Source organism: Panthera pardus, unplaced genomic scaffold, assembly GCF_024362965.1.
Source record: "Panthera pardus isolate Hobbes unplaced genomic scaffold, ASM2436296v1 HiC_scaffold_2, whole genome shotgun sequence".
NCBI lineage: Eukaryota > Metazoa > Chordata > Mammalia > Carnivora > Felidae > Panthera > Panthera pardus.
Window position 1 is genome coordinate 102399529 of NW_026526765.1, and position 65456 is coordinate 102464984.

The 65456-nt window shown below is 41.1% G+C and overlaps 1 protein-coding gene and 2 pseudogenes across 1 annotated transcript; 2 read left to right on the forward strand and 1 right to left on the reverse strand.

The window, feature by feature from the left end:
* The first annotated feature begins 6119 nt into the window (after window positions 1–6119).
* Window positions 6120–6312, forward strand: LOC109275096 (cytochrome c oxidase subunit 7C, mitochondrial-like; annotated as a pseudogene).
* A 13527-nt stretch (window positions 6313–19839) lies between these two features.
* Window positions 19840–22940, reverse strand: CARTPT (CART prepropeptide). The gene is made up of 4 exons (XM_019463145.2): window positions 22853–22940; window positions 22067–22267; window positions 21532–21615; window positions 19840–20376 (listed from the first exon to the last, which is right to left on the reverse strand). Exons 2-4 carry the CDS (start codon window positions 22223–22225, stop codon window positions 20269–20271), a joined length of 351 nt encoding a protein of 116 aa, XP_019318690.1. The 5' UTR covers window positions 22226–22267; window positions 22853–22940; the 3' UTR covers window positions 19840–20268.
* A 2257-nt stretch (window positions 22941–25197) lies between these two features.
* Window positions 25198–25787, forward strand: LOC109275098 (60S ribosomal protein L19-like; annotated as a pseudogene).
* Window positions 25788–65456: the final 39669 nt, after the last annotated feature.

A 65456-nucleotide genomic window follows, 5' to 3' on the forward strand; every position in this document is an offset into this window, starting at 1 on the left:
CCTGTCCCTCCCCTGCTTGCACTCTGCCTCTCTCTCTCAAAAATAAATAAACATTAAAAAAAAAAAGATCCATTTCTGAGGGGTACCTGGGTGGCTTAGTCAGGTAAGGGTCCAACTTCAGCTCAGGTCATGATCTCATGGTCAGTGAGTTCAAGTCCCACATGGAGCTCTGTGCTGACAGAGCCCAGAGCCTGCTTCAGATTCTGTGTCTCCCTCTCTCTCTCTCTTTGCCCCTCTCGCACTCACACTCTATCTCTCTCTGTCTCTCAAAAATGAATAAACGTTAAAAAATATTTTTTAAAAAAACACATTTCTGTTTGCTATAATACATATCTCAGATGCCTTTTCACAATCTTATTAATAATAGTAACAGTGATAGTTGACATAGATTAAGGACATGTGCTCTCATGTTGTAAGTATTAAGTAAGTAATTTTGGTTAAGCCTTACAAAAATCCAAGACCTAAGTGTAATTGGTTTTCTCATTTTACAAATATACAAAAGGAGGTGAAGTTCTTCCTTAAGTAGCTTGGATAAATTGCTTCCCCAAGTCCGCATAGCTTAGGAGGTGGTTTTCCATCAGTATCAGCAAAGAGGAAAGCAAAAGTTTGCATTTCATATCTAAGTTCTGTTTTAGGCCTCATCTTCTCAGAAATAACTTGGTGAGATTGTTCTACACATCAACAAAAAGTGGTGAGAGGACTCATGGAAAGTGTATTAGATTTCCTGATCTAATAAATTTGAAAACAGCAATTGTAATTACTGCTGATGACAGAACTTCCTGGTGAAAATCAGTATCTGTCTCAATGAGCAGAGCTTGGCTATTCTCAGTATAATCAAGACAAGCAGAAACCTGGATGACATCAGCAGTGGTCAGAGTCAAAAGAGCCCTCAGCCTCATCAGGCCTTGGGACTCCTCCTGTCTGGCTCAACTTCCAAAGAAAACAGCCTAAAATGCATTTGTCATGCTATTAAGTGCTAGAGAAAATCTCATCACTCTCCATGTCATATGTATTTCATCTTTCATGATGAGATAATCAGTTATCATACTTGACAAATACAAAGGAAAATAGACACTATTGATTTCTCCTGACAACATCATGCTGGGATACTGAGGCCTTAACAGTCCACAAACATTACTTTTAACCATAAGTGTCCTGAGTCATCACCAAACATCTTGCTTAATTTTATTCTAATAAAATCTCCAAATACATCACCTTCTCTACCAAACCCACTATGAAGGCCTCTTGGGAGATTCCTATTTTTGCCTTTTTTCTGTTTCTACCTTCCTCATACCACAATAATAATTTAGAGTATTTAAAAGCCCCAACTTCTACCCTAAGTAGACAAAAAATGTCTTATTTAGCTTCATTTTAAGAAAGTAAGCATCTTATTGGAAAGCCCAAGATCTTAAATCCATGATGGCAGCAAAAGGTGGGTACATCTGTAAACACAAGACTGCCTGAATTTGGATCTCACCAGGCCAGAGTGACCATGGAAGCTGACAGCTTGGGCCAGCTGCCAGGAAGGGCAATACCACACCTCAGTCCAGCAGCTTAGGAAAGAAGATAGCCTAGGCAGAGAAAACAGTACCCAATAGGTCCAACGTAATCACAAGGGTCCTTAAAAGTGGAAGACAAAATTGGAAGAGGGAACCAAAGAGATGGCAGCATCTTATTGGCCTTAAAATGAAGGAAAGTGGGCTGGGCACCCCAGTGGCTCAGTCAGTTGAGCGTCCAACCCCAATTCAGGTCATGATCTCGCAGTTTGTGGGTTTGAGCCCCATGTTGGGATCTGTGCTGACACCTCAGAGCCTGGAGCCTGATTCAAATTCTATGTTTCCCTCTCTCTCTCTGCCCCTCCTCCGTGCTCTCTCGCTCTCTCTCTCTCTCTCTCTCTCAAAAATAGACATTAAAAAAAGTTTTTTTAATGGAGGAAAGGGGCTATAACCCAAGGAAATGATTGTCTCCAGAAGCTGAAAAAAGTAACAAAATGGACTTTGTGAATTGACTGTTAGACTCTGCCTACAAACATTATCCACACTTTCTTGTGAGCCATGCACACAAACCACTTGAAACCAGCATTTCCCACCACCCCATTTCCTGTTCTTTTCTTTGTTTCTCTTCTTCTCCAAATTTTGTTCTCCGAAGCAAAACAAAAAGGTCTTGCTGTAGCTGTTGGTCCATGCTAAACACATCCCTCAGGGACCTAGAGAAACAAAATATCCTTGGCCATGTGCTTAACTCCAAAACGCTACATTTCCTGAACTATCTGATTTCTCTGACTTTGAAGAACCATTTGAAAGTATTCTCTCAGACAACAAATTAAATGCATTTCTATTATGTTCTGAACACTGTGCCTATCTCTGGGGATCCAATGATGAGCAAAATAAACAATGTCCTTGTCTTTGTGAAGCTATTGAAAGAAATAGTAAACAATTAATCACATAAAAAAAATCAAGCCAATACTTACACATTGTTTTATGTACTTAGCACACATTAACATTTTATTTTCCCAACAATCCTGGAGGTTGTTATTATGCCTTTATTTCAAAGGGTAGGAAAATGAAGTTCAGAGGGGTTAACTATCTTGGCCAAGATTATCCATCCAAGTAGAAGTGCAGCTAGGATTCAAACCCAGGCCATCAGTGTTCAGATTATGTGTTCTCCGCCTTTTCAATATATTACCTCTTTGTGATTCTAAGAATACAAACATTGCCTGTAATACCCATTTTTCTTTTGCTGCAAGATCTATTTCATATAGAATGATAGACCAGAAATGAGATTATCAGACAGCATGACAAAGAAAAAAATAATCAGGGTCAAATGCTTGACACCAGAAGCCTAACTTAATTTCAGAGGAATCTGAAGAATCAGTTATAGTACTAGAAATTAATACCAGTATTGGAAACCACTAATCAGACATCAGAACTTTATACCATTTGCAAGGGCCTTGCCCCAGAGAAGTGTGCATCCTTTGCAGATGACAGTTCTGGATAAGCCTTCTCTGGCCCCAAAACAGATTCCTGACCTCATCAGAAAAAGATTCCACTTATCACATTCTCTCCTAGTGCAAGAGCCTTGATCTCTGCTACAGATTTAACCTACAAGGAAATACAACTGCATTTACAGCATGAGCTCTCTAAGAAACCTTCTCTTAGCCAAAGACCCATTTCCTCTCCTCTCAAAACTCAAATATGAGTAACACTATGGCAAGCGGTACCCAACAACATCAGTTGCAGGTGAAGTCTTAAGTATCACTGTGAGAGGACTATTCCAGTGTATATGCCCCACTCTGTTGGAGAACTTTTCCCCTGAGAACATACTCAGCTCAGTCTGCAGAACATGCCAATGGGTGTCTCAGAAGGAAAGAAATAGAAAAAAGTGATGAGACCCCTCAATTCTCCAGCATCTGCCTGACAAGGCCTAAGAGACCTCCAACTAGCTCCCTATAAAAGAAATGAACATAGAGGATAAAGGTAAAACAGGATTACCAAATAGAGCTTTGTCCCCAACCTTTTCTGAGAAACCCTGGATGGGCAGACTGGGCCATATTTCAGAGAGTCTTGCTTTGGCTGGTCTAGATTGACCTAAGCAGCCAGAGTCAAAAATCATTTGAGTGGCTTCCTTGTTCCATTGCCTTTAGGCCCATACACTCTCTTAGTCTTAAAGATCTCATCAGGGATGAGAAGAGACAAGGAAACATAAACCTGCAGAAAACTACACCCCAAAGCAGGGAGTCTTCCCCCAAAGCTCCTCAGTATTGATCTAAAGCTACCTACCCTAAAGCCTTCCTAGAGCAGAGAGGAAGAGGAAGCCTCTTACGAGGCAGAAGGCTCCAACCTTCTGCATGAAGAAAGGGAGCATTCCACAGAAAACAGTTCCAGCTAGAACATACACAAGAGACAGCCTCATGAAGAAAGTCCAGGAAGGAAAAAAGAAAAAACCCAAAGACTTGAACAATTAACAGAAGTGGTGAATTTCTTCCCATCTCCTCCTTTACTCAATTTTCGTGAATAACAGTAATAAAATTGAAATGAAAACTGTAAAGAAAATTTCAGCACCCAGGACAGTGCTCATTCAACTACTTGGATGGACGCATGCTCCCTTCTCCCCACCCACGAAAAGCCAGGCTTCCAGAACAGATTCAGGATCCTATACCTACACTAGGTCAAAAAAGCTAGTAAAATTTTGGGTGCAGTTAGCATTAAACTCTCTCTTTGTTTTAAAATGGGGCACCCTATTTGGCAGTCTACTTCCAGACACCTGACTGCTCTTTTTTTGCTAAGGGGACAGGAATGGTCTGACAGTTGCTCTGATGCAATAATAAAGTTTCTCTGTTATGTTCCACAATGTCTGGAAACAAATTCTATAGAGACCAGTCAAAAACACACAGTGCCTAGGAAATTATGCAGACTTGCCTTTATTCTTTGGCATGGTTAACCTTTATTGAATATTTATTGTGTTCAGGTACTGTTCATATATTTTAGCTCATTTAATCCTCCCTGGGTCAACAAGTCAGACCAAATGGGGAAGAAAACTTCCTTCTTAGTTACCAAGAATCGTGATCTGAACAGGTAATCCATGGCTATATGAGACAATCTCATTTTATTTTTGTTTAATGTTTATTTGTTTTTGAGAGAGAGAGAGAGACAGAGTGCATGCACGTGCTAGTGAGGGAGGGGCAGAGACAGAGGGAGACAAAGGATCTGAAGCAGGCTCTGTGTGGACAGCAGAGAGCCCAAGGTAGGGCTTGAACTCATGAGCCATAAGATCATGACCTGAGCTGAAGTCAGATACTTAACTGACTGAGCCACCCAGTCGCCTGAGGCAATCTCATTTTAGAGGATTATATTCAGTTCTTGGTGCCACATTTTAAGAAAGTCTCTACCTGTACTAAGAACACATCTCAGAAAAAGTGGCTCCATCTCCTACATGAAAGAACAGACAGGCTAAATCAGAGCCACAGTGGCAGCACATTGACAATGGTATTCAAACAGAATCTTTACCTGCCTTATTATATCTGATTATGTCTACTTATACCTCCTCTATCTCTGCAAAAGAAGAATTCAAAAAGATTCAAGGCAAAACGCCTACCCCTGGTTTATTTATGAAATATGGTCTGTCTCCACTGAGCCTGCATTGGAGGAGGAATTACTTTTCTCTTTTCCTGAGGGACATCATTAGCATAGTGATAATTAATGAAAGGCAGCAGCCAGAGTTTGGTAAATTATTAATGGCTTCAATCATCCAGAGAGCAGACAGCCCCTGTGTGCAGTTGTCCTTGGTGACAGCATGGAAGTGCTCTGGGGAAACGGATGATGGACAGAAAACCAGCGCAGAGTGTGTGTGCTTCTGCACGCACAGATTCAGACTTCTTATCCAAACAAACCGGGTTTTCATGCAGAAATACTCGTGGATTAAAACTGGGAGCATGTCCCTCTGGCATATGGTGACTGTTATCAGATCCTCCTTATAGAATGCCTAAACAGAAATTAGGCCTGGTCCTGGGGACCTGTTGAAAAGTTGAGGAGGAGGAGGCAGTGGGTCTTTTACAGCAACCACAGAGATTAGGGGTTAGAGGGTAAAATTGAGAACTCATTAGGAGATCAATGCCAAAGTGTAGTTGGAGAGTACATGCAAAATAGATCATTGGAGCCAAAGGGGGTTGGAAACAAATGTCAGAAGCTAAGATACACATATAAAAGGAATTCTAGGCAACCTGAAAACATGAGAGTGAAGAGTATCATATAAGAACAGGTAAAAGAAGAGATGACACAGACAAATTCCAGGGAGGAGGGATTCAAAGCCACTGTACGAATCTTTCTCCCTTCATAAGTTTATTTATATGGGCCCCACTTAAACAGAGCCTTCTTGTTACATAAAATCATAAGCTCCTTGAGGGTGGCAATTTTTACTGTTTTCTTCTCTGCTATATTCCTAGAGCCTGCAGAGCACCAGACATAGAGTAGGTACTCAAAATATTTGATGAATAATGAAGAAAGAGATGAATAAATGGATACAACTATCTTACCATGTTAGATATTAGATAAAAAAAGAAGTATTGAGGCCACTCCTTTCATCTTGGGTCTCTGCGCCTTTCACAAACTTCCAACATCACTATGTTGGGACTGAGCATCTGGAAGTTGACAACCCCTGAAGTCTGCAGGAGCCACTGTGAGGAGGGCCCAGGAAAGAATTTGCCATTTTCAGTGGAAAACAAGTGGCAGCAACTAACAAGATGACTGTGTACTTTGGATCTGGATTTGCTGAACCTTTTTTTTTATAGTAAGACACCAACTGCTTAAGAAATAAGGATGTTTCAATTAATCCATTAAACAGATGTGAAAAGGAGCATTTTAAGAGATACAATGTCTGAAAAATGGATCAAACTCTTGAATTCAACATACTTGATACGTTTGTAAATAAATTTATGGCATGGAAAAAAGTCTTGATAAATATTTTTTAATAAAATCACATCAATTGTTACTTTGAGTAACAAAGAATTTCTGAACAATTCATTGAAGATCAAAAAGAGAGGTTTCCAATATATACCACCACCCAGAAAATAATGGAATAAATGCTCATTTGATATTTATGTTCTTTCCCTAAATTCCTTTTCCAAATGTGTTCTCCCTCAACCCTTCCCCCGCAACACAGCGCAAAGGCACTCTTGCTCGCCTGCTCTATCTGTATCTCTATCTCTGTCTCTAACTCCCTAAGTGAAAATCAAAAAAAAAAAAAAAAAAGATTCTATTACTGCATGTGTAAAAACAAAATGACTGCTCTTATAATCATGGTGTGACTTGAAGAATGAGAGATACCACTCCCACATGGCAACTCAGAATCCTTGGTGCTCTTCCACCCTTTGGGGTGTATGTTGAGTCTTTGAGATCTCTAGCCAGAGGCAGGCTTTACCAAGTGTGAGGTAGTAGATAAAGCTATTCCTAGTGTCTCCCCTTGGGGCTCTGATATGTCAGCCTCTCTGCAGTCCTCAAAAGAGAGAAGGTGAAAAATCCACCATAACAGAAGCAGAGTGAAAGAATGGTCTCTACCTCTCAGGAGCATTTGTTTTTCATACCAGTACCATAGGACAAAGGAGTATGAAGGAAGCTCCATTTGTGGTAATTAGGTTAGTTACTGAATAGAACCAAATCTATGAATTAGATTCACAGGCTCAGGACTCAGAGGGAAAAGATCAAGATGAAAAGGAGAAGAGATATAGTTCACATAACACATATATATGAGAGATTCTATATTTATACAAAAGGAATCCCAGAAAAAGAACTAAATGTACACCAGAGAAATAATAAAGAAATGAGAGAAATATCTACACTTCACCTAAGAAAATCTTTATTCTTTCAGTCAAAAGGACTCAATGAGATTCAAGAAAGAATATGGAGAAAGACCACCTACACCAAGGCACCCTGGGTAACATTTCTGAAGTTCAAATATATAAAATAACATCTACTCATATATTAAAGAAGAAACAAACATTTATTTAAAAAATGACAATTATAGTAAAAGGTGTCCCTTTCTTAGCCCAATGCCAGAAAAGAGAAGAGCAACAGCATGAGAAGAACTTTCTATATCTGTGTCTAAAAAGTATGTTCCCTGTGAGAGCAAAATAAATACAAATTCAAGTATGCAAGGATTCAGAACCGTAATACCCAAGTACCAGTCCCCAAAAATTCACCTGAAGAAAGAGTCCAATGAAGTGGAAAAAAGAACTCAACAATTAGGACCAGTTATAGAAGAATCAATGATGAGTAATAAACCAATGAAACTTACGATTAAGTCAACAAAAGCATTGGTTGCTATATGGTTGACAACTTTTATACAAATATTAACAAATTCTCCCTAAAGTAAAAATATAGAAAAATATAAATATAGAAAAGAAAAACCTGAAAAGATACAGCTAGCCTCAGAAAGGAAGATAAGGATTCCAGTGGACCATAAATTCAAGGTCAGGAACAGATTGAAGCTGGGAATTTGCTTGACCCAGGGTTCAGACGCTGGCAGTGGCAGCTAAGAGTTTGGCTTCTACAGGGTAAAAGGACAAAACCTGTTCCAAAACAGAAGCTGGAGTGGAGTTCTTCCAATCATGAAACAAGTCTACATTTGTTTTAATTGCCTTAGAAGACTGCCTGGGTCTAGAGCTTACACCAAGTCATAAACCCAGGGAAGGAGGACAGGTCTACAACCTAGGAAACAGAAACTGAACACATAACTGGCTGAATCCTGGAGTCACTGCTCGGAAAACAGCCAGCAAAAAAAAATTTTTTTTTAAAGGGGGAGGGCGCCTGAGTGGCTCAGTCAGTTAAGCGTCTGTCTTCGACTCAGGTCATGATCTCACGGTCTGTGGGTTCGAGCCCCACATTGGGCTCTGTGCTGACAGCTCAGAGCCTGGAGCCTGCTTCCGGTCCTGTATCTCCCTCTCTCTCTGCCTCTCCCCCATTCTCACTTTGTCTCACTCTGTCTCTCAAAAATAAATAAATGTAAAAAAAAAATTTAATAAAAAAAAAAAGAAAACAGCTGGCAGGAAAGCCAGCAACCATCTGACTATCTGCGATTACCACTTACCAGGAGACTCAAACCTCCACTGTAAAGCCTGGCTCTAGACTGAAAGCCTGAGAGGCTTAGGAGAGGTAACACAAAAGATTATTCAAGTGCTACTTTGGTTTTTAAATTTAGCCTTTAATTAATCAAAATTACAAATTCAAAAACTTAGTCCTTTCTTGTCCTATTCCTAGATCTTTTTATATCCTTCCTACCTACCTAGATTTAAATTAAGCCCAACTGGAATCTCTCATGTCTCATCTTTCTCCATTCATAGTTCTGAGGTCATTTAAAAATCATTAAAGAAATGGAGTTAGTCACCAAAATTTCCCACTGACAAAAGACGACCAAACCTCCACAGATAATCCTTCTCTTTTTTTTTTTAAAGGTCTTTTTAATTTTTTTTTTAACGTTTATTTATTTTTGAGACAGAGAGAGACAGAGCATGAACGGGGGAGGGGCAGAGAGAGGGAGACACAGAATCGGAAGCAGGCTCCAGGCTCGAGCCACCAGCCCAGAGCCCGACGCGGGGCTCGAACTCACGGACCACGAGATCGTGACCTGAGCTGAAGTCGGACGCTCAGCTCAACCGACTGAGCCACCCAGTCACCCCCAGATAATCCTTCTTTACAAACTGCTTCAAAGGACCGGGAAAGTAGAGAGAAGACGAACTCTTTAATGTATTTTTTGAGGCAACTTAGCCTACTACCAAAATTGGACAATGATAAAGACAAGAAAATAAAATTACAAACAGATCTTTCTAAGAAACATAGACATAAAAGTTTTAGTTTATAAATTAACAAATCAAAGTCAAAATGTGTTATAAAATGCGTCATAACTAAGTAGTTTATCCCATAAAAGGAAAAACACCATTAGAAAATCTATCAATTGGGGCGCCTTGGTGGCTCAGTTGGCTAAGTGTCTGATTCTTGATTTCAGCTCAGATCAGGATCTCATGATTCGTGAGATCGCCCCACATCAGGCTCCCTATGGAGGCTGCTTGATATTCTCTCTCTCTCTCTCTCTCTCTCTCTCTCTCTCTCTGTCTCTCTGCACCTCTCCCACTCATGCTCTTTCTCTCTTTCTCTCTCTCTCTCTAAGTAAATAAATAAACCTAAAAAAAAAAAGTCTATCAGTAAATATACCATGTCAAGCAGACAAGGTGAACTACCAAGCAGCACAAGCAGCATGTGAGGAGAAACTCATGGTGGAAACAAGAGCAGGAGCAGGCATGTGGTTTTGCACTGCATGCCCAGGGTATAGAAGGATCAGATATTAGATCTTTGGGTTGTGGGAAGTATCAGCCGCACACCTGGCTGCTCAGGGACTATGGCTGTAGGACATGGCGGAAGCGTGGGCTCCAGCCCAGATCGTCCACCTCAGCACTCCACCAAGACTGATTGCTCCACCACTAGCATGTATCCATGGAGCTCTGCAGGAGGGTGACCACTTCTCTAGGCTGTAGATTAAGTCAGATTATTAATAGATTAAGAAAAATAGGGGCGCCTGCGTGTCTCAGTCGGTTGAGGGTCCCACTTTGGCTCAGGTCATGATCTCCGGTTCATGGGTTCCAGCCCATGAACGTTTATTTATCTCTCTGCCCCTCCCCCACCCATGCTCTGTGTCTCTCTGTGTCTCTGTAAAAGAAACATTAAAAATTTTTAATAAGAAAATAAATAATAAAAAATAAAAATAACCTAACAAAATAATTTCCTATGAAACTTTAGAAAAATTGTCATTGAAGTCAAGAATAAGAATGTCTACCATCACCCCTATACCATTGACATAGTAACAGACATAGTCAATGTAATAAAATAATAAGTATAATTATAAGAATGAGAAAGGAAGAAAAAACTCTCCTTATTTTCAGATAACATGATTGTCTACATAGAAATCCAAAAGAACATATTGAAATACTTAGAACCAAGAGGAAAACTCAGGAACATTACAGGATATCATCAATATATAAACATGGTACATAGCATTCCTTTATGTCAATAAACCAATTATAAAATATGATAGAATTAAAAAGCATACATGTCAGCAACAAAAAATTAGAATCCAAATAATAAATCTAAAACTTAGAAAAGTCTAAAACCTAGTAAATCCAAAACATATATGAAGAACATTATTAAAGTTATTGAAGGACATTTTTAAAGATCTAAATAAGTGTAGAAATCATACCATGTTAATAAATCAAAAGATGAAATAAGCTCAACATTTCAGTTCTTTCCATCATTAATTTGTAAGTTCAATGCAAATCCAAGCAAAATCCAACAGACCTTTTGTAAAACCTTATAAGCTGATACTAAAATTCATATGTAACCATAAATTAACAAGAATAAAAGTATTCTGAAGAACTGTGTATGGGTGAGAGGAGGACTGTTCTACCAGATGAACCAACCAGGAACCAGTCTGAGGCTTGCAGCTGGCCTCAGTGTTGTTGGAAGCTGGCCTGGTGCTTCGTGTAGGCCATACACCATCTTACAGAATACCACCTCAGACAAGGTCACTCATCAACCAAAATAAACTGAGTCAACACAAACCCACTTGATAATTTTGCATAAACACAGATAAAACCTCCATACAACCCACAACATACCAAGCATTCCTGTCTCTCACTAAACAAGTGCCTGCTACTTCTTTACCAAGTATCATTTTGTCCTCCCTCTAGCCTCCTCTCCCTATAGATAATATTTATGGAGATATCCAATCATCGAATGCCCCCACTTTCTGAAGACACCCAATCCAGAGTTACTCCCCTTTCTCTCAAGCCTTCCCCAGAATCATTCAACAAAAGCCCACATCCTACAAGAAGGTGTTTGTGTGAGTGTTTTGTTTTGTTTTGTTTTGTTTTGTTTTGTTTTGTTTTGTTTTGTCTTTCCACACTGTCTTACTGAGATGCCACACGGGTCCCTAACCCAAACTGAAACTAGTAATAAACCTAATTTGTTAACTGCAGGTATGCTCCTGGAGGTACTGGCTTGAGGTTGCTGACAGAGGTACCAATGCCCAAATACTCTGTAAATAGTGTGTGGTTGTGGTGTCCAAATAAACTAATAAGTCAATGGGACAGGATAGAGTTTAGAAACAGACCCACAAATTAAAAAAAAAAAACCTGAAAATTCACAGAGTTGGTATTATACATCAGTGGGAAAAGGTATTTATCTTCAATAAAGATGAGATGAGACTATGACTCTCCCATATAAAAAAATATGAAATCTCATATCACCATACACAAAAATTATGGGTTAATAACCTTAAAGTGCAAAATTATAAATCTTAAAGAAAATTATAGGAGAACCAGTATTATGTCTTTATGATTTGAACCAGTATTGTGTCTTACACTTAGCACAAACATGGAAGGAAAAATTTTAACTACATTAAAATTTATAACTCTGCACAGCAAATGATACTATGGTAAAAAGATAAGCCATAGATTAGGAGATATTTGCAACATTATATAGCCAATAAGGAAGTAGTTTCAAAATATATAAAGAACTTCTACAAATTGATTAGAAAAAAACAAACAGGGGCACCTGGGTGGCTCAGTCAGTTAAGGGTCCAATTCTTGATTTCAGCTCAGGTCATGATCTCATGGTTCATGAGATCAAGCCCCCAGCTGGGCTCTGCACTGATAGTGCTAAGCCTGTTTGGAATTCTCTCTCTCCCTCTCTTTCTGTCCCTCCCCTACTCACAATCTCTCTCTCTCAAACTCTTTCTTTCAAAAATAAATAAACATTTAACAAAAGAAAAATGCAAACAACCCAACTAAAAAATAGGTAAGGTACCTGAAGAAACAAATCACAGAAGAGAAAATACGAATAAATATTAAAATATGGTCTTCTTGAGTAGTCAAAAGAATGCAAGTTAAAATAACAATGAAATACCGCTGGCAAAAATGATATCAGATTCGCAAAAGAAAAATTTTTTTAAGTTTTATTTATTTTTATAAGTAATCTCTACACCCAACGTGGGGCTCGAACTCACAGCCCCAAGATCAAGACTCACACACTCTTCTGACTGAGCCAGCCAGACACCCCAGATTGGCAAAATTTTTAAATTAACTGTTCCAAGCATAGGTGACACTGTGCAAGACTTTCTGTAGGAAACATAAATTGGTACAGCCATTAGTTCTCTAATTAATTTAGAGAGCAATCTGGCATTATCTACTAACGTTGAAAATGAGCATACTGTGCAACCTACCCAGCAATTCCACTACTAGACCCTAGATAAACCTACGCAAAGTAATATGGAGAGAGAGAGAAACATGTATGAGTAAGAAAGTAAGAGAGAAAATGAGGGAGAAAAAGAGAACAAAAGAGAAGAAATGATTCCTACTGGCTCTGGGTATCCAGTTCTTTCTTCACCTATATTTCCTACCCTCTGATCACTTTATAACAAACTCCCTCTTTAGAAATAAATTCATTAGAATTGGCTTATATGGGGGCTCCTGGGTGGCTCAGTTGGTTAAGCATCTGACTCTTGATTTTAGTCCAGGTCATAATCTCAGGATTGTGAGATCGAGCCCCATGTTGCTCTCTGGGTTAAGCATGGACCCTGCTTGGGATTCTCTCTCCCTCTCTCTCTGCTCCTCCCCCATTTGTGCTTTCTCTCTCTCTCTCTCTCTCTCTCTCTCTCTCTCTCTCTCTCTGTCTCTCAAAATAAATAAATAAACTTTTTAAAAAAGTAAATCACATTTTAAAATAGAGTAACAGGAGATAGAAAGATAAATAAAAATTAATCAAGGAAGGTTCGCTTCCACCCCTAATAGTTGTCGAGAGAGTCTCCCAAATGAGGATAACTTGTCCTAAGAGGGATTCTATTGATAAAATGTCCCACAATTTATCAAATATATATTGCTTGCCTCACAGAATTTTCATTTGGTCATCACAGGAATAGACAAGTCACTTTACCATTAAGGTCTCTGTTTCCTCATTTATAAAATGAGATTTAATTAAATGACCTCAAAGTTTCCTTTCAATTCTGAAATTCTGTGATCAATCCCAAAATGAAGACAATGTATAAACTAGGTTTGTAAACTCTACAGTAAGAATCAACAGCAAACTCCTAATAAACTCACAAAGCCCAAACTGCTCCAGAACCTTAATGTTGACACTATAAATCACTAAAGACAACAGAATGTAGAAAGCGGAAGCTCGAACACCCAAAACCTCACCTGAGATACAGGAGCTCAGTCCACCAGAAGTGTGGCTTTAAGATTTTAGAGACTTAGAAGTATTTTCTAGTATAACGTTTCCATGTTAAAAATGTTCTCCACTTATACCTTTACAGAGGTTTTCAGTCCTTATGAAGCCTGCATATGTGTTCCTCTTTGGAAAGCCCCAGCTGGGTCCTAACCACCAAAAAAAAAATTGAAAAATGAGAATACAAAAGGAAGCAAACTATACTGTGTGTGGAAGCAACTAATGTATATAAATTATATACATATAATTTATAATGTAATTATATTTATTTATATTTTATATTTATATATTTAAAAATTTATTGAAATGTTTCAAATATATTATATATACACATAATTTTAAAATTATATATGATATATAATCATATATCATACACTATATTTAATTATATATACTATACATTATATATGTAATATATATAGTTATATATTACATATATAATTATACATAGTTACTAAAAATATATAACTATATAATTTATATATTTAATATTAGTATTATGTACTAATAATATAGTATACATTATAATTTACAATAATGTATTATAACTCTACATAGTCATACAATTATATTATAATTATATAATTTATAATTTAAATATAACTCATATATAAATAAAATTTGTATGTATAATATGTATGTATGTAATTTTAAAGCAATTATCTTCAAATTCCAAATGCTTAGGGTTCTCCACAAGATTGTTTAGTGTTTAAGAAATCGAAACTTAATTTTTTTAATGTTTATTTATTATTGAGAGACAGAGACAGAGCAAAAGCAGAGGGTCAGAGAGAGACAGAGACACAGAATCCGAAGCAGCATCAGGCTCCGAGCTGTCAGCACAGAGCCAAACAGGGGGCTCGAACCCATGAACTACGAGATCATGACCTGAACCAAAGTTGGACGCTTAACGGACTGATCCATGAGCCACCCAGGAGCCCCAAGAAATCCACACTTTAAAAAATTGAGGTGATTTTAGGTTTATTCTTTCTTGTTAAAGCCTGCAGTTCACGTAAAGCCAAAATCAACTTGGGCTGGAGCATTATGCTTTATTTCCCAGTTGCTCAAACACAGAATGTTAGGTATGATCAAATAATGTAGAATGAAGTCAGTTGAAATATTTCAACTGGAAAGGGCCTCTTCGATGTCTGCATGTGTGAGACCCTGCAAGATTGCACAAATTGCCCAAAGTTACACAGCTAATGAGTGGCTGAGCCTTGACAGGAAACCAGGCGTCCCGCTTCCATTGCAGTGCTGTCCTGTGCTTGCCTCCCTCTGGTGAAGCCACCTCTGGACTGGAATCTAGGAAAACCTAGAGAAGCTCCAGGTCCCTTATATATTCAAAACCTCAGCCTCCCCCCTGCAGGCCTCTGTGCCTGTTCCCTTTCTCTGGTATATACCATCCTCCCAGCGGGTCAGACACCAGTTCCATAAATTGCCCTGAGTTCAATAGTTTCCACACCTTTAGATTTTCCAGACCAGTCAAGTTTCCCCCAAAGTTCTAACATCTCAAAAAAGATATGCCTAATTTCATTTTGTTAATGGAAACATTAAGAAAACAACTGCCACCCATTTCCACTATCATTTTAGCACTGAAAATGTAGAGAGTATATGCTTGAAAAAAATGAATTTTATTATATATTAATTGTACTTTAATAGACACACGTAGGTAGGCTCTTAAAATGTAGGTATGCTGAACCGGGAATTAGATCAAATTGGATATATTTAGCTTTGGTTTCTCTGCCTCCAGACCATTTTACCACAGTTGAGGGGAAACACCATCATGGACAAGAAGAGTTTGGGAAAACTACTGCTTCAGACTCTTCCAGGACAATGTCTCCTGCATTCCTCCTGTCCATCCACATTACCCTTATCCATCCAGGCCTTCATCACTTCTTCTCTGGATCACTGCAGTGTATTCCTGCCTGCTCTTTCTGTACAATGTTCCCCTTTCTGGTCCCTCCTTTAGTGGAGTATCAGAATGAGCTTCCTAGGACACAGCTCTGATTATACCCTAGAGCCATCAGGAATAAAGCCTTGGCCTCTTGACCCACAATCGTACCAACCCTTGTCTCCTTGTTCACCATTTTGCACTCCATGGACTCAGCACTCAGGTTATTTCTAACTGCATTCTTTTCCTTGTGCACTTTCAGTCACACTATTTCCTACACCTTAAAATTTTCCCCATCTTCCCATTTTAAAATATTACACATTCTTCAAATAACACTCAAATATCATTTTTGTCTACAGGCCTTGATAATTCACCACTGTGCCTCCTAAATTCATCTTCCTCTCTTTGTAGTCCTTAACATATCACTTCCTATGGTGAATCTGTCACATTCTAGTAGAGTTTGCCTATCATCAATTTGTACACTGTGTATATATAATTAGTAAATAGATAATTTGCTTAACATTCTTCTCAGCAGATGAATTTATATCCTACTTCCCTTGGAAAACAGAAGCCATGAAATAACTACCCCCGACGTCCTGCCAAAACATGTATAAAGTCCCCTATATCTTTACATATCATGTGCTCTCTTGCCTTCTCCTTCCTTTCCAAAGCTATCTTTTTCCTGGCTCTGAATCCCACCTTCTCATCCTTGACAAGAACCTCACTTCATCCATTACCTCTTCTTTTTTCTAAAGGTTTAACCTCCTTCTTGTTGCTGATTCCTCTTCTCAGTAATTCAGGGAACACCAGTTAGAACTATTAATAAACTATTCTTAAGCCAAAATAGTTGTGCTGATAGACCCTCAAGACTAGAGCAGCTACATCTACAAAGGCAAGGGAAACAAATTATAAACACACATTAGCCAGGCAAGAGAAAATTATGTTTATCCATCCATCCATCCATCCATCCATCCATGAAGTAAAGAATATTGAATGCTGACACCAGAACCACCACCCTCCTTATGCTCAGTCTTGATTTCCCCTGAGATACTCCTAATCTACAAACATCTGTGAATTCCACCTGAGGGGACCCAAAAACCTATTTACAGGGAAAGCCACTTGGACCTCTTCTTATCTGCTCTTCATTTTCTAAGAACCCATGGCCTCAATCATGTCAACATAAATTCAGAGATAAAAAATTCAAAGAATTTATCATGGCTTATCATTTTTATTTGTTTCTTACTATCTATTCTCACAAAAGGTTATAAATCACTTGATTGTAGACCCCCTAAGAACAAGGATTCTGTCTATCTTGTTTATCATTGTGTTCTAAATACCCAGCACACGGAAGGCACTCAAAAAAGTATAGAATGAATGGGACACTATATAAACAATTAGCTCAGCACTGCAGTGGTTCTAATGTTGGACTCTCAGCAGAACCACCTGAGAACCTTATTTAAACCATGCATTCCTAAATAGTCTTCCCTAACTATACTTCCCTGTCAAAGAAAAACCACAGTTGGACAGTAGTTAAAGCCATATAAATAGATTTTGTTCAGGACTACCACAATAGGGGAAATAAAGTACAGTACAGGGCTCAATTCCTAATATTAAACGGGCAAGTAAGAAGTAGGGGAGTGAGTCAGTGGATGGGAAGTTACCAATGGGAAACATCAGGGGTCAGGGAATTCCAGTTACACGACCGGACATGATCTTCACTCAAGACAGGCCAGAGTGCTCAGACATCCCCTAAAGAATGGTGGAAAATGAGAAGGATGGGGACTCTTGGTAAATTGATTTAGCAGGGTTCTTGCTAAAACTGGATTATATAAGGAAGTGCACAGATAGGCCCAGAAGAAGGTTCAGGAGCCTGACTCAAGTCTGATCAAGAAAGAATCTTTGTCAATATCCACAATCAGATGTACCATTATCAGGATTGGAAGGGGGGTGTGGGTACCTAGGTACAACATGTGTCCCTCACAGGCCTCCAGATTCTGTCATAGGGTGAGGGGCGTAACATCAGCAATTACTGTAGGAGGGGTAGTGGTTGTGTGTAGTTGAGAAAATTCCTCTGGTTAATTTTCACTCATCACCTCCAAACCCTGTGAGAACCACTGCTCTAGAAACACCGCTCTTATGCCTGTAATATTCTCTGGATTTTTAGCTATAGATGCCTGTCAACTGTCAGACCCCTGATCCTCCAGCCAATCTTAGAATATCTCTGGGGCTCATACGTGGGTGACTGCACATGGATAACTACTTTTCTCATTAAAATTTTTTCAGTATTTAACATTCTTATCCTCTACCACAGGGACCTTCAGTCATTAAACATACTAAGGCATTCTCTTTGAAGAGGTGGTCTAATACTGATTAAATGAAAAGGCAAGGTTACTTCTACCAAACCACATCAGATTAAATGTTTTCATTATTAGTAGAGAATGTCATTACCACCATGACCTTAAAACTTGGATCCCCAGACAAAACTCTTGGAAGAAGCCTTTAATACCCAGCCCACAGATTCCTCATCACCAGTTCCCCATAAGTCCATATCCTTCAGTCAAATTAAACAAGAAAGAAAAGGGTGACCTAGAAGTAGGGGTGAAGGAGTTAAAGGGGTTTGGAGCAGAGTTCTTATTCCTGTCTTTGAACAACAAAGTCCTCCAGCAGCTCTTCCTTTTGGGAAAACATTCCAGGCTGCAATCAGAAGCACTTCTCAGTATTATCCCCGGGGATATTGCCTGTGCACTAATCAATGATTAAAGCAATTTCCTGATCTTATTTAAAAATGACACAAATGGGAACAGTTGAGGGACTCAAGAAGGTGGTCAGGATTTTATCTTAAATATTTTCTGGAAAAGCAGCAGACAATTAAACCATTAAAGAACTCTAGGCAGTTTTTCAAGATTAAAATGTAACACATTTCAGTCGCAACTAAGCCTGTCATATAGGCATTCAAATTGCAATGTGACCCCCCCCCCAGAATACATTGGCACCCCAGTGAGTTCATTTCTATTAAAGAAGTGCTTCTGCGGAATGTGGGAGTCTAAACAACCTGTTCAATAGCCCAGAGTGACATGGAAGGAAAAGGAGAAAAGATCTTGGGAGTCAAAGGGAGTAGAGCTGAAATCACAATTTAGGATTATGTGATCTGATCAACATGACTTCCATCATCTCTCTTAGCCTCTGCTTCCTCCTCTGAAAAATGGTAATAATATTGATCTTGCAAGATTACTAAGGGAATAAGCCATGGTAATAGTAAGAATAAGAATACTGCCAATAGCAATTGTGTATGAGAATATTTCCTATCAGCATACTGTATCTCCCCAGGAAGCAGTGGAGGGATGTTCTTTTTTAATGCTTATATTATGCAGCAGCCTCTTGAGTTTGCATTGGGAAACAGTAAGTACCTGTTTTTCTCTTGATGTTCCTTCTTAAATGTTGTTTACTCTGGTTTAAACCCTCAGAAATGTGACCTTGGGTAAGTGCTCAAAAACATTTAAAGGCTACTAACCTTTACCTTTAAGATTTTTATGTTTCTTGGGTTGAATCTACCCCCTATCAGTTTTCATTTGTTCCCCTCAAAACTAGTAACTAAAATGACTAATTTTCCTTTGAACAGAGAACTTTTCCAAGTTTATATATTAAACAGTGAGAATGATTAGGTCTCACATCCTTAAAGTACCTAATACAGCTATTTCCCTTCCTTTGGATAAACAACAAGCCCTAAATAATCCATTTTTTATCAATGAATATTTACTAATAAAAGAATAACCAAAACAAAAGTCCCAATTTTTCAAACTGCATTTAATGAGGCTAAAGTCTGAAACAATTGATCTTTTATTGGTCTTATGTGAAAATTAAGGAGTCTACTAAAGGTTTTAATAAACAATGTCACATCAGCTCAATCCCAAACATCTCCAATTAACACAAACACACACACACACACACACACACACCAACACCACCATCACCACCACCCCACCCCTCCCACACACACCACTGCAATCAAAGAAAAAGAGAGTACACCAAAGTTTGTGTGGCAAACTCCCAATTAATGATCAAAACTCCTTGGAGCCAAGGTGCTATTCTCCCAATAGACTGCTATTTCTAAAATCCATCTCTTTGAAAACAACAGCATGATTAATTCCACCATTCTCACTTACATTACTTACAACATAGAAACAATGATGCAGTAAGAGCAATTATTAAAAACACTTTATTATGTATAATTGTACATGCTGCAATTTGTGTCATTTGGGATTATTTTCCAGGTTGTGATGTCACCTACCAAGATTAACTAAATCTAATGTTCATCCTGCCACACCACATACAAAAATACAGTTTTCAAAGTAAAGTTCCCCTTCTCTACACAAAGATGGGTAAGAGTTTGTCAGATGAATAAGAATACTTTGCACATGTATCAACACCATACAAGGCGTTATCCTTCACACAGTAACATTTAATGTATTCTTTTATTTGGGAACAGCAGGACAAGAGCCCCTTTAACTCTCAGAGGGAAACACAAACTTTGTTGCTAAAGCCGAACTCCAGGGATGAAAGTGTGGTCCTCTCAAGGGAGGCAGAGGCAGTGGGGATTTATGGAGGAGGGTGGAAGCCTCATAAGCACTTCAAGAGGAAGGAATTGCAGGTGGTTCCTCGGGGACAGTCGCAAAGCTTCCCAATCCGTGCTCCTTTTCGCACTGCGCACCGCTCCCCAGCGTGGCACTGCAAACAACACAAGGTGCAGTCTTCCCACATATGCAAACCCAGGCTCCCAATGGCCGCATCTCCCCATCAACACAATTTCCGACTCCTGGGAGGGATAGGTGGAACCTATCACCATCCCCAGAGGTCCAAGTATAGTCAGGCCTCAAACACAGAGAGCCTTGTGCTTATAATGTCAGTGAGAGAACATAAAAGGAAATTATCGAACCCTTCCTACTTTATTTCACCTTTTTTGGGTGGGGGGCCACATTTTCTGGCTCCTTTGATAGTTTATCCAAAAGAAAGAAAATCAGACATTTTTGTAAGAAATCAACAATAGACCTATTTCTCACAATCTCTGCTCCCTGCTTTCAGCCTCCTCATCCCAAGGAAGGTGTGTGTGTGTGTGTGTGTGTGTGTGTGTGTGTGTGTGTGAGAGAGAGAGAGAGAGAGAGAGAGAGACAGAGAGAGAGAGAGAGACAGAGAGAGACAGAGACAGAGACAGAGAGACAGAGAGAGAGAGAGAGAGAGAACGAACACATGCATGTGTGTGTTCCCTCAAGGAAAGTGACGAGCCGGGAATCAAGAATTTTGACCTTAAAACAGAGATCAAAAAATTGGCAGTGCTCCAGAAGGCAAGAAGAAAATTGGAGGAACAAGATCTGAGTAGATTTAAGGGCTCTTCCAATTCAGAGAATTCTTCATGAGTTGGAAAAAAAAAAAAACAAAACAAAAAAACAAAAAAAACAAAAACAAAAAAAACCTCATCCTCAAGAAATGCTCCTTTCCATACAGACACCCAAGAGCTGATTCCTGGCATAAGCTATTGGGTCTTCTGAAATGGCCTTAGAGGCCAAGGACCACGTTTGGGGATGTAAAACAAAGGGAAGCCTACAGACTTCTGCAAACCCATTACCTGCAAATCTAGATGGATCTAGAGAGTATAAAGCTAAGTGAAATAGGGCAGAGAAAGCCAAATACTGTATGATTTCACTCATATGTGGAATTTAAGAAACAAAACAAACAAAGAAAAAAGAGACAAACCCCAAAACAGAATGTTAACTATAGAGAACAAACTGATAGTTACCACATCCTGGGGAAAAGGTCACCTATAAGACTCAAGGTGGTATATTTCCTCCTGGAAAAACATGGGGAAGGGGAACCCCAAAGCCTTACCATGGGGACTTGGCCATACTTCTTCTCATAGATCGGAATACTTTTAGTCTTGAGCTTCTTCAGGACTTCCTGTAGCGCTTCGATCTGCAACACACCGCCCCCACCCCGGAGGAGCCGAAGTTGCCGCCTTGGCTGCAAGCCCAGCTCGGGTGCTCACTTCCCCTCCAGTCCTAGTTACAAGGAGCCCCAGAACCACACACACACTCCGCCGTGGGACTCCAAGGACAGAAAGGGACGGTGCAGGGGTAGTAACTTAGCGAGCACGGTCTCTCGTACTGACCGCAAGTCCCTTAGCTGCTGAGGCTCCTGTTGCTCCAAGGGCCCGGGACAAGGGATTCGCTCCATAAACTGCCCGCAGGCAGTGGGGCTCCAGACGATTTTCAGATGGCAGCGGGAGCGCTGCCTTTGCGCTCATCTCCGCGCTCATCCCCGCGCACCCGGACTCTGGGAAGTGGGGGAGGGAGGGAGGGAGGGAGGACGGACGCGTGTACAGAGGGACTGGGGGGCAACCAAGGGAGATCCGGGAGATACCCACCAGCTCCTTCTCATGGGAGGTATCCTCCACGGCAGAGTAGATGTCCAGGGCTCGGGGCTGGAGCTCAGCATCCTCCTGGGCACGGGCACCCAACAGCGGTAGCAGAAAAAGCAGGGCGGCACCCAAGACGGTCAGCGGCCGGAGACGGGGGCTCTCCATGGTGCTGAAACTCGGCGCTGCTGTGGCACCCCACGCTCCCGCCTTTTATAGAGAGCCAGAGCCCGAGTACAGGGAAGAGGGAGGGGGCGACGAAGGAAGTGAGTGTGGAGGAGGGTCCAGGTCAACCGTCTGTAGGCAGCGCTCCGCCACCGCCTGACATCAATGCCCGTTGGACACCAGGCACCCGTGAACGAAGCTGTGCGCACAGACAACAGGGACCCCGCACCCCTAAATGCTGTCAGCCCCGCGGCAAGGGACGCTCCCCTAGGGGCCAGAGCTGAAATGGAGGGGCGGAGGGGCGAAAGCTGAGGGATGGGGAGGAGGAGGGGGCCAGGAAATGGAAAATGCCTTGGAGGCAAGGCACAGGCTGTAGACTCGCTCCCCATCCCTAGCAGCAGTGGCAAAGCAATCCACCTCACCAGCCCTGCTTCGCCTCTCACCCCAGCCTGTGGCAGTAAGCAGGAGGTGTTGCCTCCATGCAGGCATGTTTGCTGAGCATTTTACTAGACACTGATGCCAGGTAGGGGAGGCAAACATAGTACATATAACAAAGAGAAATCATGGCCTTCCCCAGGATGAGTTCACAGAATCTACGTGGTAATGAGAAAAGAAGGAAGACAGACTAACCTCAATTCAGGGGCAGTATGGAGGGTACAGAGAGAGCCCCATTCTGATTCTGGTCCTGGCTCCGCTGCTTACAAGCTGTGTGACTTTAGGCAAAATAAAGAATCTATCTGAGCCTCTCTCTCTCTCTCTCTCTCTCTCTCTTTCATACAACTGGAATTTAAAAATGCACCTTACAAAGTTATCAAAAGGAGGAATGAGAATAGGTATGTAAAATCCCTGGCCCTTAACACAATAAGCACTAAGCCTCCCTGCCTCTTCCTTTTAAACTATGAGGCTACCCAGGTAAGTGGTTGTGTGCAGTACCTCAGTTTTTCCTTTGGGCAAACTCACCATCCTCATAACCCCTCTTACCCACTACCCACTTGTGATATCCAAGAAGCCTGTCTAGAAAGAAAGCAAAGGGGATGAAAAATGCAACTCCCTGATTATGGAAATATCTCTAGAGATCAGAAGTCAGTGATGAGCCAGGTCCTTAGTGACCTGGGAAGACTGGTTTTTAAAAGGTGGGGGGTCCTTATGGCCTGAATACAAATCAAAGTTTCTGTAGGAGAGGTGATGTTTTCCCTACTTAGACCTAGAGGCTTATCCCTCAGGCAGGCTTAACCCTGCCTGACCACCTGGGTTCTTTCACCACGTCATCTTTCTTTCAACTGCTCCTAACCCCATTCACTTTTCTCCAACCCCATTACTACCACCCCAGTTCTGGACAATTGCCCCAACCTACATCTTGCCTTCCTCCAACTCCACTCCATCTTCTCTTGACTTCCTCTAATCCATAACTGACAACCAGGCAGAGTGTTTTTACCCTTAATATGCACTGATGGCTTCCCATCTTACTAAGCACTGAATCTAAGTTCCTCATCCTGACTTACAAAGTACTACATGATCTGTACCTCTCTCCAATTTCATGTCCTACCACTCTGCCCCAGACCCCTCCACTCCAGCTGCAGTGGTCTTCTCTGTGCTCCTCTAACAGGTCAAGCTCATTCCCATTTTGAAGCTTTTGCCCTTACCTTACCTGGAAAGGTCTTCCTGTGTTTCTAAATAGTCGAATACTTCTTGTAATTTAAATCTCGGTTTAAATGTCCTTGACCAGCCAATCTAAAGTATCCACCAATTTATGCTCCCACAGATTTATTGCTTGCCATGTGATGTGGGTCACTGGGATAATTAATACAAAATATGTGTCTGTTATCTCATTTATCAAGTATTTAATTGCTACTCAAATGCACCCTGGGAAGAAATTCAAGAAATACTATCTCTCCTGATGAGTAGCACACACATCAACAGCATCAAAGTATTTTCCTTTGGGATAAATCTAACTTGAAAATTAATCTAATACCTACCCCAGGTCTGCCTCTTAAACATACCTTTAGATCCTACACAATAAAACTTCAGTGCCAGCACATTTTACTGTTTAAACCTTACAGAGACATATTGGCACTCATCGCAAAAGGGATCTCCAGTAACGAAGGTATTCTAAATTTCAGAAGGAAAGTAAGGTTTTAGTCCATCCTTCTGCAAAGATGGGGATATTCCCAATGCAGTAATTTCTCTCATGTTGTGGACAGACACAATTTACTGATTTACTGTGGACAAACCTCTCTTAACCACTCCTCCTAAGATAAAGCAGGCTTCCTATTTCTCTCTCACTCCCCCCTTCAAATTTTGAGTAATTTATTTTCCAGTATGGCCCAGAATAACACTTGGCCTTTTGGACTGTCATATTGCTCAAGTACCAAACTACTTTGTTATCCATTAACCCCCTCTCCATCCTTCTGCCAAACAAGTCTTGTTCAACAGTAAACTTCCTCAGTTTGGGCCAGGAAAACAAAAGCAAAAATAAACATTGGAACTCCATCAAAATAAACAATTCTTCACAGTGAAGGAAATAATCAATAAAACTAAAAGACAATCTAATGAATAGGAGAAGATATTTACAAATGACATATCTGATAAAGGGTTAGTATCCAAAATACAGAAAGAACTGATACAATTCAATGCCCAAAAAACAAAGAATCCAATTTAAAGATGAGCAGAAGACATGAACACACATTTCTCCAAAGAAGAAACACAGATCACCAACAAATGCATGAAAAGATCCTCAATATTACTAATCACCAGGGAAACACAAATCAAAACCACAATGAGATACCACCTCACACCTGCCAGAATGGCTAAAATCAAAAACACAGGAAACAACAAGTGTGGGGAAGAATGTGGAGAAAAAGGAAGCCTCTTGCTGTGGGAATGCAAACTGGTGCAGCCACTGTAGAACACAATAGGGAGGCTCCCCAAAAAGTTAAAAATACTTTCCTTTTACTGCCACAGTGGCAGCCATAAGTATGTTCAGGCTTCAAAAGAGGCTTGTCTCCAAGGTCCTCCACTGTGGCAAAAAAGGCCTCGTTGGACCCCAATGAGTCTAAGGAAATCACCAGTGCCAACTCCCATCAGTACATCCAGAAACTGATCAAGGATGGGCTGGTCATCCAGAAGCCTGTACTGTCCATTCCCAGGATCAGTACCGGAAAAACACCTTGGCCTGCCAGAAAGGTAGGCATATGGGCATCAGTAAGAGAAAAGGTACTGCCAAGGCTCAAATCCCTGAGAAGGTGACCTGGATGAGGAGAATGAGAATTCTGTGCCAGTTGCTCAGCAGACACCATGACTCTGAGAAGACTGACTGCCACATGTGTCATAGCCTGTACCTGAAAGTCAAGGGCAACCTGTTCAAAAACAGGTGGATTCTCATGGAACACATCCACAAGCTGAAGGCAGACAAGGCTCTCAAAAAGCTTCTGCTGAAAAGGATTCTGCTGAAAAAGTTCCACAGATCAAGGACCAAGGAAGCACACAAAGTCTGTGAAGAGCACCTCCAAGCCAAGAAGAAGGAAATCATCAGACTCTGTCCAAGGAGCAAGAGATAAAGAAATAAAACTTCCTCTCTTTTGTCTGTATACAGTGGCCTCAGCAATTACACAGGTCGATTATTCAATAAAGCAAACCCTTATCTGCCCCCCCCAAAAAAATTAAAAATAGAACTACTATATGATCCAGTAATTCCACTACTGGGTATTTACACAAAGAATACAAAAACATTAATTCAAAAAGATAGAAGCACCCCTATGTTTATTGCAGTATTATTTACAATAGCCAAATTATGAAAAAAGCCCAAGTGTCTCTCAGTAGATGAATGGAAGAGCACCTGGGTGGCCCAGTTGGTTTGGCATTCGACTCTTGATTTTGGCTCAGGTTGTCATCTCATGGTTTGTGGGATCAAGTCCCATATCAGGCTCTGCACTGACAATGTGGAGCCTGCTTGGAATTCTCTCTCTCTCTCTCTCTCTCTCTCTCTCTCTGCCCCTCCTTGCTTTCTCTTGCTTGCTTTCTCTCTCTTAAAATAAATAAACTTTAAAAAAAATAGATGAACAGTTAAAGAAGATGTGATACACACACTCAGCCATAAAAAAAGAATAAGTTCTTGTCATTTGGAACAACATAGATGGGTCTAGAGAGTATAAACCTAGGTGAAATAAGTCAGTCAGAGAAAGCCAAATACTGTATGATTTCACTCATATGTGGAATTTAAGGGGGGGGGGAAGGAAAAAAGAGACAAACCCCAAAACAGACTGTTAACTACAGAGAACAAAGGGAGGTGAGTGGGTGGGGTACATAAAATAGGTGAAGGGCAATGAAAGTACACTTATCACGATAAACACTGAGTGATCTATAGAATTGTTGAATCACTACACTGTACCTCTGAAACTAATATAACGCTGTATATTAATTATATTGGAATTAAAAAAATCCTCAGTTTCACTGACCTCTTAGATATTTGTATTTAAAAGTGTTTCTCTTTACTTATGTTCACTGCACTTTCCTCCAGGTTAAACATCACTCTGTTCTCTTTGGTACACATTTATAATCTCATGGGTGGCACACTTTTCACTTCTACATTATCTGGTCCCCCACCTTCCCTATCTCCAGAAGAGAAATGAGTTTCCATTGACATTCATCTTGTATTTACTGACTTTCAATCCAAAGCCTTCCAAAGGAACTGATGTCGTTCTGTTCTAACGAAACGACTTTATCACTATATAGAAGAAAACAATCAGCAAATGAAGCACACTTGGAGTTGATGCTAAACTGGGAGGTGCTGGAGACATATGAAAGACTATGTATTTTAGAGACAGCCTCAGAAGGAATAAAGTAGAGAAATAAGACAAAGCTTTCCATTATTTTTTCAAAGATTTCAATTTAAAAACTGTCAATTTCAAGGCTTCCAATTTTTTATTTTTTTTTAATTTTTCTTACTCTCTAATATGAAATTTATTGTCAAATTGGCTTCCATACAATACCCAGTGCTCGTCCCAACAGGTGCCCTCCTCAGTGCCCATCACCCACTTTCCCCTCCCTCTCACCCCCCATCAACCCTCAGTTTATTCTCAGTTTTTAAGAGTCTCTTATGGTTTGCAAGGCTACCAATTTTTTTAAAATATCAATGTTCAGTATGTTCACAGCACTGCTAAGTACACTATGAGGACTAAACAAGAACAATTCTTGCCCTTGATCTCTGGGTCTGATCATATCCATAAATACCCATAATGTAACATCTCATTGAGGTGAGGGTCCTACTAGAGAAAGAAAAGCCCCAAGAACTCAGAGATCAATTCCCACTAGAGAGGGGAAGTTTCATGAAAAAAAAAAGGCATAGGAATTTCTGGGTCTTAAGAGGGTGTGTAGAATTTCCACAATAACCAACATCCCACTCTGGGGCCTTGGGGGTAAATAGGCAATGTACACATAGTCATGTAAAAGATGTAAAAGTCATGTAAAAGATGGGGAAACAGCACTGGAAAGGAACAGTAGAGCAGAAAAAGGAAATTAAGAGTAGCAATAGATCATTCTAAATTTGTATCCAAAATGAACAAGAAGCATAGATGAACCCAAAGGTTTCCATTTTTTAAATACTAACACTAAAAGCAAGCTTTGTTACCTAAGAGGTCTAGTCTAAGAGAAGTAGCCCGTGTCAGATATAGGGAGGTATCAATAATGAAAGGATACTTGTTCCAAGACAAAGAAACCTTTCTCAGGTTTCTTTTGCACCACACACCTGGACTGCAGCAGAAAGAATGGCACACCTAACCTACACTCCCTATGCCAGAGGTATCCCATCTTCTCCTCTAATTTTTCTGGATTCAGAACTCCTAAACTTGTAAGAAGTGTAGGATTAGAACTAAAGCAGTAGACTAGGATGCCCTAAGAGATGAACTATATGACCTAATAGAGAGTAATTTGAATCCCTCAATGGCTTTTCATTGCCTATACTTTTAAATTAACTTCTCAGCATGGTGTCAAGAGTTTCTCATAGTTTGATCTTCACCCATATTTCCAATCTCCTTTTCCTCCACTTCCAACCAGTTCTATCAGGCATCTTATATTTTATTTGGCAGATACACCATACTTATTTCTTACCTTTGCACTAAATGAGAGGAATACACTAGGTTATGCTGTTATAACAAACAGCTCCCAAATCTTAGTGACATGACAAAAAAGAGATATACTTCTCACTCATCTCACATCTGCATCGGGTTTAATGAAGTGCTATGTTCATCATGGTCTCAGGGACCTAGAATGACCAAACAGCCACCATGTCTGACATTGCTTGTTGTGTTCGGGGGGGGGGGGGGGGGGGGGGAGGGGGAGGGGAGAGGAGGGGCAGTGGGGCGGGGGAGGGGCGGTGGGGGTGAGCAGTCGGGGGAAGAAGAGCTCTGGGTAATCTTGAACAATCTATTAACAGCTGTGGCCCAGAAGTGCTGTTTAACTTGTTTGTAACTCATTAGCCTGAACTACTCACATGGCTCCACCAACGTAAAAGGGACTAAGAAGTGCAGTGTTAACATGTGCCTAGAACAGACTACCATACACGTCTGCATGTTCATACCTCTGCCTTTGTCCATGCCCTTCTCTACACCTGGAATGTCCTTCCCAGGCTGTGAACATCTAAACAGCTCATGTTTCAAGACCTATCTTATCTGACACCTTCCTCATCCATTAGCAATCATACCAACAGGTTTACCTTACATTTGTTTCCATAAAACTTTAAACAATACTTATTAAAACACCCAACATGCATTATATTATGTTATCATATGTCTATCTCACTTGCTAGACAAAAAAAAAACACCCTCGAATACTCCTGGTATTCCCAGTATTTAACATGGTGCTCAATACACAGATGAGAAGGAGAAAATTAGGTACTATGAAATGAAAGATAATATTTAGACACTAACTAGGTGACCATACAAACAATTACACACTTATTACAGAATAAATTCATTAAGCAGTTTAAAAGCACTGCCAATTTACTATTTAGAAACACCATTATCACCCTCATATTAAGAAAAAAGTATGCCAGAGAGGGGGAAATTTGTTTCACAGGTAGTCAGTTTCAGAGTAGGATTTCTGGGGTACAAGCTCTGGCCTCTCTCAACATTTCCTCCACAATTAAGGGCATTTTAGTTTCAAAATGGTAGATTTTTTGCCAAGTGCAAAATTTGGTCTGTCACTAAGAAGAAGGGTATTGCCATAAAAATAAACTCAAAATGGATCAAAGACCTAAATGTAAGACAGAAAACCATCAAAACCCTCGAGGAAAAAACAGGCAACAACCTCTTTGACCTCAGCCACAGAAACTTCTTACTCAACACGTCTCCGAAGGCAAAGGAATTAAAAGCAAAAACGAACTATTGGGACCCTATCAAGATAAAAATCTTCTGCACTGCAAAGGAAACAATCAACAAAACTAAAAGGCAACCGATGGAATGGGAGGAGATATCTGCAAATGACTTATCGGATAAAGCGTTAGTATCCAAAATCTATAGAGAACTTACCAAACTCAACACCTGAAAAACAAATAATCCAGTGAAGAAATGGGCAGAAGACATGAATAGACACTTTTCCAAAGAAGAAGATATCCAGATGGCCAACAGACACATGAAAAGATGCTCAACATCACTCATCATCAGGGAAATACAAATCAAAATCACACTGAGATACCATCTCACACCAGTCAGAGTGGCTAAAATTAACAATTCAGGAAACCACAGATGTTGGAGAGGATGTGCAGAAACCCTCTTGCACTGTTGGTAGGAATGCATGGTGCAGCCACTCTGGAAAACAGTGTGGAGGTTCCTCAAAAAATTAAAAATAAAATTACCTTATGACCCAGAAATAGCACTATTAGGAATTTATCCAAAGGATACAGAAGTGCTGATTCATAGGGGCACATGTACCCCAATGTTTATAGCATCACTTTCAACAATAGCCAAATTATGGAAAGAGCCTAAATGTCCATCCATTGATGAATGGATAAAGATGTGGTTTATATATACAATGGAATACTACTTGGCAATGAGAAAGAATGAAATCCTGCCATTTTCAGCAAGGTAGATGGAACTGGAGGGTATCATGCTAAGTGAAATAAGTCAGGCAGAGAAAGATATATCATATGTTTTCACTCATACGTGGAATTTGAGAAACTTAACAGAAGACTATGGGGGAAGGCAGGGGAAATATAGTTTCAAACAGAGAGGGAAGCAAACCATAAGAGACTCTTAAATATAGAAAACAACCTGAGGTTTGATTTGGGGGGGGAGGGGAGTGGGGGAAATGGGTGATGGGCATGGAGGAGGGCACTTTTTGGAATGAGCACTGGATGCTGCATGTAAGCAATGAATCATGGGAATCTACTCCCGAAGCCAAGAGCACACTGTATACACTATATGTTAGCTAATTTGACGATAAGTTATATTTTTTAAAAAAGGAAGGGTATTGCTTCCAGATCCTTGTTATAGACTTCTTCAGGGCTTTTCCCACACACTCCCTATGGTGCAATATGGAAAGAAAACTGGGATAGGATCAAATCCTAAAGAATCTTGGGAAATTTAAAACCTGTTTCTGATCAACAGTCCCAGATCACAGACATGAAGAAGTGACTCCTGTGCTGGGCAGGGCTTGGCTTAGATGGCATTTAAGGTCACTTTTACAATCATGATTCTGGGACTTTATGCCTCCTTGAGAAATCACTAAAGTGAAATCTATTCCTTTTGACATAAACTATAACCTCAGGAGAAAAACAATAACATCTGGCATGATCCAAAGAGGCAGGGCCTGAGGGCAAAAGTATATTTTATAGGAAGAAGGATCCTCAGTGAGTCTCTCCTTTATTTTTCAGGTGATCTCTGGCCCTGACATTTCTCTACTGTGCATTAGAAGTAGTTTAATCTGGTTCTGGTTTTAATGATAGATCCATCATGTTGGCTTGGATTACCAGCTAAGTCAGGCCCAGCTTCTCCTGCTCTGCAAGCTCGATATATTGACATTCAGATCTCTGCACTTCCCATCAAACTTTCTCTGTAAAGCCAGCCTCACAAGGTCTCTGAGATGGATGGGCTAGCAATCATTTCTTAAGCTCCCCTAATATTTTCGGAAAGCCCACACGGACTGTGGTTATTACACCGGAAGGTGAGATTAGAGTGGAACTTTGAGAAGAGTGAAGCCCAGAGAATGGCAGACTTGCTCAAGGTCATCTGTCAAGTTTTTCTCTCCTAACAACTGACTGCAGGAAGACAGCTGTTTGGAAATCCAGTTTAACTTTATGAATGGGATTATCGACAAATGAAGCTCTTCTATTTCTATACAAAAGAAGTTTAAAGATCTTAGGAAAGGCAATCCAATCAGAAGAGGTGTGCAGACTGGGGGATGTCTTAAAGCTGCATTTGCCATAGAGTATTCACTGTTTTAGGGGGACCTTGTGGAGATAATAATGATTATGGGAATACTTAAAAAAAAAAAAAAAAACACCTCAATTTTCCTCAGTGCCCAATACTCCCTTAATTTTCAACCCTTCTCTAGAAAACACAGATCTTCAATCATAGTCTCCTTTCTTACAGGCCCCAAGGCCTCTATGCCCATTCATCTGAGGCTGTGACAAACATCGTGGCTATCCGTGGCTCCCACTCCCTCTGAAACACTATGCGATGTTATGTGTTACACTGTGTTATGATTCACAAATACTTAGTCCTCCAGGAAGGACTATACTTTGGACTCCACCAAAAGCATAGCCTTTTCAACATCATGTGACTTGCTTCAGCCAATGAGATACAGGCAGAAGTATGAGGAATTGTTTTCATGTGGAAACTTTAAAAACCAAAGCATACTTTGCACTGCTCTCTTTCCCCTTCCATGCTGATTGGCAATGTTCCACATAGAGGTAGCTCTGTCAGCCTGTTATGGAGAGTTCTGGAGGGAAGAAAATGTTGAACACAGCTACCAGCCTTCAGTAGACATACAGTGTGAGTAAGGAATAAACTTTGCAGATGTAAGCCACTGAGCTTTTGGGGTCATTTGTTACTGCAGCATAATTTAGCTTACCCAGGCCAACTCAGGTAGATAGATTACCATATCCATCAACTCATCTCATAGATAGGACCAGTCATCTATGCTGCATAACATTTAGTGGCTAAAGACAACATGTCTTTATTATCTCACTATTTCTGTGGGTCAAGAATCCAGACATGGCTTAGCTAAATCATCTCTTTGAGGGTCAGTGCAAGGCTGTAATCATAAGGTGTTGACTGGGGCAGCAGTCATCTCAAAGTTCAACTGAAGCAAGATCCACTTCCAAGATAACTTAGTGGTTGTTGGCAAGAAGCCAGAGAAGTGACATCTCATCATTTGTGCCATATTCTATTCACTGGGTCCTTCCCACACTAACAGGCAGGAAGTGAATATCAGGAGTCAGGGATTAATGGGAACCATATTAGAAAGTGTCTATCACAATGATTGTCAACAAAAATAAAAGTAAATGAACAAGAATTGTTCAAGAACCTAAGCTTGAGTGGTGAGATAAGAAAGAGAATCTTTATAAATGGGCTCTGAAGCCCAGAAAGGTTAAATATCTTGCCTAGGCTATGCAGTTAGAAGTAAAGCCAGAATGAAAATTGAGATCAGTGCTATTTCTGCTCGACAGTGATAAGAGAAAAATTAAATAGCAATACAAGACAAATTGCATTCAAGTGAAACAGAAGCTAGGCCATCAGTTGCTAATTGAATTGTCACATAAATCATCCAGATAATGAGTGAATTAAAAGTGCAGAAAGACAAGCTTGTTAGGCTGGGGGCAATAAAAAAGGTGGGTCATAATATGAGCTAGACCCAAAGGGTAGAATTGTTTGGGTGGAAAAGAAGGCGAAACTGTTCTTGGCAAGGAAATAGCCATGCTGAGGCTTCTTCAGGAGAACCCTGAGGCATCATGCAGAAATGTTGATGCCCCTACTCCTCTGTCTTCAATCTCAACTCATCAGGTGAAAGACATTTTCCAAACAGGCTATCTCTGGAACATTGTGCATCAGAGGTGAAGCCAGACAGACCCTTTAATTTATCCTTAGAGAAGTGGTACCCAACCTGAGGAAGAAGTATCGGAATCAACTGGAAATTTTTGTTTGCCAAGCTACATATGCTTATATTATACCCCCAAAACCTGAGGTACCAGAATATCTGTGGAGGAGGGCACTGGAGCTCAGCTAGCTTGCAAAAGTTTCCCCAAGTGATTCTGATATAACCCCCTGGTTAAGAAGCACTGCTAAGGGGCTCTTTGCATCATCTGGTGAGGTTTCAGGGGTGCATATGATGCCCAACAAAGAACTCCAAGGCCAGGTCTTTTCAGGATGTTAATACCCTCTCTCATAAAACACAAACAGCTTGACAGGTGAGCCAGGATGGAAAGATGAAGTCCAGTCATGCTCAGTTCAACAGAGATCTCCACTGTCCCCTCAATTAAAGTCTTATGAGCACGCCCCAAGGGCCTTTCCAAGAATACTTGACGTGCAGAGATAAGCCCCCAAAATAGTAAGCTTAATAGTAATTAAACCTTAATGAAAGACTCACTTCCATCCCCCTTGACAGGATAATGGGACAGGGGGATGTATTCCCCATTTTGTAGGTGATAAAACTGATCATTTAAGTAACTGGATCCGGGTCCACAAGCAAGTGGGAAGGAAGTGGAACCCAAATTATCTGAAAACCCAGTATTTTCTTATTTGCTAGTCCTTCCATTTTACTTTGTCAATTTTATCATTGTTTTAGGAGAGCAGGTGAGAAAAGAGGGGTGGAAAGAGAAAGAGAAAATAAAATCTATAAAATTTTCAATTATAAAAGGATATTCCCTAAAGGTCAAGATCCCCATGGTTCCCTGACAAACCAAGTCATTTTTTATTGGAAGTTGCAAAAATGTCAGGCTGAGTTTCCAAGTGCAAGTTTTGATTTTCCCATTGTGATTGAAACTCTGTTTCATTACACAGACTGTGAACTCTGGACTGAGGTCCTCCCGTGCATCCCAATGGAGATCTTCTCCAAAAAATCAAACAAGGCTTTAAGGGCACTTTGGCTAGGGGAAGAGCAAAGATCTCACCCTATGCAGATACAAACCCACCACGCTTCACTGACTAGGAGAGACCCTGACAAGCCACAGCTATTAGCATTTATGATGCTTTTTGCCCAGATGCAAATGTCATTTTCTGCCATTTGCACTGATGACCAGGGTAGCCCTGGATAAAGGCATCGCTGATGGACACAGCCTTTGCTAGGGGTGGGGGAGAGGTTGGAATGGACTATAACTACAGCTTTTCCCATGGCAGCCGTCAGATACCCACAGAGACCAATCTCTCCCAAGGCTTGCAATGAAATGTTTCCTCGGGGGATGAAAAAGTCTTCAAAGGAACCTGTCAAGTTTGCTGTACTTTTTTTTTTAATCATTGTTTTTTTTTTCCCCAAGCACAGGCACACAAAAAAGAGCAAGTAGCTTCAAAATGCCATTACCTGTTTCCTTAATATTTGCCATATGATAGTCTTGATGTCCAAGCATTTCAAAGGGAAACTCTGAAATAATTCTTTGTTTCTTTCTTGTCTATTCTTTCTCCAGGATTTTGTAAAAACACATCCAAGCTCTAGAGGCATGGACATAAATGTCCTAAAGGCTCAGTTACATATGAGTAAATCAAGATAAGTGAATGGACTGCCCAAAAGGTGCTGGGAGATAAGTGAAAACCAATCTTGCATTCCAGACTTCCTAAGCCCATTTCTCTGGCAGAGACCCAAGGTATGAGTGTTATTTATGTGGAAACCCTAAAAAGAGTTTCTGAACTGGGCTGAAAATTAATTAGGCCACCTTGTGAGCTTTTCAAACAATATCCACCATCAGAGATTCTGATTCAATTGGCCTTGGGTGGTGCCCAGGTAAGGGTGCTTTAAAAGCTCCCCAGGTATAAGATGGAGGTATCTCACTCTCAATGATCAGTATGGCCCTTCCAGTGCCTAATTCACTGAACTGGGCATTTGGATCAGTTGCTCTGTTCCCGTTTATGGATTGTAAATCTAGGTGTCTATGGGGGACAACAAGTAAGGTAAGGCCCAAAGAAGGCCAGGTACAAAGCAACAGAGAATGGTAGACCTTATAGGGTTTTTTAAATGTTTATTTATTTTTGAAGGAGAGAGAGACCAAGCATGAGCAGGGGATGGGCAGAGAGAGAGAGAGGGAGACACAGAATCCAAAGCAGGCTCCACAGGCTCTGAGCTGTCAGCACAGAGCCCAATGCGGGGCTTGAACTCACGGGCCATGAGATTATGACCTGAGCCAAAGTTGGACGCTTAATCAACTGAGCCACCCAGGAGCCCCTTAGTTTTTCAAGAGGAGATAGAAATTTCAATTTTTAAAAAAAATTTTTAATGTTTATTTACTTTTGAGAGAGAGAGACAGAGTGTGAGTGGGGGAGGGCAGAGAGAAAGAGAGACAGAATCCAAAGCAGGCTCCAGGCTCTGAGCTGTCAGCACGGAGCCCGACGCGGGGCTCGAACTCACGGACCATGAGATCATGACCTGAGTCGAAGTCAGATGTTTAACCAACTGAGCCTCCCAGGGGTCCTAGAAATTTGGATTTTTATATGAAACTTCCTGATTTAAAAATATTAACAACTGATTTAAAATAGAATTCTTTGAAAGTACACAAGGCAGCAGCCTTGGTTTCCACTCAGAGCATTTCCTACACTGAGCACTCAGATGACCTGGGCATCTCTTTCCCTCTGGGATAAGCTAGCAAAACTGAAGAAAGAAAGCACATCTACAGAGCATGACTGCCTGTCCTGGTAAACACTGGCCTCCTGTCAGTCTGGCCTGCATCATCATTTATATGTATATGTCTTTAACTGACAGACTCCAGTTTCCAGGAGGGCCCAGGAATATGTCTATAACCAAGATGAGTGACCCGAACCCTGAGAGGCTTCACCAGGCCTTAGACAAGAATGTGCCATTGGGTCCAGGACCTTGGAGGAAACTCAAAAGAAGTAAGGAGGGGAATAACTGAACCCCCAAAAGATCCTTGTTGATCCTTTTTGTTAAGATCACCAATCAGAGAATATGGTGTGTGGGAAAGAGCAAAGGTACCAAAGCCAGACCCTAACCCACTGTACAGCACTGGGCAAATCAAACCATCTTCCAAGCCTCAGATCTCACATCCATCAAGTGAACATAAAAATACCTTCCCCATAAAAACAGTATGGAGATTCCTCGAAAACATTAAAAATAGAATTACCCTACAATTCAATAACTGCCCCACTGGAAAGGACTCAAAGAATACAGAATCACAAATTCAAAAGATATATGTGCCCCCTCTGTTTATTGCAGCGTTATCTGCAACAGCCAAATTATGGAAGGAACCCAAGGGTCCATCTGTAGATGAACGGATAAAGAATATGTGATATATATAATGGAATATTTATTGTTCAGCCACAAAAAAGAATGAAACCTTGCCATTTGTAAGAAAACAAGGATGGAGCTAACGAGTATAAGGCTAAACTGAATAAGTCAGCCAGAGAAAGACAAATATTGTATGATTTCACTCATACGTAGAATTTAAGAAAGAAAACAAATGAACCAAGGAAGAAAAGAGTGAGAGAGAGACAAACCAAGAAACAGACTCTTAACTATAAAGAACAAAATGGTGGCTACCAGGGGAAGTGAGTGGGGGGGATGGGTGAAACAGGTGAAGGGGATTAAGAGTACACTTATTATGAGCACTGGTAATGTATAGAATTGTTGATTCACTATATTGTACCCTTGACACTAATATAACACAGTAGGTTAAGTACGCTGAAATTAAAATTTGAAATTTAGTAAAACAACAACAACAATAAACCTTCCCCCATAGAGTTGCAATGGTGAGACAGGATGAATCTAGAGCACCCAACACATGGAATGCACCAGATAAATTCTCAGTCAGAAAAGGCATCCATTTTCATGCCTTGATAATCTAATTAAAGTATCTCAAAATTCTTACTGATGGAAATTTCTTCCAAATACAAGATTTAATTCTTTTTTTTAATGTTTATTTAGTTTTGAGAGAGAGAGAGACAGAGAGAGAGAGAGAGCATGAGCAGGGGAGGGGCAGAGAGAGAGGGAGACCCAGAATCTGAAGCAGCTCCAGGCTCTGAGCTGTCAGCACAGAGCCTGATGCAGGGCTCGAACTCATGGACTGAGAGATCATGACCTGAGCTGAAGTCAGACACTTAACCAACTGAGCCACCCAGGCAACTCTGCTTTAATTCTAAACTCCTTTTGTTTACCTACAAGGACTACAACTACACACTCCTTCCACACATGTGCACACAGGTGGCAAACGTCTCCGTCCATCAAAGCTTTTCTTCCTTCCAGCATCTCACCAAGGCTCTAGTGGTCCCTTTCACCCTCTGAATTCTGCCCACCCTTCCACAATACTTCAAGCATTTCACAGTATTAATCTTTCACCTGCCGCTCAGCACATCAGAATGTACAAACACCTCAGCTGAGAGGTCTGGACATGGTCAGGTGACATAATAACCCTTAGGGAAGAGGCCGTGTGATAAGCATCTTTTCATCTTCTTCAGATACAGAAATGGCACCCAGGAGACCAAAATGTCACGTAAGGCACTTTCTCCCAGCCTCTTTCTGCAGAGCCTCATCTTGCCTGCAGCACCCACTGCCAGTTCTGAAATCACATTATCCATCTTGGTGGGCTTTGCATTCTAAAAAGCAGCTATAGTCATGGCTTACCATCCTCCACAACATCTGTCTATATTCGATTTAATTGCACAAACATGTAGGGACTTCTTTCTCCAACTACTCTACTAAGGCTCCGAGGAGGAAAATCTAAAGCAATACACAGACTTTTGCCTGAGCTCCCCACAGTGTTAAGGCTGTATATCAAGTTTGCCGAAGGGATGACATGCCATCAATGGTTAGACAGATTTTATTAATATTTCTCTGCTCTGTATCTCTTTTCTAAGACATCCACCTGTGATTCGGATTCCCTGGCCCAGGAGTGTAGTGGGTATGGCTATTAACAAATATAACTGATTATTTTATATGAAGAGTTTATATCTACATGGATCTTGAAAGAGATTAAGATATGCTACCCCAAAATGTGCCACTTTGGCATAAAGATTATTCAGATAAGACTTTGAGCTGAAAGCAATTGAGAATCAACAGATTCAGGATAATTCTGCTTCAAAACAAAGCACAAAGTTCCCTTTGTGATGGTGTCGCTCACTCGCTCCTATACCAGGAAGAGGAGTGACCTTTATCACGAATGATGGACAGCCAGCACCAACATGAATCTGCAGATACAAACTTTAATAAAATAGCCCTTATATTCCATTAGTTTCCCTGATGTATTTCCTAGTCACTTCCTCACAATTTATTGTTCCTTAAAGCCCAAACACCTTTTCCTTTGGTAAGAAGGGTATACAAGCTCACAAGTCTAACTGGTTCTTTGAGTTTCGCTTGCTTTCTGTGAACTTCCATGCAGGTAAACAGTAGTAAAAATTGTGTGCCTTTTTTCCTGTTAATGTATCTATTGCCAGTTAGATTTGCAGGCCCCCACTCAATGAGCCTAAGAGGGTACGGGAAAAGTTTCTCCTTCCTGACAACCTCTTCAAAGCAGACATTCTCAGGGACAGTATGCTAACACTCAAAACCTAAGGACCTGCATGCCTTTCTGGAAAGGTTCCTTGTAGTTTATCTAACCATAAACAACTATTGAACCTGAGAATTGCAAACTCTTATTTGCCCTTAAGCAATGACTATGCTGCTGGGAGCAAGATGAGGGAACATCAAACAATTACAATCCAGTGTGAGATGAGCTTACAGAGGAGGACCTCACAGAACTCTCTACACTGGAACTCACAAGCTGTGACTCTAGCCCCTTTCAAATCCCATTCTCCAATATAGCAGCCACTGTGATCTGTTTTTAAAGATGAACTGAGTCTTCTTGTTCCCCTGCTTAGATCCCTGGAAGCCTTAACTTGGCACTTAGAGTGATTCCTAGTTCCTTCCATGGCCCACAAGATGCAGAAGGATCTGGTCTTGCCACCCTCCCCGTCCTCAGTCACTTGTTTTGTGAGCATCTACTAGGCTGCAGGCCTCTGCTAATCTCATCTCCTGACACCACCCTTGTCCTCCACCTACTCCTGCATGGTTTCTTCTCAGCCTCTAGACCTTTTGCTCTAATGTCCCCTCATATAGTCCTTCCCCAGCCACTCGAAATAGCTGCCCTATGTTATCCTTTATCACAGAATTCCATTTCCTTGGTAGCACTTATCTCTATCCTGAAACTGATTCATTTGTTTCCTTGTTAGATGTTCATCTTCCCCCTTGGGCTGTAAACTCAGTGAGGGCAAGGATCTGGTCTGGGGAGAACAGTGCCAGGCACAGAGCGTCCAAGGCAGTGAACAGTTCTGAATGTGGAAATGAGAGGAAAGTCAGCCTTCGGGTCAGGCCGCCCCACTCGCCCCTTCCTCTGTAGCCACCCCTCACCTGGTCATGACTCAGCAGGTGCACATGCTCCCATAGACCCCTGGCACGTCTGAGCAATAGCTCAGGGTCAACTCCTTAGTAGCTGCCTTTCTGCATTCCCCTCCCTTCCCCAGGAAAGCCTTTGGGAAGCCTATGGAAGAGAAACATAAATCTGTTCCCGCCCCACCCCTCCTGCCACACAGACACAAGACAAGCACATCCAGGGTTCCACAGAGAGAGACAGAGACCTGAACTGCCCAAAAGCATCTCTTGTGAAGTACAATTTGACTTTATTTTAGGATCTTGAACTCCTGGTCCCTCATGCCTAAGCTATTTCCCAAGGGAGTCTATGCTGAGCCTTTGCTCTAGGGCACCTGTCTCCCAGGGATGGCCTTGCTGCTGCCAACAGGACAATGGATGTGACCAGAGTTCCCAACAGTGCCAGTGAGTGACTGTGGACTTCTAGGTGACATCATACATGACCCAGTACCAACCTTTCAATGTGACACAGCACAGGCTTAGTCATAAGATCCGGAAAATACAGACTTCATGCCTCCGGAACGAAATGGCTAAGATCTCTTTTCCTAGGGATCAGACAGGTTGAGCTGAAATGAGTGTCGATAATACCCACTGATTGCATCTCAAGGACCGTTTCCCTGAACTAAGCCTGGGTCAGAGAGCTTATTCCTTTAGAGCTGCATCCACTGGGGAAATTTTTGTTCTAAAATATATAGCATTGGAGAAATGGAAAAAACCACTTACAACTGTATAGTGAAGAGGTGGGGTGGGGGATAGTAACCTAATTGATTTTTAGGATAGAATAGAGCTTCTTATTCAACAGCAGCCCAGAAGTAAAGATGCGTAAGTGCTCTTGATGGATGTGGCTATCAGAATCCCTCTACGTATGCTAATAACATAAGCTAACAGAGCCCTTACTCTGGGCCAGGCACTACTGAGCAAAGCAGCTGATAGGCATTTCTCATTTAAATGAGGGTCAGGGGGTGCCTGGGTGGCTCAGCTGGTTGAGGGACTAACTTCCGGCCCAGGTCATAATCTCAAGGTTCATGAGTTCAAGCCCCACATCGGACTCAGGACTGACAGCTCAGGGCCTGGAGCCTGCTTTGGATTCTGTGTCTCCCTCTCTCTCTGTCCACCCCCTTGCCCGTTTGCACTCTTTCTAAAAAATAAATAAATGAATAAACATTAAAAAAATTTTTTAAACAAGGGTCAGGAATTATTCTCCCATTTTTATTTAAGGAAACTAAGGCTCAGAGAGGTTAAGTAATCACACAGCTTGTGAGTGGTGAATCTGAGCCATTCGCCACATGGCTCCTGCAGTTTTTCTTGCCACCATAACTATGCTTTTGAAGTAAGGGATCAGTGAGAAACCCATCACAGTTAACCAGCTCGAAATCCTCTATCCACCACCCACTGCCACGCTGTTTTCCCCTTGCCCCCATCCAGGTTGCCTCATCACCAGCAGCCCGAGGCAGTTAGCTCTCAAGCCTGCTGCTTGAAAATAAGATTTGCAGCAGCGAGGGGAGCAAAAAGTAGGAACACAAACACCTCAGGACCCTCACCCACCACTACTTTCTCTGCCCCACGGGACTCCCATCCCACAGGACAACGATGGCTTGGCTTTGACACATTAATCGTACTCAGCATTAGTCACCACATGTTGACTGAACCTGAAAACAACATACTTTTAAAAAGCTGCTCTTTCAACGCTCTATACACAGAACTGAGTCTAATGAGTGCCGTTTCAACACAATCCAGCACAGGCTTCTTTCCCGGCGGAATAACGACGACTGGCTACCATTTGCTGAATACCTACCGTGTGTCAGATGCTTAACGTACATTTCTCTTACAAGCTGTCTCAAAAATAACATATACTCTACTAATATTTCAATAGCTACTACGTTATTAATAGTATCTTAGTAGTTATCAGTGTACTATTAAGTATTTTATTTATCCATTTTAAATAGCGAAATTAACCATCTCATTCTTTCAGACTTTCATAGCAATTACAGTTCAGAACAGTGTCAGCCCCTATCAAGATGAATTCACTTCATCCTCCTAATAACACTGTGTTATTATCTCACTTTTCTGAAGATGAGGAAACCGCAGCCCAGAGTGCTTAAGTAATTTGTTCAGGGTCACACAGCAAATAGGTAGCAGAGCTGAGATTTGAACCCTAGCAGTCTGATTTCAGAGTCCAAGCTTACGACCTCCATACTCTGCTGCTTCAAGCCCTTCATAATCCCAATGGCTCTTGACAGAACAAATGATAGCTGCATAAAACTAGTAATTGCAAAAAAAAAAAAAAAAAAAAAGGAGTATCAAATTCAGGGAAGAGTTCACTCTTGTGACAGTCAGAATCATATACAATTCATAGAAAGACGCACTGTGTGGAGATCAAATAAGTGACGAGTGCTTAATGTTACATATCACGGAGAGACTGATTTTAAAAAAAATGTAATCTTTATTTACTCTTGAGAGACAGAGTGCAAGTTGGGGAGGGGCAGAGAGAGAGGGAGCCACAGAATCTGAAGCAGCTCCAGGCTCTGAGCTGTCAGCACAGAGCCCGACGCAGGGCTAGAAGTCACAAACCACAAGTTCATGACCTGAGCCAAAGTCGGACGCTCAACCAATTGAGCCACCCAGGTGCCCCTGGAGATAGTGATTTTTTAAGATCAAGTAGATAAAGACTTAGAAATGTTTACAATACTGACCAGCATTCCCATATGTAATTTGATAGTGTTGCCATTTATAAAAACCACAGAAATAGTTTAGAACATATTCACTGGATGTTTATGCAGTCAGTAATCAATCAGCTAGAACCTACATGTAGATGACTCTTGGGCAAACAGACCATAGCTAAATACTTGTGTGTGTGTGTGTGTGTGTGTGTGTGTGTGTGTGTGTGTGTGTGAAAGAGAGAGACAGACAGACAGACAGACAGACACAGACAGAGGGAGGGAGGGTGTTAGAACACACAGCGCAACCTATAAGGTTTACTTCTGGGAAGTGGGACACTCAGGGAGAACACAGTGTGTCTGCTGTCACACAGTCAGGCGAGTGGCAGAGCCAGGATTTGAAGCAGAGCCGATCCAAAGCCCACATGCTTTCTACGCACGACACTCCTTTCTCAAAGAATGGATGAGAAGGGATTTCAGTTATGTTTTCCTATAAAACCCTGATTTTAGGTTAAAACCTATTTAATCAAGAGGGGATACACACACCCAACACTCATAAAGTATCATTTATCTGCCATTCCTTGATCTATCAATTTTCTTTCTTTCATAAACTTCGTATTCCCAGGGTCTTTCATATATCAGTGATTAGTATTAAAAGGATTATCTATTTAACTGGGGGTTTTTTTAGTGTAAAATTCTGTGAAGTTTGCTGCACGTTTGGAATTCATATTTTGCATTATTTCTTTTTAGTTTACCATCAACTTTCTCCCTTTTTCTAAATGATTTATTTTAAACTGAAGTACATAGCAATAGAAACCAAGGAGTTTTGTGGTAAACATATCTGTGGATATTGTTATGAATTTATTGTCTATTGTTAGTCATTGAAATCATGATCCTTATCACAGTGGTGATGGACAGGATCATTCTGGATACATACTGTCTACAATGCAGGTGAGAGAGAAGAGGGAGGTTAGAGGAAAATGATTAGACTTCATTACAACTGGGTCAGACAGAACAATGCCTGTAAGCTGTGAGCCCTCCTTAAAATGCTTTATTAAAGAGCACAGTCTGGTTTGCTTTATCTTTAACCACATCTCTGAGACAGGTTCTGCCCTCTGCTTTGTTTCGATTGGCTGGCTAGCCCTGAAGTCAATCAAGAAAACTTCCCAAATGGTGGGGACACAGAGGAAAGGATACTGGGGATTAGGTTAGAGCCTCAGCTGCTCCTGACCGGAACTGACCTGCCTGGAGTGGGGCCTCCACCCCCACCAACTCAAAAGAATAAGGAATCCACTTAGTGGGAATGCTTATTCTTTGTTGTCTGTGAATGTCTCTATCTCAAACTAGTTCAGAGATGAGGGTTAAGGTTAGGGGTAGGGTCAGGGATAGGAACAAGCCAAAGCAATGCCCTAAATTTTCCTAAGCAAAGCTCCTTTCCTCTTCCTCTGCATATTGAAGCGTTCTTCTGGTGGAAGAACCATAATGGGGTAGCATGTGCCAGACCCGGCGCTGAGCCCACAATGCACGGCAGCTCTGTGCAGTGAGCGCTGTCATTTGCACCACTGCCCAGTAAGGAGAAGGAGGACAGACTGCGACGACAAAACCAGGCAAGCTGCTCAAGGACAGAGCCAACTACCAAGGGCACAATTTTGCCAGCTGAGCACTCCAGCACCCCTGCACATGTCTTGGTACATTTGTTGGAATGATGAAGAGTAAGAGGGCCAGGGACCTGCGAAGAGAAGAGGAAGCCCAAGCAGGGAACTGGGCACCAAGGAAAAGGCTCACCATCTGTACCATTCTCTCTGCCCTCCAGGCCTTGAGAGAGGCTTTATCATAAGCTTCTAGAACCACCTCCGGGGCTGCCATTGGGTCCTCAGAGGCCTGACGAAGGGGAAGTGTAGCTAAACCTGAATTGCCAAATTTCTTTTTGAGCCTGCTGAAAGCTAAGAAAGGTCCGAATGCGGGAGATTGCAGAGTCTGTCCCTGGAAACAGACTTTAAAAAGAGAATAGCCGGTCTTCTGTCCTGGATATTGGACTTGGTTCCATCAAAGCAGAATGTTCTGCTGTTGCCCCCCCACCCCACCCCCAGTGAAGTCCTCTTTTCTCCTGTCTGCCCCTTTCTTTCCCCTTCTCTACAATTCTTCACTAATTTGACATTTTGAAATACTCCACCACTTGTCTAAAACTTAGTCACACCATCCAATAATTCCTTGAGCTCTTTGATATGCAGACAATTAAATGGTTCTTGGCTCAGTAATAAGACTTGCTATGTCAGAACAAAAAAGAAATAATGTTTCAAAGCTTCTTGTCCTCACAAATCACCACTCTTTCAAGTCTGCAACAAATGTCTACAACTAAATGTCCACTGGGGCACCTGGGTGGCTCAGTCGGTTAAGCATCTGACTTTGGCTTAGGTCACGATCTCACAGTCAGTGAGTTCGAGCCCCGCATTGGGCTCTGGGCTGACAGCTCAGAGCCTGGAGGCTGCTTCAGATTCTGTGTCTCCCTCTCTCTGCTCCGTGCCCACCCCCACCCCCACACACACATCACACTCTGCCTCTCTCTTTCAAAAATAAATAAACATTAAAAAGAAAAAAGTTAAAAAAAAAAGTTTAAATGTCCATTGAAGAGATACAATTTTTAAAGTTTTTTTCTAATAAACTCTAATTCTTAGAGCAATAAAACTGTTCATTGGACAATATCCCTGTCAATCTTTCTTTTTTTTTTTTCCTGTTGGTCTTCACATGTACCACATTCAAGTAAATGCTCAATGTAGATTCATTTATGGAATGAGAAGACTTTCAATGTCTCCTCCACCCAAGCCTCTCTGGATGGCTGTCATCTCTCAGGGGCAATATTCATCCCTGGGGAATTTCTCCATTAGCCATAGGTCATCACCACTCTCAAAATTTATTAAGTTTGTCTCTACATACATACAGGATGCAGTGCTTTTGCATTAAACTGACTTGGCTTTGATCCCAACCCAGCAACTCTATTTTCCCACACATGCATAAAGAACCATGTACATGGACGAATATTGCAGTATTGTTTTCAATAGAAAACACAGGAAATAACCTGTATCTCCACCCCTAAGGAAATGCACTGATATGGTGGAATATTCCACAAGAGTTGAAAGAAGTGATCTAGATAATCACAATGGCTCATATTTATTGAGTGCTTACAAAGAGTATCTGGAAATATTTCTATTATACAGTTAACGATTTCAAGTCAACCTCCATGCAGCAATGTTGGTAATTCTTACTGGAGAACACGAGAGAGATTCAGTAGAAATCTACATTACCAATACAAATAAACAGCTCAACATCTTTATCCTAGATACAGACAGCCAGGGGCATCTTTAATAACAACAGCAACAACAAACGTCAGTTATCTAGCGGTTATCTAGCACTTTCCACTTCCAGCACTGCTCCAAGTGCTTTACACATTTTAGTTCAAGGTATCCTCCCAACAACCCAATAAAGTGAAGACTATTAGAACCCACATTTCACAGATAAAGAAATTAAGGCACCAAGAGGACAGGAAATTTGCCCAGAGTCACACAACTAGGCATGCTAGGACTGGAATTCAACCCAGGCAGCCTGACTCCAGACCCTGTGATCCTAAGCGCTTTGCTGTCTATATCCCTTTGGGAATAAAAATGGACACATGCCAAAATAAGATGTGAGTGGGAAAGAAGGGGGATACAAAATTTTACGTAAGGCATCATTTGTGGAAATTTTAAGAGCACACATATATTACAATAATACCTACTATGGGCTACTGATACGTAAATATATGAAGTGAATTCATTTTTAAGTGAACTGGAAGAAAATACACCCAACTCCTGAAAAGTGGTTCATTTGGGAAAGGGGGGGAAACAAGACATGGAGAGGGACAAGTGAGAAGAGAGGCTGAACTCAGACTCTAATATTTTATTTCTTTAAAAAGATCTCCTTGGGGGAGGAGCCAAGATGACAGAACAGCATGGAAGCTTTTTGTGTGTCTTGCGTCCGTGAAATACAGCCAGACCAACACCAAACCATCCTATACACCTAGAAAACCAATCGGAAGATTAACACAACAATCTGCACAACCTGAACCACAGAATTCAGCAGGTACAGGACACGAAGAGCTGAACTTGGGGAGCAAGAAGCCCCGAAAAGTAGGGAACCTCTTTTGCGGACAGAGAGAGGATGGAGACGGGGTGGGGAGGGGGAGGAAGAATATGGGAAAAGCACCCATCCCCAAAAGCAGCTGGAGAGAAAGTGGAAAATTGGAAACAGCCGCAGGGACTAAACTAAAAAGGGAGAAAGGAGAAAGGAGAGGGTTTAAATTCCATTTAGACTGTAAACAAGGGGAGCCCAAAGGCTGCAACTCCACAGCTTGATACCTGGCGGTGCTCTGGTGGGAAAGGTGAATCCCCAGGAACAGAGTGGGGTCCGGGAGGTTCTTGGGGCACATGGGAAAAAGCGGTTCCATTGCTGGAAGGACATTTGGTAGAGACTGTTGAAGCCACCTGGCCCCAGCAGACCCCAGAAGGCAGCCACATTCGCTGGTGCTGGGACAAGGTTGTTGAGGGTGAAGCCTGGTGCCAGATGTGTGTTGCGATTTTCCATGGTCCCTGAAACACTGAGGCTACACTGTCCCGCGATTTTTTTTTTTGGGGGGGGGGGGGGGTGGGCTGGCACCTGGCCGCAGTCTTGGGGCACCGGCAACAGCAGGGTCCAGCAGGCATTCCTGGGTGCAGCCAACATTCAGCCATTGCTCATTCGGCCACTGCTCAGTGAGACCCTCCTGCAGAGAGGCGGAGCGGGTCAAAGCCACAGTCCTTCGGAAATAAGGGGCCAGGGAAAACAGACACAACTGAGACAAAACTTGGGAGAGAGGTACTTCCTGGAACCTGGTCATGAGAATGGAAAACCGGGGAGTGGACGAGAGCTGAAGACGGAGGACTGGTGCATGATTGCTGATCCAGGAGAACAGACTGGGTGGCTGGGTGGCGCCATTTTTCACCGCTTCCACGCATGCGCACCTATGAGCACCGCAACAATCCACCCCAGTAGGCTAGCAGCGCCATCTAGTGGAGAGCAGAACTGTTACACCGAGCCCTGCCCAACTGGGCCAACTTCGCTCTTCAAGAACACAAACCTCACCGCCAGCTTAATTTATGGACTATAAAGAGTCACATGGACTGATCTCTAGGGGAAAACGAAGCAATTTCAATCCTACTTCAATCTGTTAGCAGGTTCATCTATTCAACTTTTTTTCTCTCTCTTTTCCCTGTTTCTCTTTTTCTTGAATACAGAAAGAGAAAAAACTCATTTTTATTTTCAATTTTTATTAAAAATATCTGTCTTTAATTTTTATTAATGTATTTTTTACTTTTGTGTAAAGTTTTTCAAATTCTACTTTACTTCCATCATTTTATTTTAGTCTTCTTCAGTATACTCACCTTTTCAAATTTTCAAACAATTTCTTTTTTCTTTTCTTTTTTCTCTTTTTCATTTCTTTTCTTTTTCTTGAATGCAGAAAGAGAAAAACTTCATTTTTACTTTCAATTTCTTTTAAAAGTATTTTTATTTAATTTTTACTACTATATTTTTTGCTTTTATGTAAATTTTTTCAAATTCTATCTTATTCCCATCATTTTATTTCAGTCTACTACAGTGTATTCACTTTTTCAAATTTTCAAACCATTTTTTTGTCTTTTCTTTTTTCTTTTTTTATCTTTTTCTCATTTTCGTTTTTTCTTAGATACAGAAAATGAAAAAATTCATATTTCCTTTTTAATTTTTATTAAAAATATTTTTCTATAATTTTTTCTACTATATTCTCTACTTTTGTGTATTTTAGTATACTTTAGTGTATTCATTTTTTCAAATTCTCAAACGATTTCCTTTTTTGTTTTTCTCTCCCCTCCTTCCCCTCTTTTTTTTTTTTTTTTTTTTTTTTTGTCTCTCTAATCTGTCAAACCACTTTTTACACTGAGACCAAAACACACCTAGGATCTAGCATCATCAATTTGATTTTTGTGTGTGTGAATTTTTAACTTTTAATTTTAATACTTTTTAATTTTAATGTTTTTAATTTCAATTTTTCTACCTCATTAATTCCTTTTCTCCCTTCAAAATGACAAGATGAAGGAACTCACCCCAAAAGAGCACGAAGAAACAGCAGCCAAGGATTTAACCAACATCGACACAAGCAAGATGTCTGAACCAGAATTTAGAATCACAATAATAAGAATATTAGCTGGAGTCGAAAATAGATTAGAATCCCTTTCTGCAGAGATAAAAGAAGTAAAAAATAACCAGAATGAAATTAAAAATGCTATAACTGAGCTGCAATCACGGATGGATGCAGTGGCGGCAAGGATGGATGAGGCAGAATAGAGAATCAGCAATATAGAGGACAAACTTATAGAGAATAACGAAGCAGGAAAAAAAAGAGGGAGATTAAGGCAAAAGAGCACAATTTAAGAATTAGAGAAATCAGTGACTCATTAAAAAGGAACAACATCAGAATCATAGGGGTCCCAGAGGAGGAAAAGAGAGAAATAGGGGTAGAGGGTTATGTGAGCAAATCATAGCAGAAAACTTTCCTAACCTGGGGAAAGACACAGACATCAAAATCTAGGAAGCACAGAGGACTCCCATTAGATTCAACAAAAACTGACCATCAACAAGTCAAATTCATAGTCAAATTCATATCATAGTCAAATTCACAAAATACTCAGGCAAGGGGAGAATCATGAAAGCAGCAAGGGAAAAAAAGTCCCTAACCTACAAGGGAAGACAGATCAGGTTTGTAGCAGACCTATCCACAGAAACTTGGCAGGCCAGAAAAGAGTGGTGGGATATATTCAGTGTGCTGAATCAGAAAAATATGCAGCCAAGAATTCTTTATCAACAAGGCTGTCATTGAAAACAGAAGGAGAGATAAAAAGGTTCCCAGACAAACAAAAATTAAAGGAGTTTGTGACCACTAAACCAGCCCTGCAATAAATTTTAAGGGGGACTCTCTGAGGGGAGAAAAGATGAAAAAAAAATATATATATATATACACTGTGTACACATATATACAATGTGTACACAGTGTATATATATATATATATATATAGTGTATATATATATATATAGTGTATATATATATAGTGTGTATATATATAGTGTGTATATATATAGTGTATAGTGTATATACACTATATATATATACACACTATATATATATACACACTATATATATATACACACTATATATATATATATATATATATATATATATATATATACACACTATATATATACTAAAAGCAACAAAAGATTAGAAAGGACCAGAGAACACCACCAGAAACTCCAACTCTACAAGCATCATAATGGCAAGAAATTCATATCTTTCAGTACTCACTCTAAACGTCAATGGACTCAATGCTCCAATCAAAAGACATAGGGTAACAGAATAGATAAGAAAACAAGACCCATCTATATGCTGTTTATAAGAGACCCACTTTAGACCTAAAGACACCTACAGATTAAAAATAAGGGGATGGAGAACCATCTATCATACTAATGGTCAACAAAAGACAGCCAGAGTAGCCATACTGATATCAGACAATCTAGACTTTAAAATAAAGACTGTATCAAGAGATGCAGAAGGGCTTTATATCATAATCAAGAGATCTATCCACCAAGAAGACCTAACAATTATAAACATTTATGCTCCAAATGTGCAAGCACCCAAATATATAAATCAATTAATCACAAACATAAAGAAACCCATCGATAGTAATACCATAATAGTAGGAGACTTCAACACCCCACTCACAACAATGGACAGATCATCTAATCAAAAAATCAACAAGGAAACAATGGCTTTGAATGACACATTGGACCAGATGGACTTAACAGATATATTCAGAACATTTCATCCTAAAGCAGCAGAATATACATTCTTCTCCAGTGCACATGGAACATTCTCAAGAATAGACCATATACTGGGACACAAATCAGCCCTAAGTACAAAAAGATCAAGATCATACCGTGCATATTTTCAGACCACAATGCTATGAAACTCAAAATCAACCACAAGAAAAAATTTGGAAAGGTAACAGATACTTGGAGACTGAAGAAAATCCTACTAAAGAATGAATGGGCTAACCAAGCAGTTAAGAAATTAAAAAGTATACGGAAGTCAATGAAAATGATAGCACCACAACCCAAAACCTCTGGGACATAGCAAAGGCGGTCATAAGAGGAAAGTATATAGCAATACAGGCCTTCCTAAAAAAGGAAGAAAGATCTCAGATACACAATCTAACCTTACACCTTAAGGAGCTGAACAAGAACAGCAAATGAAACCCAAAACCAGCAAAAGACAGGAAATAATAAAGATTAGAGCAGAAATTAATGCTATCGAAACCAAAAAAACAGAATAGATCAATGAAACCAGAAGCTGTTTCTTTGAAAGAATTAACAAAATTGATAAACCACTAGCCAATTTGATCAAGAAGAAAAAGGAAAGGACCCAAATAAGTAAAATCAAGAATGAAAGAGGAGAAATCACAACCAACACAACAGAAATAAAAACAATAATAAGAGAATATTATGAGCAATTATATGCCAATAAAATGGGCAATCTGGAAGAAATGGACAAATTCCTAGAAACATATACACTACCAAAACTGAAACAGGAAGAAATAGAAAATTTGAACAGACCCATAACCAGTAAGGAAATTGAACTAGTAATAAAAAAATCTGCCAAAAAACAAGAGTCCAGGGCCAGATGGCTTTCCAGGGGAATTCTACCAAACATTTAAGGAAGAGTTAACACCTATTCTCTTGAAACTGTTCCAAAAAATAGAAATGGAAGGAAAACTTCCAAACTCTTTCTATGAAGCCAGCATTACCCTGATTCCAAAACCAGGCAGAGACCCAACTAAAAAGGAGAACTATAGACCAATTTCCCTGATGAACATGGATGCAACAATCCTCAACAAGATATTAGCCAACTGGATCCAACAATACATTAAAAAAATTATTCACCACGACCAAGTGGGATTTATACCTGGGATGCAGGGCTGGTTCTATATCCACAAAACAATTAATGTGATTCATCACATCAATAAAAGAAAGTACAAGAACCATATGATTCTCTCGATAGATGCAGAGAAAGCATTTGACAAAATACAGCATCCTTTCTTGATAAAAACCCTCAAGAAAGTAGGGATAGAAGGAGCATACCCTTGAGATCATAAAGCTGTATATAAACGACCCCATGCTAATATCATCCTCAATGGGGAAAAACAGAGCTTTCCCCCCAAGGTCAGGAACAAGACAAGGATGTTCACTCTCGCCACTGTTATTCAACATAGTATTGGAAGTCTTAGCCTTTGCAATCAGACAACACAGAGAAATAAAAGTCATCCAAATTGGCCAGGAGGAGGTCAAACTTTCACTCTTTGAGGATGACATGATACTCTATATGGAAAACCCAAAAGATTCCACCAAAAACTGCTAGAACTGATTCATGAATTCAGCAAAGTTGCAGGATATAAAACCAATGCACAGAAATCAGTTGCATTCTTATTCAGCAACAATGAAGCAACAGAAAGAGAAATCAAGTAATCGATCCCATTTACAGTTGCACCAAAAACCATAAAATACCTATGAATAAATCTAACCAAAGAGGTGACAAATCTATACACTGAAAACCATAGAAAGCTTATGAAAGAAATGGAAGAAGACACAAAAAAATGGAAAAAGATTCCATGCTCCTGGATAGGAAGAACAAATATTGTTAAAATGTCAATACTACCCAAAGCAATCTACATATTTAATGCAATCCCTATCAAAGTAACACCAGCATTGATCACAGAGCTAGAACAAATAATCTTAAAATTTGTATGGAACCAGAAAAGACCCCGAATAGCCAAAGCAATCTTGAAAAAGAAAACCAAAGCAGGAGGCATCACAATCCCAGACTTCAAGCTATACTACAAAGCTGTAATCAAGACAGTATGGTACTGTCACAAGAACACTCAAATCAATGGAATACAACAGACAACCCAGAAATGGACCCACAAACATATGGGCAACTAATCTTTGACAAAGCAGGAAAGACTATCCAATGGAATAAAGACAGTCTCTTCAGCAAGTGGTGCTGGGAAAACTGGACAGTGATATGCAGAAGAATGGACCTGGGCCACTTTCTTACACCATACACAAAAATAAACTCAAAGTGAATGAAAGACCTCAATGTAAGACAGGAAGCCATCAAAATCCTCGAGGAGAAAGCAGGCAAAAACCTCTTTGATCTCGGCCGCAGCAACTCCTTACTCAACATGTCTCCGGAGGCAAGGGAAACAAAAGCAAAAATGAACTATTGGGACCTCATCAAAATAAAAAGCTTCTGCACAGTGAAGGAAACAATCAGCAAAACTAAAAGGCAACTGACGAAATGGGAGAAGATATTTGCAAATGACAAAGCATATAAAGGGTTAGTATCCAAAATCTATAAAGAACTCATCAAACTCAACACCTAAAAAACAAATAATCCAGTGAAGAAATGGGCAAAAGACATGAATAGACACTTCTCCAAAGAACACATCAGATGGTCAACCGACACATGAAAAAATGCTCAATATCACTCATCATCAGGGAAATATAAATCAAAACCACAATGAGATACCACCTCACACATGTCAGAATGGCTAACATTAACAACTCAGGCAACAACAGATGTTGGCAAGGATGCGGAGAAAGAGGATCTCTTTTGCATTGTTGGTGGGAATGCAAGCTGGTGCAGCCACTCTGGAAAACAGTATGGAAGTTTCTCAAAAAACTAAAAATAGAACTACCTTATAACCCAGCAATTGCACTACTAGGTATTTTTCCAAGGGATAGAGGTGTGCTGTTTTCAAGGGACACATGCACCTTCATGTTTATAGCAGTACTATCAACAATAGCCACAGTATGGAAAGAGCCCAAATGTCCATCGATGGATGAATGGATAAAGAAGATGTGGTATATATATACAATGGAGTATTACTTGGCAATCAAAAAGAAGGAAATCTTGCCATTTGCAACCACATGGATGGAACTAGAGGGTATTATGCTAAGTGAAATTAGTCAGAAAGACAAATATCATATGACTTCACTCATATGAGGACTTTAAGAGACAAAACAGAGGAGCATAAGGGAAGGGAAACAAAAATAATATAAAAACAGGGAGGGGGAGGGGGACAAAACAAAAGAGACTCATAAATACGGAGAACAAACTGAGGGTTGCTGGAGGGGTTGTGGGAGAGGGGATGGGCTAAATGGGTAAGGGGCATTAAGGAATCTACTCCTGAAATCATTGCTTCACTATATACTAACTAATTTGGATGTAAATTTTAAAAAATAAAAAAGTTAAATTATAAAAAAAAAAAAAAGATCTCCTCAACTTGGAGGAGTATAAGAAGTCAGTGTGCTGCCCTTTCAGTTTTCCCAAGAGTCTCACAAAAGGTACCCATTTCTCCCCATCATTCATATTTGCAAAGCCCAGAACCCACACACATGCTTTAATTTCATTCTTTTTAAAAAAATTTTTTTTAACGTTTATTTATTTTTGAGACAGAGAGAGACAGAGCATGAATGGGGGAGGGGCAGAGAGAGAGGGAGACAGAATCGGAAGCAGGCCCCAGGCTCTGAGCCATCAGCCCAGAGCCCGACGCGGGGCTCAAACTCACGGACCGCGAGATCATGACCTGAGCTGAAGTCAGACGCTTAACCGACTGAGCCACCCAGGCGCCCCAATTTTATTCTTACCTATTAACATTTGCATTAAGATACAGCTTAAATGACATTTACTTTTAAGCAAATTTTATTAAGCTGTGCATTTTAGCAGTGTGAGATCAGAAGGAAAAAGCCAAATAGGTTAAAGCAAACACATTTTACTTTCTTATGATAAAAGGGATACAGGTTCATTTTAGCAACTTCAGAAAATGCCAGTGTATGCAAAAAGAGGACATATCACTGACATACCACTGTTTACATTCCCAGGTATACTGCTCCAGGGTTATTCTATGATTAAATATACATAGAATTTGGACTCAAAAAATGACATTATATGTATATCCATGTCCAAAAACTGCCATTTTCCACCTAATAAAGACCAAATGTCTTTATTTTTTTTCCTGCATTATTTTTTGATGTTTTATTTGTTTTTGAAAGAGAAAGAAAGAGAGTCCATAAATGGGGGAGGAGCAGAGAGAAAGAGGAAGACCGAGAATGGGAAGCAGGCTCCAGGCTCTGAGCTCTGGCTGCAGAGCTCAATGTGGAGTTCGAACTCAGCAACGGGGAGATCATGACCTGAGCCAAAGTCAGATGCTGAACTGACTAAGCCACCCAGGAGTCCTTATTTTATTTTTTTATTTTTATTTATTTATTTTGAGAGAGAGAGAGCACGCACGCCAGAGAGGGGGAGAGAGAAACAAACTCCAAGCATGCTCTGCACTGTCAGCACTGAGCCCGATGCAGGGCTCGAACCCACAAAATGAGAACATGACATGAGCTGAAGTAGGACACTTAACCGAATGAGCCACCCAGGGGCCCCGCTGCATTATTTCAAGCAGTTGCATGTATTTCATTCTCTCAATGCACGTATTTGACCAACAGTTATTGTACACCCCCCGCCCCCCTGCCAACAAAGGTGAATTAAAGACATTTCCAGAAATATGAAAGCTGGGGCAATCTGTTGCTAGCAGATCTACACTACAAAAAATGTTAAAGGAAGTTCTGTGGCTGAAGGAAATCATTCCAGATCTGCACAAAGGAGTGAACAGCATCATATGGTAAATATGTGGGTAACCAGCTTTTCTGTTGTTTTTTCTTTATAAGTCTGCAAAAATAACTCATTGAAAGCCAAAAGGACTAACAATGTACTGTAGGTTTTGTAACAAATGTAAATTTCAAAGGCATGACAGTCATAACACAAAAGATGGCAGGAGAAAATGGAAGCAAACTGTTGTCGGGCTCTAATGTTATTCATGAAGCAGTGTAATGTGATTTGAAGGAAAATGTGATGAGATGTGCACTGTAAACCCTAGAACCATTACATTTTTTTTTTAGTGTTTATCTCTGAGAGAGAGAGAGAATATGAGCAGGGGAGGGGCAGAGAGAGAGGGAGGCACAGAATCTGAAGCAGACTCCAGGCTCTGAGCTGTCTGCACAGAGCCCAAGGCAGGGCTCGAACTCATGGACTGTGACATTATGACCCAAGCTGAAGTCGGACGCTTAACCAACTGAGCCACCCAGGTGCCCCTGACCCACTAAATATTTAAAACAAAAAATATGATGGGGTGACTGGGTGGCTCAGTTAGTTAAGTGTCTGACTCTTGATTTCAGCTCAGGTCATGATCTCACGGTTCACCAGTTCGAGCCCCACATTGGTCTCTGTGCTGACAGTACAGGGCCTGCTTGGGAATCTCTCTCTCTCCCTCTCTTTCTGCCCCTCCCCTGCTCTCTGTCTCTCTCTCCCTCAAAAAATAAACTAAAAAAAATTTTTAAACAAAAAATATGAAATGGCAGTAAATGCCCAATCCAAAGCCACAACTGGTATTTCAAGGAAGGAACGACCCATCCCTGAGAGGTTCAGGCAGACTCTTCCACTATTTCCAACTGCTGCTGTTCCAGAAATAAAAATATCATTTAACAACTTGACTCTGGTCTAATTCCTTAGTCCCACCTTGCAACTCAAAATATAGAGGCATCCAAATCCACCTGCTCAAACTGCTAAAGAAACCAGACATCGACAAATAGTCCACAGAGAGAAGTGAACTAGATGAAATCCAAGTTTCCTCCTCATAAACCCAAGGCCTAACCAGAGAAGCTGGGATCCTGAAGCTTTGACATTAATCACCCGAGTTTCCATTTTACCATTATCACTATTGAAGAAATATTTTCAGAGTCACTTTTTAATACAGTTTGATGTATAATAACCACAGTGGAACTGCACTGGCATTTTCAGTACCAAGGGATCAGTTTTTCTAAGCTCAGTTCCTTTTTGCATCCGTGTGTCCACAGAGACAAAAACACAGTGACTTGGGCTTGAATGAGCCCTTTAGGGAACATCCAGCTGTTGATGCCAAATACATATAAGGGCTCCAATGACGGAAATCAGACTTTCTGATTCATCCCATCCTGCTGCCTGGACACAGGCATAGCTCTGAGTGTCTCTGGCACATCCTTCTGCTCAGTGAGGTGCAGCCAGTTGCCACAGGCCTCTGGCAACTCGGATTTTTAAAAGTCTTTGAATCTCTAAATATACAGTTATTATCCTTAGACCCACCCCAGACTTCCTTTGTGACTGTGGGGAAGCCACCGGACATAAAATCTTACATTAGTCACCGGGTAATTAATATCTAACAGTTAAGGCTTACAACATGCCCTCTATGGGCTCTAAGTGACTACATATAGTATATACTTACAAAATATAATAAACAGTATGTTACAAATAAATATATAATATATATTCACTTAACGGATTATGAAACTGGGACAGAGAGAATTTGAGTAACTTGCCCCCAAATTTTTAAACTAACAACTGAGGGGGACACCTGGGTGGCTCAGTTGGTTACGCGTCTGACTGTTGATTTTGGTTTAGGTCATGATCTCACGGTTCATGAGATTGAGCCCTGCATCAGCTCTGCACTGACAGCAGATTCTCACCCTCTCTCTATGCCCCCCCCCCACCTTCAAAATAAATAAATAAATTTTTAAAAGATAAAAAATAAAACTAACAAGAGACCATGCCCAAGACTCAGCTCCAGCTCATCTCCATACCATACAACCTCAGGTAAAGGAATGGTGGGGGGTTGAGATCTCACGAAATTAACTTCCTTCCAGGAACAATACCAAGGTGACAATAGACAGACTCTGGGACAAAACACAGTAACCTCACTTCGTGCTCCTGTCTCTACCATCAACCTGCTGCCCCCACAAGCTCCCCTTGACTGCCCCCAAAGTTTCATCTTGCAAGATCTTCGAACCAAGGGTAGTTGGAGATAAGCAGCTAGCTCCCCTACAACCACCCTGGAGAGGTCCATCTGTGGGCCCCTCCCCATGCTATATGTGCCAGGTCCAGCCACGTCGGCTTCCTTACCATTAAGGAACGCATTCACCTGTTCATTCAACAGATATTTATCAAGCACCTATTTTGTGCCAGGCCAGGCATGGTGCCAGAGCCTGGGAGTACAGTGATGAACAAGAGGTATGGTCCTTCCCCTGCAGAAGGCACAACCAAGTAAAGAGACAGACAGTGAATTCATAATTATCAACTACCTGAAGAGAGAGGGGAAATTAGAGGAGATAGAACAGGAGCTCCCATTTGAACAGAACTTTGAAGAAGAAATGAGAGTTCGTTAGTCAGACAAGAAGAATAAAACGCCAGGCAGAGGGAGAATGTGTGCAAAGGAGGGAAGGAGGGAAACAGATCTGAGGGTTCCTTGACTGTAGGGTTACAGGCGAATACAGCGGAACAGGAAATCTGGTTACAGGCATCAGGCAGGCTTCGCCTGCAGAAGGCCAGAGAAGGCCAGCATAAATGCCTCCCCCTAGTTAGATGAGGAAGGAGCCCCAAAGGAAGAAACCATCAACAGCAGAGGTTGTCAGTGGATGTGCAAAAGAGCTCATGGAGCATGAAAGCACTGGAAAGGACACTGACCCATGAAGTGGAACAGAGGAAGCCACACCGTGCACAGAGTAACGGCCACTAAGGACAGAGCCCTTGACAGCCGGCTAAGGTTGGAGTTTCCCAAAGCAGACCCTGAGACAAAGACTTGTGTGCAGGTAGTTTATTGGGGTGGGGGCATCCCAAAAAAGGCAGAATGATGGAGAGCGCAAAGTGAGAAGGGAAAGAAAGGGAGAAAAGGCTATCAAGTGCAGGTTAATATGAAGGTTCCTGCTATGGGCAGCTGGGGCTCAATCCCGTGCAGATGTAAAACAGACCTCACACCTAAAATATTTATAGAAAAAAATTCCATCCACCCCCCGCCCCCCGCCCCCGGTGGAGGGTTGCCCCTGTGGCACTGAATCACCAGCCCTCTCACACTGCCCGGCACACTGAGCTAACCTCTCCGGGTGTAGGAGGAAGAGTACGAATGGGGCACAAATCAACTGGAAATTAACTGAAATTCAGTTCACCAAGCAGACAGTCTCCCATGCATGGTAGACTCTGCAATCAGATGATTACCGTTCTCGTGCTCTATTATCCATCCCAAACTGAAAGGTTATAAGGTAAAGGAGTAGAAACACCATGCTCAAATAGGTTCCCTCCAAAATCCCAAAGGCCTACCAGATATTGTGCCTCCTTTTATTGGTAGGCCATTAAAGATACAACAACAAATTCTTCACATTTTAGGAGCTGCTTCAACTGGACCTCCTCCTCCCCCTGCAGAAACTTCACTAAGCAGACAGACCTTTAAATGTTCACAGGCTGCATCTCCCACCCTGTGGTCCACACAGGTCTCATTAAGGCATCTTAACTCCTTGCTCCTTCCTGCTCATCAGCTCTAACATAGTCATCAAAAATAGGGATCCACTGTCATGTTGTATGGAGTATCAAAACGTCCAAGTCTTTTGCGGACTCACATTGTGGCAGAGAGCAGGACAGGTGGCATAGTCCCGAAGCAAGACTGAAATATACCATTGGTTGTGCTCAGTAAAAGCAAACTGCGGGGTGCCTGGGTGGCTCGGTCGGTTGGGTGTCCGACTTCGGCTCAGGTCATGATCTCACGGTCCATGGGTTCGTGCCCCGCGTCGGGCTCTGTGCTGACAGCTCAGAGCCTGGAGCCTGTTTCTGATTCTGTGTCTCCCTCTCTCTGTGACCCTCCCCCGTTCATGCTCTCTCTCTGTCTCAAAAATAAATAAACGTTAAAAAAAAATTAAAAAAAAAAAAAAAAGCAAACTGACTCCCGGTGATACTTGCAAATTGGTAAAGAGAAAATAGCATTTTGTGAGCCAGTATCTGCATACCAGTTACCAGGGGCTGCATTAATCTATTCCAGTATGTATATCCTACCCAACAAAACAGATCAAATTGAAGTGAAGTTTCCAATCGTCTATGGTCATCCTCCAAGATTCTTCTGCCTCCTGCAAAGGCCAAACAGGCGAAACAGGAGGATGCAGTAAGTATCAGCACCTCATATCTTGAATCCATTCAACCATAACCCAGCAATTCCTCTGCAGGGTTAGTGACTTCCTCCCATGGCACGGTTTGTGCTGGTCTCCCCAGTTATGGGTCTACTGACAAGAAGAAGATATTGGGGCGACTCGAGGACAACAGGCATCCTCTTGTAAGGCAGCTTCCCCAGGTAAGAGGATTAGTGTCCAACCTAGAGAAGGCTAGTCTACCCAGATGCAGAAAAATAGCTGTCTTCTACCAACAAAGCAAGTTCTGAGTAACTGGGGAAGTCCCCACTGTCAGTTCCATCTCAGCCCATAGGATGTCCCCATTCTAAGACTTAAGGTCCTATTCCTTCTCAGTAAATGTCCTAAGTCTCCCAAGAGAGTCATGGCAAGGTCACGAATTCAGTCAAAGTTTGTGTTTCATTTTCAGCAAGATTGGCTGTGTAGCTGTAAGAAATAATTCACAGCCACTGTAGAGGCTCTCTGGTTCTCTTTAACTAGAGCTGAGAATTTAAACATCCAATCTCATCACTTTCCTTCTCTAAGTGATCTGAAAGACCCAGAAGAATCCATCCCAGGCTACTGTCCTTTTTAGTCATCACTGCTGCCACAATGGTCAAGTACAGCAGCTACTTGTTCCCTGAAGGTATCTGCTTCAGTGGCTGCTTCCTCACAATTAACCATACACGAGATAGTTTACAGAGAGACTGGATTTACCACTAAATGGGTTTTGACACCAAACTTTCAAGAAAAAAGATATAAAAAGACTTCAGATTTCATAGCACTTAAAAATTTTAAACTATAGATAAAAGATGATGAACCTGTGGGGAGGAAGGGTAGACAAACTATTCTGAGGGGATAAGGGGCTGTGTAAATGCGCTCAAATTCTGATTTCTTATAGCAAGAATGAAATAGACAACTTCTAAAGTTGAAAAGAAAAGAAATTGATAGGCGAGCATATCTTTTTGTGGGGATATCACCAAAAGAACAAAACAGAATTGGCTAGAAGTGCCTGTCTCTGTGGACTAAGGATGGATGACACACGTGGACTATGATAAGCCCCTTTGTTCTATTTCTTTTTCAACCGTTCGTAAATATTATTTGATTTTTTTTAATTTTAAAGAATTTAAGCCAGGCCCAGAACACTCAGAGATGCCAAGGAAAGACATTTAAATTTCAACCCTAAGTGACAGGGAGCCAACACAAATACTTAAGAGAGTGGTACAATCAAAAAGTGTTTTTAGGGGCACCTGGGTGGCTCAGTTGCTTAAGCATCCGACTTTGGCTCAGGTCACGATCTCACCGGGCTCTGTGCTGACAGTCCGGAGCCTGGAGCCTGCGTCAGATCCTGTGTCTCCCTCTCTCTCTGCCTCTCCCTGGCTCACACTCTCTCTCTGTCTCTCTCTCTCTCAAAAATAAATAAATATTTTTAAAAAGGGGTTTTTTTAGAAAAGGTCAGGAGGATTGGCTATCTCAGGAGTGCACAGCATGATCTCATATGTGGAATCTAAACAAGTTGAACACATAGAAACAGTTGAATAGTGGTTCCCAGGGGCTGAGGGGTAGGGGGAGAAATGGGGAGATGTTGGTCAAAGGGCACAGACTTAAGTTAGAAATGAATGAGTCTAGAGACCTAATGTATAGCATTGTGACTATGGTTAATAATGATGTATTGTATTCTGGAAATTTGCTACAGAGTAAATCTTAAGTGCTCTCACTACATGCAAAAGAAAAGAAAAAGGAACGTGAGGTAATGAATGTTAATTAGCTCGATTGTGGTAATCATCTCCACAGTGTACACATTTATCAAAACATGTTGTGCACCTTAAATATATATAATTTCTTGTCAACCACACTGGAAAAAAATAAAGATTTTTGCTTATAGAGCATATCAGAGGCCTAGGGGAGGGGCAGGGCACAGGGCTGTACGGAGACTGGTCAGAGGGAAACTTTCCACACTCATGGTTCCCAGAGCTGAACAGTTCAGAATCTAGTTCGACTGCAATTTCAAGGTCCAGCAGTGAGGATACATACGCTAAACCCTCACACAGGCAGCATACTAACACAGGCCTTTTCTTTTATTCATTATTCCACCAGTTATCTCCATCACCTTGGGATATAAAGACCTACATGTGGCCTCATACTACACTAAGACCCCATCTAGATGATTAGAGGAGAGGAACTTCCGCTAACAACCCAAGAGTCAGGGCAGACACCTGGGATTTAAGAGCCAGGTAATAACGGTGTGGACAGAATGGGGATCTGAATGGCAAGTTTGCGTCTCCTCTGACACCCTGCAGACACCGCCATGCCCCCAGTTCCAGTTGACACTTGGAGGGGGCCATCAAAGTTGAACATGCTCAGTCTTTGAAATGATCCTGAATTTACAAATTGTGTTTTAAAATATTCCCCGTTAAACTTTATCCCATACGTTTATGTAGACTGTATGGATGAGAAGAAGAAGGAACAGCTTCAGAATGGTGGTTCTGTGGCTCAGTGACGTGACCGAAGACCCGGACCCTTGCATCATGTTCTGGCACCCTCAATAACAGCTTCAGCCTCTCAGGGAATGCAGCAAAGCTCCACAGATCCAGAGTCACATCCCCACATGCCAAGGTCCAGAAGAAGAAAGAGATCAAATGTTCTGGCTTTTCTCTGGGACAAAGAAATATCTCCTAGAACCATCCACCCCTCCACAGATTTTCTCCCATACCAACCTCTGGGCTTGTCCCTGGAAAAGAGAACGAGAAACCCATTAAGCCAGTCAAGCCCACCAGGAGCTGAATAGGAAGCCGATAGGCTTCCCTGAAGCACATGGATGCACTTGTAAGTATGAATAACTAAACAACAACAACAACAACAACAACAACAACAACAACAAAAATCAGAGTTCTGTATGAGAGAAAAGAGGGGGACAGATGCTGGACAAACACCCAGTAGCATCCATTTTAACGTCTAAACTGAAAATTTTCCTGACTTATAGGATCAGGAAATCAAATTATATTCAATTAAAATTTTGGTCAAAAGATGTAGAGAAAATATTTAGCTCCTGACCTGGGGAGGTGAAGATAAGAAAAAAAAAAATGCCAACAGAAAAGACATGAGACACACATAAGAAGTATTTCCAGTAATCTCACTGATATTCTGGGGAGAATGCCTGTGCTCTGAGAGCTCATTGGATGCTCTACATTTGCAGAGCTCTCAGGAGGCCTCCAAAGATATAGGAGTTGTAGGAAGGGTGACAATGAATGGTTAGATGAATATGTTAATAAAAATAATCATGGAGAGCACCTATCAAGCACTTGATCTACATTAAGCACTTTATATACATTAATACATGAAGTGCTCATAAAAACCCATGAGAGGTTATTAGAAAGGAAGAAAATGAGGCTCAGGTTGTTGCTTGCCCAGATTTATAATCCTATTAATGGGGAAAGCAAGACATAAACCCAAGTTTATGTGATTCTGAAGCTGATGCTCTTGATCGCTCATCTTTAATACCTAGTTTCTAGAGAAATGTAAGGGATAAATTAAAACACGTTCCACACCGTAAGTTCCGAAGGATTCCAGTGTCAGGCTGATAACTTGCTTTCTCCATCTTCAACTGACTAACCTTTACTGAATACCCACTCAGACCTGAGAGATCATCTAGGTCATCTGGTCAACCAGTACCAGCATCCCCTACAGCCTTCTGCCAAAGTGTGGCCCACAGACCAGAAGCACTGGCATCAGTGGAAGCCATTTGAAATGCAGAATCTCAGGCCCTACCCCAAACCTACTAGATTAGAATCTGCATTTTAATAATGCAGGTGATTCACATGCACATTAAAGTTTGAAGTACTGCTATACAGCATCCCTGACACGGGGCTCCTCTTTAATCTTTCCTGGGACAGCAGATCCATAAGCACATTGCTCTCAATATGAGTAAATTATTACTAAAACTTTTCTCATCATTCTACACCTTCCCCTCAGTTTGCCATTTCAATTTACAAATGACAACCCTTCAAAGCTTGCGAACACCTGTTTCGTCTTCCCATAGTCCTCTCAAAGCTAAATACCCACTTCCTTCACTATTTCCTAAATCATGCTGCTCATGTCATCCACCTCAGTGGTGCCCAATCTACGATGTGCATGAGAATGACTTGGAGATATCCAAGAGTGGATCCCAGGAACCTGTACTTTTTACATTGTCCTCAAGTACAGCCAAGGCCCAGATCTCAGGGCTCAGAACCAATGCCCTGCATGCCTTCTGGTTTGTTAATATTCTTCACAGAGTACAGCTTATAGAGCTGCAAAGATCGGACCAAATTATAAGCATTATTGTGACCAATGATCAGAACATACTATTTTAATTTGTGTAGCCTAAAATGCGGCTAGTTCTTATAAGAAAGTCTCATCACAGTTAACCTCTGTCAAGCTTGCTGGTAAACAAAATTCCAGGGTCTTTTTTTTTTTATTCCCATAGGAGCTGCTTCAAAGCCAGGTTTCCTTAGTTCTATACATAAGCTATTTTCCTAAATTTAGATGTAAGAATGTATTTTGTCCCCTTAAATTTCCACTTGTTGTTTTGAACCCTTGATTTCACCCGCAAAAAGTTTTGAATCTTTATTCAATCCTTTATTGGAAGGCACTGAGTGGACTGGGAAAGGTTGGACTCTAGAAACAGACATGCTTGGAAAAAATCAGATTTACTGGAGATAAACGGCCCAAATGGTTATGCCCAAGACTGTAACTTAAGAGGTCAGCTCAATGCCTGACAAGAAGTGTTCATGTAATTTAATACTTGTTGAATGAATGAATAAAATTATGACTGATGGCAGTGATAACCAGGGATACCAGCTAAGAGGCTCTAACACTTATCCCCAAGCAAGAACAGATGGAGGTCTGAGTTGAAGCCAGTTCCGTGATAAAAAAAAGGAGGATTTAGGGAGGTCTTTGAGAGGTGTAAACAATAAAATTTAGGGGCACCTGGGTGGCTCAGTCAGTTGAGCATCTCACTTGGGCTCGGGTCATGATCTCATGGTTCGTGGGTTTGAGCCAGGCATTGGGCTCGCTGCTGTCAGCAAGGAGCTCGCTTCGGATCCTCAGTCCCTCTCTCTCTGCCCCTCCCCCACTCAAGCTTGCACTCTCTCTCAAAAAACAAACAATAAAATGTACTAGGCAATGGATTGTCGAGGTAAGGAAGAGGTAAGAGTCACAATGACACCCGAGTTTCCAGACTGAGCACCTAGGAGGTTGCGGTTGTTGAGAAAAGGACCAAATGCAAACCACTTCAGCTGAACCACATGAAAGTCTGAGGGCCCCAAGGAGATAGGAGTGTCCTCCAACACCTGCACATCCAAGTAAAACAAGACTGACGCCTTTATGGACCTAACTCAATTGTGATGTGGATATAGTCCATCGAAAATAATCTCTGGATGAAACTTGAAGACGCTAAGTGAAATAAGCCAGACACAAATGGGTAAATATTTTCTGATTCCACATTATAGAAGATACCTAGAATAGACAAATTCATAGAGACAGAAAGGAGAATAGGGTTGCCAGGGACTGGGGAAAGAGAAGAATGGGGAGTTAGTGTTTAATGGGCACAAAGTTTCAGTTTGGGAGGATGAAAAAGTTCTAGAGCTGGGTGGTGGTGGTAACTGCACAGCAGTGTACTTAATGCCACTGAACTGTACATCAAGAATGGTTAAAATGGAAGGGCACCTGGGTGGTTCAGTCGGTTAAGCGTCCGACTTCAGCTCAGGTCATGATCTCGCAGTTCGTGAGTTCAAGCCCCACATCTGTCTCTGCTGTCAGCACAGAGCCCGTGTCAGATCCTCTGTCCCCCACTCTCTCTGCCCCTCCCCTGCTCAGGC

What these genes read in the sequence shown, in the direction of transcription:
- CARTPT (XM_019463145.2), bottom strand. Translation starts at nt 22,225, where the DNA reads ATGGAGAGCCCCCGTCTCCGGCCGCTGACCGTCTTGGGTGCCGCCCTG. An exon ending in CCTCCCATGAGAAGGAGCTG is followed by an intron (nt 21,616 to 22,066) that starts GTGGGTATCTCC and finishes GGTGTGTTGCAG; the next exon opens with ATCGAAGCGCTACAGGAAGT. An exon ending in AGTATGGCCAAGTCCCCATG is followed by an intron (nt 20,377 to 21,531) that starts GTAAGGCTTTGG and finishes TGTTGTTTGCAG; the next exon opens with TGCCACGCTGGGGAGCGGTG.